General features: G+C 34.6%; 4 protein-coding genes and 1 long non-coding RNA gene across 5 annotated transcripts in view; 2 read left to right on the top strand and 3 right to left on the bottom strand.

The window, feature by feature from the left end:
* LOC136831159 (apolipoprotein D-like) overlaps nt 1-1,318 on the bottom strand; it is a 6,528-nt gene extending 5,210 nt beyond the window's left edge. The window contains exons 1-2 of the mRNA XM_067091115.1: nt 1,247-1,318; nt 529-607 (exon numbers count right to left, since the gene is read on the bottom strand). Coding sequence (XP_066947216.1) covers nt 529-607; nt 1,247-1,318 — 151 coding nt within the window. The remainder of the gene's footprint in view (nt 1-528; nt 608-1,246) is intronic.
* A 186-nt stretch (nt 1,319-1,504) lies between these two features.
* Nucleotides 1,505-11,641, bottom strand: LOC136831615 (apolipoprotein D-like). The gene is made up of 3 exons (XM_067092244.1): nt 11,592-11,641; nt 3,235-3,464; nt 1,505-1,633 (listed from the first exon to the last, which is right to left on the bottom strand). Exons 2-3 carry the CDS (start codon nt 3,379-3,381, stop codon nt 1,505-1,507), a joined length of 276 nt encoding a protein of 91 aa, XP_066948345.1. The 5' UTR covers nt 3,382-3,464; nt 11,592-11,641.
* Nucleotides 11,642-31,766: 20,125 nt separating this feature from the next.
* LOC136831617 (apolipoprotein D-like) lies at nt 31,767-37,197 on the top strand. The gene is given in 6 exon segments (XM_067092246.1): nt 31,767-31,876; nt 31,879-31,928; nt 32,499-32,623; nt 34,999-35,078; nt 35,498-35,605; nt 36,773-37,197. Coding segments are annotated over 6 exon segments (597 nt in total). The 5' UTR covers nt 31,767-31,788; the 3' UTR covers nt 36,919-37,197.
* A 3,070-nt stretch (nt 37,198-40,267) lies between these two features.
* LOC136831614 (uncharacterized) lies at nt 40,268-45,260 on the top strand. The gene is made up of 2 exons (XR_010850947.1): nt 40,268-40,374; nt 43,702-45,260. It is a non-coding gene; the product is annotated as an uncharacterized lncRNA (long non-coding RNA).
* A 21,173-nt stretch (nt 45,261-66,433) lies between these two features.
* Nucleotides 66,434-67,500, bottom strand: part of LOC136831158 (serine protease inhibitor dipetalogastin-like) — a 17,794-nt gene continuing 16,727 nt past the window's right edge. Inside the window, exon 10 of the mRNA XM_067091114.1 lies at nt 66,434-66,477. Within this exon, the coding sequence (XP_066947215.1) occupies nt 66,434-66,477 (44 nt within the window). The remainder of the gene's footprint in view (nt 66,478-67,500) is intronic.

Below are 67,500 nucleotides of genomic sequence, written 5' to 3'. Positions count from 1 at the left end.
TTCATCTTCTGAATAATAATAATAATAATAATAATAATAATAATAATAATAATAATAATAATAATAATAATAATAATAATAATAGAGTTTTCAAAGTCCCTGTGGTGGGCTTATTCCACATAATAATCATCTGATAATAATAATAATAATAATAATAATAATAATAATAATAATAATAATAATAATAATAATAATATGTAATAATAATAATATAATAATAATAATGAATTTCAAATCAATGGCCTCTGTGGTGGGCTTGTTCCCATGTATGAATAGGGTTCATCATCTGAATAATAATAATAATAATAATAATAATAATAATAATAATAATAATAATAATAATAATAATAATAATAAGTACCACATCCTGAAAACGCTTACAGAAACAGATTACTGCCTCAGGGAAGTTTCAAAGTCTAAACCGAAGATGCAGAACCATTGCATAACATTCTCCTGTATTCTGCGACTCCAGTGATCTCTTCAAGCTATGCATTACGTAACCAAATTAAAATCTAGTTTCGTTCTCACCTGGGAAACTGACGATCAGGTCTCCCACCGTCGGGTCAGGACCTGGTTTGGCAATGCCTTCGATAAAATCAGGTTGCCACTGGAATACAAAACGGGTTGTTAGCCTCGTTAAAAATGGTATGTGTATATATATATATATATATATATATATATATATATATATATATATATATATATATATAGGGGCCATATCTTTGCAATAATGATATATAATAATGTATAATAATACTCACATAATTATATAGTAAATGTTTACATTTAATAATGTGTTAAACTCACAATTATATAGTAAATGTAGTTTTACTATATTATTGTGATTTTAATACACATTATTTTCAAAATTGTGAATCTAATTAACTAATAATAATAATAATAATAATAATAATAATAATAATAATAATAATAATAATAATAATATACCCCAGTTTCATTCTTATTTTATAAGATATTTGCAAAATTAATTTAAGATATTTTTCCAGAAGAAGAAATTGTGTATATTGGGTTATTAGGTATTAGATTAATATGAAAAAATAACTATTATTTCTTGTTAAATGTTATCATATCCTGGATATATGAACTACGTAAAAAATGGTACTATATGGTTCAGTATTTCCGAGAAAATTAAATAAAAAATCATTGGGTTCGTTTATGCTATATTAAGATAGATTTAAAAAAAAAACTCAGTTTACATCAATTGAACTTGGATATTTTGGCATACATGTAATAGAATATAATTGAACCTACAATCTATTTTCTTAATCTGACAGTAAATATCCACAACTGATGTCATTTGAGCTTCTCTCTTGCCTCTGATTGGTCAGTGTATTTGACTTGGATGGTGTAATGAATAATCAATAAATAAAGTTAAAAAATTGAAATTCAAGTCCAGTAAAGGAATATCTTCAATGCGATTATTTTTCTTGTGTAATTATATTTATAACATAGGCTTAATAACATAGGTTTTAATAACACAGGCTTACTTTGAGATCTGGGTATTGATGACGGAAATTGAACCATTTGGAAACCGGGCGTAGTCTGCTGTCGCGCATGCGCCGCTTTGGAAGAGATTCTCGAAGCGTTCCAGTTCGTACCATCTTCCAAGATACTGGAAAGAAGAGAACGCAAAAAAGAAAACAATTTAGTAAAATATAAAATACCGTTTGCAGTTCACATCCTGTGGGCCAGATTTTCAAGCCAAGAAAAACCTGTATGAATTGAATATAGAATTTAGGCCAAAGGCCAAGCACTGGGACCTATGAGGTCATTCAGTGCTGAAACGGGAATTGACAGTAAAAGGTTTGAAAGGTGTAACAGGAGGAAAACCTCAAAGCACTATGAATCAATATTGTTAGGAGAGGGTGGAAAGTCAGATGGAAGAAAGAGAATATGAAAGGAGGTACAGTAAAAGGAGTGAAAAGGGTTGCAGGTAATGCCTACAGTGCACCACGTGAGGTGCACTGACAGCACTACCTCCCTACATGTCATGTCATGTAAAGAATTGTCTTCTGAAAGCTGACATTTCATGTCATGTAAAAGATTGCCTTCTGAAAGAGGACATGTCATGTCATATAAAGAATTGTCTTCTGAAAGCTGACATGTCATGTCATATAAAAGATTGCCTTCTGAAAGAAGACATGTCATGTCATATAAAGAATTGTCTTCTGAAAGCTGACATGTCTTGTCATATAAAAGTATTGTCTTCTGAAAGAGGACATGTTATGTCATATAAAAATTGTCTTCTGTGACATGTCATGTCATATAAAAGATTGCCTTCTGAAAGAAGACATGTCATGTCATATAAAGAATTGTCTTCTGAAAGCTGACATGTCATGTCATATAAAGTATTGTCTTCTGAAAGAGGACATGTCATGTCATATAAAGAATTGTCTTCTGAAAGAGGACATGTCATGCCATATTGTCTTCTGAAAGAAGACATGTCATGTCATATAAAGAACTGTCTTCTGAAAGAGGACATGTCATGTCATATAAAGAATTGTCTTCTGAAAGAGGACATGTCATGTCATATAAAAAATTGTCGTGAAATCTGAAATCATTTTAGATTTTAATTTCACGTATTTCAAGAGGTAATTGTCTTGTGTTGTATTCAGTACAAAGAGAAACCTCTTTTAGAAAAAACCTCTACTTTGAATTTTATATTTTTATATAGTTTTTTGAGTTATCGAAAAAAATATTTCCAACTTTTTCCTTAAGAAATGACTGTTTACAGAGAAAGTCAAATATACTTCTATATATTAATTTGATCGTGGGCTCTGTTTGGGGAAAGTATATATAATATATAAACTTAACAGATGGCTGGTTAATGAATATTAATGGATATTTTACATAAAAACTAACTGATAGGTATCATTAATATTATCTGAATTTTTAGTGTAATATTTTGTTTTGCACAATCTTAGAGAAATCACTCCTACTCACAGCATCATATCCTGCTGATCTCTCTCTCTCTCTCTCTCTCTCTCTCTCTCTCTCTCTCTCTCTCTCTCTCTCTCTCTCATTGCATCTGTACCTGTACTGTTATTTTATTTTGCTATAATCCCAGATATCATTCCTGCAGCAGTAGCATATCCCGAAGAACTGCTCTCTCTCTCTCTCTCTCTCTCTCTCTCTCTCTCTCTCTCTCTCTCTCTCTCTCTCTCTCTCTCTCTCTCTCTCTCAAGAAAACACAAACAACATCCGGTTCCTTACTGCCGTGACATTAAAATTGTGAACAACAGGAACATCGGGGCAAGGTCCTGTCCTCAGGAGGCTGGGGAATAGGATAAGTCCATCCAGTGCTTGAGTGATGAAAGTGCCCACCATGGAGAGGGCGCCGAGGAACGAGTTGACCAGCATCTTGGGACGACTTGACTTCTTTGTTTTTGCTGGTTTGTTGACCTCTGGCTGACCTTTGTTTGACCCTTGTTGGGGAATATGACCTGTGGGGGATATTTAGAAAGCTGATTGAGAATTGTGATTTCGTAGATATTAAGAAATACTTTGCAATTGATTTTTTGTAATTTTCTGGGCTGTTGACCTTTTTCGACCTCTGGTTGACCTTTTTTGACATTTGTTGGGGAACATGACCTGTGGGGGATGTTTAGAAAGCTGACTGAGAATTGTGGCTTCGTAAATATTGAAGAAATACTTTGCATTTGAATTTTTATAATTTTCTGGGCTGTTGACCTTGGTTAACCTGTTTTGACTTTTGGTTGACCTTTGTTGGGGAATATAACTTGTGGGGGATATTTAGAAAGTTTATTGGTCATTTTGACTTCGTAAATAATAAGGCAACACGTTTGAAATTGACATTTCCTTCAAGATTCTTCTCCTTTAAAAAACATAAAATAAAAATATTACAGAATTCTATAACCTTCCGTTCGGCTCGATGACGTCATTTGTTAACACGCTGATGAAATTCGTGAACGTAATAAGCAACGCTAATAAGCACTGTCATGTCCTTGATATGTAGAGAACACGCGATGCGGTTAGACGCAGCGTATATTGGGAACCATCATTCATACTCTCGCTTTCTGGATGTGTGTGTGTGTCTGTGTGTCACACACACACACACACACACACACACACACACACACACACACACACATATCACACACATATATATATATATATATATATATATATATATATATATATATATATATATATATATATATATATATATATATATATCACCACATCTCTGTTGACAGTAATAATAATAATAATAACAGTAATAATAATAATAATAATAATAATAATAATAATAATAATAATAATAATAATTTAAAACTTTATAGCTTCCTACCCCTGAATTCCATGGACAAAACCATGTTCTGAAAGAGAGAGAGAGAGAGAGAGAGAGTCAGTTTTTCTCTAATGTAAGCAAAGTTGCTGTACTGTATAAAAGCAATTAAATTTCTCCCTTGAGCTTTCAAGAAGAAATGGTACTTCATAAAAAAAATAACATCTTGTCCATTAAAATTGCTCCGGTAATTACTGAAAATTATATCAGCTGTTATTTTTTAAGGTTTAGATTTTTTATTATTTATCTAGTTTCTGAGACGGAAGTAGTATGTATGTATGTATGTATATATATATATATATATATATATATATATATATATATATATATATATATATATATATATATATATATATGCGTGTGTACTATTTTATGAAATGAAGTTTTACACGATAAACTTATTAGAATGTCATTTTGTATCAATGACTCTCTCTCTCTCTCTCTCTCTCTCTCTCTCTCTCTCTCTCTCTCTCTCTCACATCCACAAGCTTACAGAAGAATCAGAACAGTGAATAAATGCACAATTTCACACAAACACAACGTTTGTGCAGTTAATTCTTAGTGCAAATTTCAGCTTGTTTGACAATAATAATAATAATAATAATAATAATAATAATAATAATAATAATAACAAGGTCTCCCAAAGACAAACAAATCGTGATGCGTGTTGCTAAGGTCGACGCAGCCAGCGGAAAGCAGTCATCCCAGCAGCACTTCGTATAAAACTGGGGCGGCTGCAGGCTGTCGCTTGCGTAACGCCGTGATTGTGACGTTTCAGCCTCATCTGAGAGTAAACCGCCGGTCGCGCCGAAGCGGTGAAAACGTGCGGTTTACGAATGAATGAAAGGGGCTATTGCTACGTAGGGCGAAATTGCGTTAGCGATTGGATGTGCTCTTGAACGTGGCTTAAATTGGGGATGGATTATGATATCAATCGTAGATGAGTTTTAAATATGGGAATTATGGTCAAAATTTGTAGTAAACAGAAATAACGATTGACAATAATTTTTTCATATACTGACAGCGATTAAAAATGGTCCTGTTAAGAGATGTGTAAAACTTAATAGCCATTTTACATACTTGTAAAACTTTGTAAATATTCTTTTATCAATTATTGTAAATTCCATGTATGGCATATTGACAAATTATCAACAATTTAAATCACTCTCCTAAAACATAGTGAAAAACTACAGCTATGATTGAAAATGATAACTGATGAATATATATATATATATATATATATATATATATATATATATATATATATATATATATATATATATATATAACAACACATATATATATGCATAGCAATGTTTCAAATTTGAAAACATTCTAGATCCAGCCATCATTACTGAACTGATACATGACTGGAGCCCGGCCTTCTCTTCCTAAAGTGCTGTTTGATGTTCACGTTATACATTTTGCTAATGGATTCTGCCGTTGAGTGTCGTGGGGACCCACTCTCTACTGGAAGCCCAGGTTGTGGGGGCGGGGAGGGGGAGGGGTGGGGGGTAGAGGGCCAACTTTTTCTGCGGTCACAAAAACTCGTCCGCTGTATGGGACCTGACCTGCTATCATACGGTAGGGATTGGAGCTGTTCAATTCGGCTGGAGAGCGAAAACTTCTTGGGGAATGTTATGGAAACAATGAAATCTATTAAATAGTTCATTCATCTATGGAGATGTTTTCGTTCGAACGTTACGATATTTATTTTGACGTCTGGTAAATTAATGCTGAAGCATTTTTAATTATTTAGGGGCTGTTTGCCTTAGGTGTGACTAATATATTAACTCCGTTAAAGTTACTTAAAAAATTTGCTTGAATATATATATATATATATATATATATATATATATATATATATATATATATATATATATATATATATATATATATATATATATTATAATTCTTATAACCTAGTTTTATGAATCAATCATTATTTACCATTGCTGTTTTATATTTTTATTTGAGCTTGATATTCTTTCCAACATCCACATCGTTTGAATTTTATATCAGTATTGTTTCCCAACTGTAATTTAATCATTACTGACCGTAAATAACATTCGGATAGTTAAGTTGAAAGGGAGATTGTTCGTTTGTATGGAATTTCACTATAAAAAAAATATATTTAGTGGTCATAAATGATGAATAATGAACATTCCTGCTTGTTCACTATGTGAAGTTTACTTGAAAGCACCGACTGAAATGTGTTTGCTTTAATGCAAGCGTAAGTTTGCAGATAAATGACTTTCCTATTACTCAGAAGAGAACTCTCTCTTCCAAGGTGAATACTTTCTTTATATGCATAACAACACAGTAAGTAATCTCTCTCTCTCTCTCTCTCTCTCTCTCTCTCTCTGTCTAAACAGTTGATTTACTTTTTTAATAGTGTTCATTAGGTATATACAACTCTCATTAAAATAAGTAAAGACAGTCTCTCTCTCTCTCTCTCTCTCTCTCTCTCTCTCTCTCTCTCTCTCACCTCAGGCTGGTATTAATTAAGCAAACTACCTACACGCAGGTAAACACACACACAGGTAGCCCTTCCGTCCATCCGTTCATCTACCTGTGACTGTGTGAGTGTGTGTCTCCCTGGCTTTCTAACTCCTTAGGTACTTAAGGTAATCATGAACAGCTTTCTCTTCCCATAAGGAAGGGTCTCTCTCTCTCTCTCTCTCTCTCTCTCTCTCTCTCTCTCTCTCTCTCTCTCTCTCTCTCTCTCTCTCTGGGCCACACCTCTTTTTGTGCCCTCGGCTCCAGAGCATCTTGTCATTACAGAGAGAGAGAGAGAGAGAGAGAGAAAGTAGGCACAAATAGCTAAGCAACACACACACACACACACACACACACACACACACACACACACACACACACACACACACACACACACACACAGACCGTCTATCACAATCTTTTACAGAATGAAGAAAAGAGTGACTGGTCTCTCAGTCCATTCTGAAGCCACCCACTCTTAGGTAAGACTTAACAGACATGGAATTTGTCCACTGACAGAAATACAGAATTACACAGATTTCGGAATTTTACAGAAAAATCGAATACATTTTGAAGCATTTTTTTTTGTACTTAAGTTAGATTTGACACGATTTTTCTCGACTATTAAAGGTTGTACAAATAGTAGAAGTGAGTTGGATTTGAGAGAGAGAGAGAGAGAGCTGAATTAGCTTAGAATGAAACAACCACCCATGCAAGGTATAGCTATTACCTTACAGATAAGAAAATTAATTTAACTTCATTGAATTATTAGGAAAAACATATAACTGATTATGAAATTATGAATCAAAAGGTAACTAGAAAATGGATTATCTTATGTCTTATATCTTAAGTTTTAATCTAAATAGATCATTTATTGAAATGAATTCTAGTGAATTCTTCAAGAAAATAAGGCAAACAGAAGCTCTTGTCGTTGTAGGTAATTACCCTCGGAAAGAAATAAAGATAAATAAGTAAGCAAATGAATTATCTTAAGACTGAAGGAAAGACTTTTGACGTCTACAGAAAATAGTTCTGTCTAGAAGTGAAAGGTAGGATATTATCTCTGAGTTGCTGTCATTATAGCATATTATCTCAGAAAACTAGAGCCTGTAATTTGAATGATCTTTCACAGAATGACTTAGGAAATTGCAACCACTGTAACGAATATTCCTACATATTCTTATGAATAATTAATCGAATTCCTGCTAAGGTTGTGGAATTATACATCGAATATAAGTTAGAAAAAGTGTGATTGATAGCTACTTATGTCAGAAAATGAATATCTTTTCATAGAAGTATTTATATGAACACCACATTCTTTGGAAGCTTGAATTTCAGATCAATGGCCCGTGTGGGCTTGTTCCACATGAAGAAGGGTTTATATTCTGAATAATAATAATAATAATAATAATAATAATAATAATAATAATAATAATAATAATAATAATTTCTAATTACTGACCACCTCTTTTTGTATATCCTGTTACCTTCTGTTACTTCTTTCAAATGAACACCATATTCTTTGGAAGACTGAATATCAGGTCAATGGCCCCTGTAAGCTTATTCCATATCAACAGGGGTTCCATATGAATGAGGGCTCATCTTCTGAATAATAATAATAATAATAATAATAATAATAATAATAATAATAATAATAATAATAATAATAATAATAATGATATCGCAACACATTCACAGCAATTGTAGCCAGCAGAGAAAACAAACAAACGTGCAGAACAGGTTTATGTGGGGGAAGCACGAGAAATAAGTCGGGAAAACAACAATAACTTCGGAACAGGTGTTTTTACCTGGACAGTTCAGGATATTGAAATGGGAAAATTCAGGAGAAAGTGAAGGCTAGGGAAAATGAAGAATTAACGGACTTTCACCAATGAGGGGCGGATGATTACACACACACAGACATATTCATAGGCACACAAATACACACACACACACACACACACACACAAATGTACACAAACAAAAAATAATGCACTTCTGTAGGCAGCATTGCAAACGTCTTAATATTAATTAGGTTTGTAAAAAACAGAATTTTTAGTAATGTATAAAAATACAAGAATGGGCTGTATAATTAATCGCTATACGAATCTAACCCTTATACGATATATATATGTATAAAAATATTTTTTATTATATATATATATATATATATATATATATATATATATATATATATATATATATAATGTATATATTACATATAATTATATCGCCAATTTTATACTTTCATTAAAATCTCCCAGATTTCAACTCATTCTCAATTATGCCTTTTTATTCTTCATCAAATATTCAAATATTCTTTCTTTCTCTCTCGTTCTTACTCATATAATTCACTCACATACAATATTTGCCCTTATAATCTTTATTGATTTACTAATTAACCTGTATTTTAGATTTTTGCCCGAAATATATTGCTGTGATCACTACCTAGCATTGAAGTCTCCTATAAACAGTTAAGCCTTTTTTAAAGATCAATTAGGAGTCCCAGCCAGCAGTACGCTGTTGCAACTGAAACCTTGCAACTGAAACTCTCTCTCTCTCTCTCTCTCTCTCTCTCTCTCTCTCTCTCTCTCTCTCTCAAGTTCACACCCTTCCTTTCCTGATTCCTTGAAATAACATATGAGTCCCGATCACTTCATGTCATTATCCGTTCTATATGTCTGTCTGTCTTTTCTCGTTCAGTCTGTCTGTCCATGATGTAAACACTCACGCGCGCGCGCACACACACACACACACACACACACACACACACACACACAAACACATTCTTCAATTCATTCAGAATATATCATCCATCATGAATCAATTTCTTGCGCTTTTCATGACCTTAAATTGACGCAAATACCCAATTTGCAACTGCGTATCATCTCCACCCTCTCATTGTTATGCGATTCATTCACGTCACATACGCACGCATGCGCATTGAATGATAATATTGCTTCATTCGCCATGTCGTTCATGAAGTCATTTATTTTTCATATTCGTGAGCTGAAACCATAAGGAGTTTGTTTGGGTACATCTCTAGAGAGAATTTCAATAACAAAGATATTTAAGAGAGAGAGAGAGAGAGAGTTTCAACAACAGTGGCATTCAAGAGAGAGAGAGAGCAGAGAGAGAGAGAGTGAGAATTTCATCAACAGTGACATTCAAGAAAGAGAGAGAGAGAGAGAGAGAGAGAGGGAGAGAGAGAGAATTTCATCAACAGTGACATTCAAGAGAGAGAGAGAGAGAGAAAAGAGAGAGAATTTCAACAACAGTGGATTCAAGAGAGAGAGAGAGAGAGGTAGAGAGTTTCAGGAATATTGATATTTAAAAGAGAGGGAGCGAGAGAATTTACTAACATATTTATAAGAGAGAGAGAGAGAGAGAGAGAGAGAGAGAGAGAGAGACATTAGCAACAAAGATATTTTAGCTTAAATAATTAACACTGCTTCGACGTTATGTCAGGCATTAAAACAGTAAATTGTAATAACTTTATATTAATAGAATATTAAGTATAATAGAATATTAAATTGAACAGAACATTATTCACAATTCGAAAACGCCTTTTACTAGTGGGCTTAAACGTTTGGCCGATCGCTCACGCGAACGTTTTGGTACCTTTCAAATGTCACAACGTTTTCCACTGTTGTCCCAGAGATTCTTGGGCGAAAGATTTTTTTTTTTTTTTTTTGAGAGAGAGTTTTCCGTTACATACTCCCCCATACCGGGCTAGTGCTGTCAGTGCACCTCACGGGGTGCACTGTAGGCATTACTTAAGGTTCTTTGCAACCCCTTTCACTCCTTTTACTGTACCTCCTTTCATATTCTCTTATTTCCATCTTGCTATCCACCTTCTCCTAACAATAATTTTATAGTGCAACTGCTTTGAGATATTCCTCCTGTTACACCTTTCAGACAACCTACTCTCAATTTCCGTTTCAGCGCTGAATGACCTCATAGGTCCCAGTGATAGGCCTTTGGCCTAAATTCTATATTCTGTTCTGTTCTCTAACTAAAATGTGTCATTTTCTGCAACAAATGATTGTTTAGACTGATCTGATACCCAATTCACTTCAAATGGAAAGAGGTTTGTGGTAATTTTCTCTTGGTGTTAAAATCTGACGGAAGAATGCGGTTCTCAGAACCTTCCTAAGTTGCTATGTTTTATATGATTCTTATAGATATATAGATATAAACATAAGTTAGTTATTAGGTAATTCGTAGACAAAACGGTCATTCTAATATCTGTAAGTAACATCTGATACTGCTATATTCTAGGACAATTATTATTGTCAGATATATTATGATGAATGGGAGATTTTAAACACAAACATGTCAATTTCCTCACGAAAGTAAAGACTCAAAAAGCATTTATAATAAGATGTAATAAGATGTGATATATATATATATATATATATATATATATATATATATATATATATATATATATATATATATATATATAATATATAAAACACAAGTTTCAGGGTTTATTAGTACTTTGTGGAAATACGCCCCTAATTATGTCAGGTCAGCAACAATGAACTTAAAATATACAGTATATATATAGAATGATTTAAAGAACTTATCACTGCCTAGTTATAAAAATAGCTTTATATATATATATATATATATATATATATATATATATATATATATATATATATATATATATATATATATATATATAAACTTCAGTTTCAAACACAGACAAAAATCACAGTGCAGACACCTAGAATTAAAACGTGCGTGCGCTCACCTTGCAAAGACCGCTGGACAGATGTACACCTGAGCTCACGTTCACCGCTTATATACGCCAGACACAGGTACAGCCATTGAGAGAGAAAGAGAGACAGAGTTGCCACTTCGTCATTTCTCACAAATCTTCGCGTTTTCCTCATTTAACTTCGTGTTTAGGGTATATATATATATTTTTATCATAATCTGGGCTTTTGAAAGAGTTGTGTAATGGTTTGAATTAGAGGTAAAAGCAGTTCGTCATATAAATTAGAACGAACGGGTGTCTGTCATTGTGAATGACGTCATTCACTCGTTGGTCAGTTTACGTAAGTGGCAACTCACCCATCCTTCTTGCTCCACGAGACGCAAGGCCAAAAAACGCTATTTTACGAAACAGGACGAATCATTTGGGGAATGAAATTCTTCTCTACCGCCGCCACCCCCCCCCACCCCTACAACACCCCCAGAAAAAAACGAGTTTTCGCTTATTATATTTTTTGTTTATTTATCTTTTTTTTTAAGGTGTCTGGCGGTTACCTTGTCTGTCACGGCTGATTTTTTGTTTTGTTTTAGATATTATTTGTGATACTCTGTTTAATAAAACGTAAAAGATCAAATTCATTTCAGAAATTAATGAGATATCTGATATTTTTTTTTAAATGAAATATAAAAGGTTAAATTTACTTTTAAAAATAGATAATGAAAGGAATTTCTCCTCGATGGAAAAGTGACATTATATGATATTGTCTTCACGGGAATATAATCACGAGATTTTTTAAATCTCTGAAAAAATAATAATTATATTTTTACCTACTCTATATTGTTCATAAACGAATATAGTGACTTATATATAAATATAGATACAGATAGATAGATAGATAGATAGATAGATAGATAGATAGATAGACAGACTCACCAACTATCATAATTAAGCGAAGCAGAGAAAAACAAGTATTATGATAATAGGCAAGCCACAGAAAGGAAGAGAAAAGAGTGAAAGTAGCATGTAAATGAAAAGATGCTGTATGCAAATATGCTATAGAGTACGTGCACACACACACACACACACACACACACACATATATATATATGTGTGTGTATGTGTATATATATATATATATATATATATATATATATATATATATATATATATATATATATATATATATATACATACACATACACACCACAGTATTTGGAATTCTCTTACCTTCCCTCGTACTCTATATTTAAACCCATGATCTCCGGACTTGCATTTATACTTAAAAAAAAAAAAAAAAACTTAGAATCTTCCCCTACATTTCAGTACTCGTGTTTCATCTCTAGGCGAAATCCTGCCTATACTCTCTTGACAAATGTTTGCATACGCGCGCAGCACGCGCTCTGTTTTGAGTGTGTGTGTGTGTATAACGTGTATAACGTGTGTATGCAAATAGATACGCCAGGATATGTAATACGTCCGGCACAGCGAGAGTGAAAGTTAATAGCAAATCCTATTTAGGAAAACGATCACACAGATGTTGCAATGAAAAACGTAGGGTAATGAACGCACATGCTCACGGAAAAAGTACACTTTCTAGAGTATCTTTTCACGTAGAAGAAAAAAAATGACGCTAATTTTCTCATTATTTACATTTTTACACATATAATGATTTATTCATTTACCTTTTTTCTTTTCTGATAATTGATATTTTTTTAACATTTCTTATTGTCTTTAGTATAAATACCATTTTTTTAAGATTATATTTCAAGTTAGGGAATAGGGTTTGGCTTCTGAATAATAATAATAATAATAATAATAATAATAATAATAATAATAATAATAATAATAATAATAATAATAATAATAATCTACTGATTAGTCAGTGATAATCGCTACGAAGCTACGATAAACACATAAGAATTATTTTCGAAAATATAAAACTAGCATTCTTAATAATAATAATAATAATAATAATAATAATAATAATAATAATAATAATAATAATCTACTGATTAGTCAGTGATAATCGCTGCGAAGTTACGATAAACACATAAGAATTATTTTCGAAAATATAAAACTAGCATTCTTAATAATAATAATAATAATAATAATAATAATAATAATAATAATAATAATAATAATAATAATAATAATAATCAAGATTCTCTACCAAATAATCAGTAATACGGACCATGGAATTACCATTAAACACAAAAAGACTTATTCTTATTGAAAATATAAAAGTAGCATTCTTTACAAATAATAATAATAATAATAATAATAATAATAATAATAATAATAATAATAATAATAATAATAATAATACCTACCATTTAATCAGTAACAGGCAACATGGAATTATGATAAACACAAAAATTATACTTTTAAAACATAACCGTAGCATTCATAATAATAATAATAATAATAATAATAATAATAATAATAATAATAATAATAATAATAATAATAATAATAATAATAAAGTAAAATACGGAACATGAAATACCGATAAACACAAAAACTCTTTATTTTCGAAAACACAAAAGTAGAATTCTTCTCTTTCATCTGACCAGTCCCAGGGTCACCGAAGGAATTTGGTAATGATTCGTATCTCCGGATCCCGGATGGAATATTCCAACTGTGGCGCGCATCTCAGAAGTTGATTTTAGGAAGCGTCTGGGAATTTGACGATTGGTTTTGTTTTATTGATTTTCTCTATGTATTGGTTCATTCATAAATGGAAAAAATGTACACTTTTTTTCTACTGCGTGTCATGTCCTTTGTGTCATGGTTTAATTTATAATAATAATAATAATAATAATAATAATAATAATAATAATAATAATAATAATAATAATAATAATAATAATAATAATAATAATTATTATTATATTATTATTATTATTATTGTGAAAGACAAAATCTAAAAATATCCTGTGTTCCTTATTTTATATGACAAATTTTATATTTTATTTTTCATTTAAATTTTTATTATATTTTTATTTTAATTCCATTTCCATTTTCAGTTGGTGATCAATGGCAGAAGAGCAGAGTATCAACAAATTTATATATATATATATATATATATATATATATATATATATATATATATATATATATATATATATATATATATATATATATATATATATATATATATATATATATATATATATACATACAGTATATATATATATATATAAGTTTCTATCTCTTGAATTTCCTTTAAATTCACCAATATTCCAAAAGAAGTCGAAATAAAAGTGATGTTTTGTGAAATATCTTTTAAAATTAAAGATTGAATTAAAATTTAGTAGAACTTTAATTCCAATTAACTTTCACTTTTCATGGTTGATTCCGGTTCTGGGTCCAAGATATTTTAGAAAAACTCAGATACTAAACTCGAGTTCCTGTTCATAATTAAAAAGGTGTCATTAATAAAAAAAAAAGAGTAAAAAATGCACCGAAGTTTCTTCGGCGCGATCGAGTTTTCTGTACAGCATATAATCAAGACTACCGAAAATAGATCTATCTTTCGGTGTTCTCGGTATAATGCTGCATGAGCCGCGGCCTATGAAACTTTAAACACTGCCCCGTGGTGGTCTGGCCTGAATCGTTGCCATACGCACGATTATGGGTAACTTTAACCTTAAATAAAATCAAAACTACTGAGGATAGAGGGCTGCAATTTGGCATGTTTGATGATTGGACGGTGGATGATGAACATACCAATTTGTAGCCCTCTAGCCTCAGAAGTTTTTAAGACCTGCCGGCGGACAGAAAAAGTGCGTTCAGAAAAAATTGCGGACGGACAGAAAACCAAAAAAAAAGTACCTATTAAAAAAATTTCATTATTTAACCTCCACTTTGCCCTTGAATCGTTTTGCAACGCTCAGTAAAAAAAAAAAAAAAAAAAAAAACACGCACGTACTTTCAGAGGTCTTTTTTTGTAATCGCTGGGAAACACGCACGTTCATGCACCTACACACACACGCACACACACACACATACACACGCACACAGAGAATGTACATGTTTTGATTTCTGCAAGTCATGTGATTCAACTTATGTAAGAGAGTGCCTGTTTTTTTTTTAGATTTTGTGGATATATATATATATATATATATATATATATATATATATATATATGTATATATATATATATATATATATATATATATATATATATATATATATATGTATATATATATATATGATTATAAAATAAATATATACTTATATATACTTTTTCATTATCATATATATACATATATATATAAATATGTGTGTGTGTGTATGAATGTATGCATGCATATATAATATAAAATCATAAACAAGTAATATTTTAGCCTTTTCTTCTGTATATCAAATGTCAGCCTCAAAAAATATAAAAATAAATCCGCTTCCTTGTTACCCCAAGAACAAATTATAAAAAAAGAAAAAAATCAATCTCTTAAGCAAACAAAAAAAAAAAAAACACACACACAAACAGCTACTCACATCAGGTGATTCGCATGACTTGCAAAAAAAAATCTGCCTCTGAAAGACCTTGAGAATTCCAGAGGGAAAAAAATAAGTGGTAAAAATATGTACACATGAAAAGGGAATTTTTTCTGTGTTATATATGAAGGTGGAATCATCTCTTGGGGCAAGATTTCGATTTGGGTACATGAAAGGACCTAAGGTTTGACACTTGGGATTTTATTCATCTGTTATATATATATATATATATATATATATATATATATATATATATATATATATATATATATATATATATATATATATACATAAATACCTAAATATAAATATATATTGTATACACACACACACACACATAAATATATATATATATATATATATATATATATATATATATATATATATATATATATATATATATATATATATATATATATATATACACACACACATACACACACGTATCTATAAATGATTCAAAGTTGACAGAAATTCATTTTTGGCTTTAATTGAATTTGCAAAGTTCAAAAACATTTATATATATATATATATATATATATATAATTTATAATATTCAAATATATTTTATATGTATATATAAATGTAAACTCATCTCCTCTTTACGAATGGTGAATCTTTGACTTTGTCAAAGGAACGAAAACTTAAAAACGTCTACTAATGAGGAACAGATGTGAAAGAGTCCGCACTTTTTCTGTCCGCCCACAGATCTTAAAAACTACTGAGGCTAGAGGGCTGCAAATTGGTATGTTGACCATCCACCCTCCAGTCATTATACATACCAAATTGCAGCCCTCTAGCCTCAGTAGTTTTTATTTTATGTAAGGTCAAAGTTAGCCATGATCGTGCTTCTGCCAACGATATCGGCCAGGGCACCAGCGGGCCGTGGGTAAAATTTCGTAGGCAGCGGCTCATACAGCATTATACCGACACCACCGAATGACAGATCTGTTTACCGAGACCACCGAAAATAGATCTATCTTTCGGTGGTCTCGGTATAAGGCCGAATGAGCCGCGGCCCATGAGACTTTACCCACGGCCCGGTGGTGGCCCATCCTATATAGTTGCCAGACGCACGATTGTGGCTAACTTTAACCTTAAATAAAATGAAAACTACTGAGGCTAGAGGGCTGCAGTTTGGTACGTTTGATGATTGGAGGGTGGATGATCAACATGCCAATTTGCAGCCCCTAGCCTCAGTAGTTTTTAAGATCTGAGGGCGGATAGAAAAAGTGCGGACAGAAGAAAGTGCGGACGGACAGACAAAGCCGGCACAATAGTTTTCTTTTACAGAAAACTAATAGAACAGGCTTAAAATGGGCAATTGCACGTCTTGAGAACTTAGGATGTGCTCAGTATGAGAAAACAAACAAAGTTACGCTCTGTTGGTAAGGATGCTAGGATTTTCTCTTAACTGGAGAGAGAGAGAGAGAGAGAGAGAGAGAGAGAGAGAGAGAGAGAGAGAGAGAGAGAGAGAGAAATATAAATCCTGGAAAGGTAGAATTATAAGGGGTAGAAATGTGAAATGTCTACTTAAAATATATATATATATATATATATATATATATATATATATATATATATATATATATATATATATATATATATATATATATATATATATATATATATATATATATATATATACTGTACGTCAGAAGGATATGCCACAATAACAAGCAATACCTACCAAAACATAATTTGGTATTTTAGACAGTAAAGCTTTCTCTAGCCACTGCCAGGTTTATCAAAACAGATATGTGTCTATGTGTCAGCGCGTACTTGAATTTAAATATGCTCGCTCGCGCGCATACACAAGCGCACATCTGCGTAAATATCTACGCATTTGGAACGCATTCCTGGAGAAGAAAAGAGGGGCATGCCTTAGGCGCCCCAAATTATTCGACTGGGTCTGCCCTGCCAAGTCGATTCTGACGAGAGAGAGAGAGAGAGAGAGAGAGAGAGAGAGAGAGAGAGAGAGAGAGAGAGTTTTTCTAAAACGCTGTTCCCTTTGCCAATCTATCGTATTTCTTTTGGAATATATATTTACAAATTAAGTTTTAAAGAGAGAGAGAGAGAGAGAGAGAGAGAGAGAGAGAGAGAGTGTGTTTCTTCTAAAAAGCTGTTTCCTTTGCTAACATATCTTTTTCTCATGAAATATAAATATTTACAAATTAAGGTTTTAGAGAGAGAGAGAGAGAGAGAGAGAGAGAGAGAGAGAGAGAGAGAGAGAGAGAGAGTTTCTAAAATGCTGTTTCCTTTGCTAACCTATCTTTTTCTCATGGAATGCATATTTCCAAATTAAGGTTTTAAAAGAGAGAGAGAGAGAGAGAGAGAGAGAGAGAGAGAGAGAGAGAGAGAGAGAGAGAGAGATTTTTCTGTTGTCTTTTCAAACCAGCTTCTAAAATATTGGAACCTTAGACTATCCATCGTTTTTCTTACGGGATAAATATTTGAAAATTAGGTTCTAGAGAGAGAGAGAGAGAGAGAGAGAGAGAGAGAGAGAGAGAGCAAAAGGGTCGGGAGGTCTCCTCTCCTTCTTCTTCTGCCAACCATGCGGTTGGAACCTATCCATTAGAAAGCCCCCTACCACCTTCAGCTGAGTGTAGAGAGGTATGGATGTCCAGAGAGAGAGAGAGAGAGAGAGAGAGAGAGAGAGAGAGAGAGAGAGGGAGGGAGGTTGGGGGCGAGGTCCCCTAAGGCCTCTGCTATTCTGGGTTACCTTTTTTTTTTTTTTTTTTACTTTCTTTTTATTTTTAATCTCGCTTCTTATGAATGGCGGAGTTCTTCAACTGATAAACTCCGGGCATCGAAACGGGTCCTTCATTTTACGGCGTCGCTAGGAGTGATACGCTCTCAATAAACGTCTCCGAAGACACTTTTAATGGACGAGACGAGGTCTCTTCCTTCCTCCTCCTCCTCCTCCTCCTCCTCCTCCTCCTCCTCTCCTCCTCCTCCTCCTCCTCCTCCTCCTCCTCCTCCATAGCTTAAGGAATCAATTTTTTCTCTTGGAAAGGAAAATGGACTGAACGTCACATACAACACATGAGGTTTAGTCGCTTCTAAAAGACTTATTCTCCTTCACATTTTTCTGTCTATCTGTCTATCTAGAGGGCTGCAAATTGGTATGTTGATCATCCATCCTCCAATCATCAAACGTACCAAATTGCAGCCCTCTTGCCTCAGTGGTTTTTATTTTATTTAAGGTTAAAGTTAGCCATGAACCTGCTTCTTGCAACGGTAGATGGCAGGCCACCACCAGGCCGTAGTTGAAGTTTCACGGGCCGCGGCTCATACGGCATTACACCGAGACCACCGAAAGATAGATCTGTTTTCGGTGGCCTTGATTATAAATTGTACGGAACACTCGATTGCGCCGAAGAAACTTCAGCATATTTTTAGTTTTCTCGAGATCATTTTTTGGACGAAAAATTTAAAACAGGAAGAAATTTTTTTAGAATTATTGAGAATATCAAAACCCAATTACGCTTTTGGGAGAAATTCCTATAAGGATGATTAAAAATAGCAAAACCAATTACACTTTTCTAAGAAATTTCTATACTGGATTACTGACAACATTTACAGAAACTAATTACACCTTTGACAGGGATTCTTATATATAATTATTGACAAAATCAACGCAACCAATTACACTTTAGAGAAAAATTCCTCTATAGAATCATTGACAACATCTACAGAAACCAATTGCACTTTGGAAAGAAATTCCTATACAGGCTCATTGACAACATCTACAGAAACCAATTACACTTTCCAAAGAAATTCCTATACAGAATCACTGACAACATCTACAAAAAACCAATTTACACTTTTGAAAGAAATTCCTATACAGGCTCATTGACAACATCTACAAAAACCAATTACACTTTCCAAAGCAATCCCTATACAGAATCATTGACAACATCTACAAAGTATAGGAATCACTGACAACATCTACAAAAACCAATTACACTTTTGAAGAAATTCCTATACAGAATCACTGACAACACCTACAAAAACCAATTACACTTTTCGACGAATTTCCTATACAGAATCATTGCCAACATCTACAAAAACCGATTTCACTTTCCGTAGAAACTCCTGTACAGGCTCACTGACAACATCTACAAAAACCAATTACACTTTGGAAAGAAATTCCTATACACAATCAGGATCTACAAAAACCAATTACACTTTCCAAAGAAGTTCCTCTACAGAATCACTGACAACATCTACAGAAACCAATTACACTATTGGTCTGCTTTGAAAGATAAGCCTCGGTACTTTCACGTCAGGTCACATGCTAACAAATTACAAGACAGTCTGTACCCTGATACAGCACTTGCATCGACAATACCCCGTGACAGAGAGCGCAAGCAAGATTACGTGGAACGAAAGCAACAGCAGATTGCAAATCAACAATTCCTTGCAACATTCTTACACAGCAGGCTCTTTTTTCGTCAGGACGCTTACTTCCAACGAAAGTGAAGACGTGCTGGAATGGGCAGGTTCCTACCTCTCCCTTCCCCTGCCCCCCTCCCAAAAAAAGGGTCCTCTTGCACGAAATGATAATAGGGAAAGCTCTCTCTCTCTCTCCCTCTCTCTCTCTTTCTCTCTCTCTCTCTCTCTCTCTCTCTCTCTGGTATCCAATTGTGATACAAAACCACATTATATATTCCAGGGTATTTAAGTGCCTAAAACTCTCTCTCTCTCTCTCTCTCTCTCTCTCTCTCTCTCTCTCTCTCTCTCTCTCTCTCTGGTATCCAGTCGTGATACAGAACCATATTACATTTTCCAGGGTATTTAAGTGTCTCTCTCTCTCTCTCTCTCTCTCTCTCTCTCTCTCTCTGGTATCCAATCGTGATAGAGAACCATATTACTTATTCCAGGATCTTTAAGTAACTAACACACTCTCTCTCTCTCTCTCTCTCTCTCTCTCTCTCTCTCTCTCTCTCTCTCTCTCTCTCATCCAATTGTGATACATAACCATATTATAAATCTCTCTCTCTCTCTCTCTCTCTCTCTCTCTCTCTCTCTCTCTCTCTCTCTCTCTCTCTCTCTTGTGTTCAGTTGTGACATATAACCAAATTACATATGTCAGGTATTTGAGTACCTAACAAGTCTCTCTCTCTCTCTCTCTCTCTCTCTCTCTCTCTCTCTCTCTCTCTCTCTCTCTCTCTCTCTCTCTCTCCTTCTCCCCGTCTCTTTCTCTCTCACTATTCAATCTTGATCTCTTTCTCTCTCATATTCAATCTTTGAGTGCCTACAGTATAAATCCCCCTATATCAGATCTTTGAGTGCCTCAGTCTCTCTCCCCTCTCTCTCTCTCTCTCTCTCTCTCTCTCTCTCTCCCGTCACTCGGGACACATTCTGATAAGGTTATGTCAGCGAAGGAAGAATAAAAAAAAGAAGAAAAAACAGGATCTTTACATAGACGCTCAGTCCCACATAAAGTAGGAACCTGGGTTTTATAGATACCCTCTCCTCGATTGAGATCCTACAGGACCCACTTTCTCCCGGGAGAAAAGATGCGCCGTCTCTCCTTCGGGATGCTTCTCTCTCTCTCTCTCTCTCTCTCTCTCTCTCTCTCTCTCTCTCTCTCTCTCTCTCTCTCTCTCCTTCACACTAGTCAAATCTGTATCATATATGGGGAGGAATGATATTCATATATTCGAAGAGGGACTAAACGTGATGTTCTCTCTCTCTCTCTCTCTCTCTCTCTCTCTCTCTCTCTCTCTCTCTCTCTTCTTCACACTAGTCAAATCTGTATCATATATGGGGAGGAATTATATTCATATATTCTGGGCCTAAACTCTCTCTCTCTCTCTCTCTCTCTCTCTCTCTCTCTCTCTCTCTCTCTCTCTCTCTTCTTCTTTCACACTAGTCAAATCTGTATCATATATGGGGAGGAATTATATTCATATATTCGAAATGGGCCTAAACGTGATGCTCTCTCTCTCTCTCTCTCTCTCTCTCTCTCTCTCTCTCTCTCTCTCTCTCTCTCTCTCCTTCACAGTGTCAAATATGTATCGCGTAGGAAGAGGAATCAGGTTTGTATTGACTCCAAGAGGGACTTAACGTGATTGTTTTCCTCTCTCTCTCTCTCTCTCTCTCTCTCTCTCTCTCTCTCTCTCTCTCTCTCTCTCTCTCTCTCTCTCATTTACAGTCGTTAGATCTATACCGTTATAACAAGGTTTTAAAATCCAAACTCAAAGAGGCCGTAACCTGATTGTTTCCTCTCTCTCTCTCTCTCTCTCTCTCTCTCTCTCTCTCTCTCTCTCTCTCTCTCTCTCTCTCTCTCTCTCTCTCTCTCTCTGCCCCCTGTATCCAGTCTTGATTCTTATCATAATACTTATATCAGGTCTTTGAGTGCCTATAAATCTCTCTCTCTCTCTCTCTCTCTCTCTCTCTCTCTCTCTCTCTCTCTCTCTCTCTCTCTCTCCTCCACAGTTGAGACCGAATGGGATTAACATTATCTTCGTAAAAAATCCAGACTCAATAAACTCTTCATTATACAAAAAACCTATATTAGATCATATTAACAAACTAGGAATACTCTTCATTATACAAAAACGGATATTGGTTCATTATAAAGGCGGTCTTCTTTGTTTTATTTAAATGTCCATCACTCTAAAATACTATCGAAAACTCGTAGTGATTCGCCCATTCATAATTTTTGGAAAACTCGTGGCGACTCTCTCCCATTCATAAATTTCTTCTCAGTCCGTTTTTCTTCCCCTAAAATTAGTAACCTGGGGACCATGGAATGCCAATAGGGCTTGAATTAGTGCCTCGCCACCTGGTCCTACCTGAGATTTATGGCCTTATGCCCTTCCTTGCTTTGAGAGAGAGAGAGAGAGAGAGAGAGAGAGAGAGAGAGAGAGAGAGGGGCGGCGGGGAGGGTGGGGGTTATAGGAACCTGGGTAGCATTGGATGAAAGTGTCCGCTGGCTACTGACGCTAAATATGGAATATAAAGATGTGGAAGAAATATATATATATATATATATATATATATATATATATATATATATATATATATATATATATATATATATATATATATATATATATATATATTTATATATGTATATATCATAATTCATATACAAGCATTAAGCTACAAATGTCCTTTAAAATCCAATTCGCTCTACCCCGGAAATAATATATTTTCTTATATGTTACCCGAAGGGGAATTTTTTAGTTGATAAGAAGTTCGTCGTCTCGCAGGCTCGAACCACGGAAGAACAAGAACTCAGGACTACAGTGACGCGCATTAAACCACACGGCCATCAATATAAATATACATATATACGCATACATACATGCATACATAATTTGTATTAACGTCATAGAATATTACCAATATCACTCAGATGTATCCAAATGAAGGTTGACAACAGCATTATGTAAATAAAACGTCCTTGCAAAAGGTCTCTCTCTCTCTCTCTCTCTCTCTCTCTCTCTCTCGCTGCGTGTATAAGGATCTGGTCCACTTGTGGTTTTTGGTAATTACTGATATGAATTATTGTTCACATTCTGCTTATGTCATTCATAGAATTATATCAATTAAAATCTCACCACGATCATGTTTCATTGAATTGAATATCTATATTTCTTATACAGATTTTATTCCTGTTTTATATCTGGCCTAGTTTTTTTTTTCAAGTCAGTCTTTATGCTGATGATAATATATTTTGTAATTGCCTACATTTTTTTTTACGTCAGTGTTGCATTTTGATTTTTGTATAGTTATATGTATTATATATATATATATATATATATATATATATATATATATATATATATATATATATATATATATATATACATATAAAGAGAGAGAGAGAGATATATAGAGAGATATAGAAAGAGAGAGAGAGAGAGAGAGGGAAACATAGATAGCAGAAAAATAACGAAATGAAGAGAAAGTGATTAAAGAAATGAGAGAAAGAGAGAGAGAGAGAGAGAGAGAGAGAGAGAGAGAGAGAGAGAGAGAGAGAGAGAGAGACTAGTATCCGCCTCTATTCGATGTCTGACACCACTTCATCATTTCAAGTCTGCTGTTAGTATCATCAATGTCGAGGTCAGAAAGAATGAATTTATCAATACTCTTACCACTAAAGATTCCAAAATAATCATTTATGAATCATATTTCATTTTCTGTTAATTTTTAGGTATCTACTTGATGTTATTTGGCTTTGATTGGTACACAGAATGATTTATCAATTTTTATGAAGCATATATTTTTATCAGGTGTAAAAACTCGTTTCATTTAAATTTGAAAGGTTAAACTTAATCCATTTTTTATGAGGCATATATTTTTATCAACTGTAAAAACTGTTTTCATTTAAATTGGAAATCTTAAGATTAATCCATTTTTATGAAGCACATCTTTTATCAAGAGTTAAAACTGTTTTATCTAAAACTGGAACAAGGTAAGATCTAATCCATTTTTATGAAGCATATTTGTTATCAAGTATTAAAACTGTCTTCCATAAAACTGGAACAAGGTAAGATCTAATCCATTTTTATGAACCATATTTTTTATCAAGTGTTAAAACTGTCTTCCTAAAACTGGAACAAGCTAAGATTTATCTAAAGCATATTTTTATCAAGTGTTAAAACTGTCTTCCTAAAACAGGAACAAGCTTTTATCCATTTTTATGAAGCATATTTTTTATCAAGTGTTAAAACTGTCTTCCCTAAAACTGGAACAAGCTAAGATTTATCCATTTTTATGAAGCATATTTTTTATCAAGTGTTAAAACTGTCTTCCCTAAAACTGGAACAAGCTAAGATTTATCCATTTTTATGAAGCATATTTTTATCAAAAACTGTCTTCCCTAAAACTGTTTTATCCATTGTTAAACTGTCTTCCCTAAAAAATGGAACAAGCTGGATACAAGCTAAAATGAAACTAGCTAAGATTAATCTATCTTTATGAAGCATATTTTTATCAAGTGTTAAAACTGTCTTCCCTTAAAATGAAAGCTAAATGCCTCTTCTCTGGACCTGGAAACAGCAAGAATTGTTGTATCACCAATCAAGCAAATAAGAAAAATAAGAAAGAATGAGCAACCAAGGGATAGAATACATTACAGAAGCTTAGTTCATGTAAAACGGAAAAGGAATTATGTAACCAATAAAACTCTTCTCTTCTCTCTTGAAATCTTCAGCTGAAACGCCCCATGCTGGCCATTGTGGGCATTACTTAATGTTCTTTGCAGCGTTCCTTCCTTAAGGGCCCTAGCTGCAACCCCTTTCGTTCCTTTTACTGTACCTCCTTTCATATTCTCTTTCTTCCATCTTACTTTCCACCCTCTGGGACAATTGATTCATAGTGCAACTGCTTTGAGGTTTTCTTCCTGTTACACCTTTCAAACCTTTTACTGTCAGTTTCCGTTTCAGCACCGAATGACCTCATTGGCCCCAGTGCTTGGCCTGTGGCCTAAATTCTATATTCAGTTCAGTTCAGACAAGGAATAGGAAAATGTGATAAATAAATAAATAAAGAAATATAAGTGAATAGGCGTGTAAGAATGATTGTCTGTAGTTAATGAAGTCTCCGGCTCCTCTGTTTGGGCTTAGGGACGGTACGCAACGTCTCGGCGTCGGATCTTCTCGTCCAAACCATCTTTTGTATTGCAATCACCTCCTAAAAGTGTGGTTGACGCAAGTTCTGCAATCAGCAACTCTCCCATGTTGTGGCGTGCAAACATAACTAAAACTATCACTAAGTTGCTAAAACTAGCAATACTTTGTCAGCTGATGATGCAGTCTGGCTGATTGCAAGATCACTGGATGTCTTCAAACGTCTGTGGCTTTGTGGGTGAAGAACAAAGCTATAATTAATCGGCTGTTCTTCAGTGGTTCCGTTATTTGTTCTAGGTTTCCTGAGGAATCATTAGAGATGGCGATAATAACCCGTGAAATCAACGTCAAATATGTATATGTATATATGTGTGTGTACTGTATATATGTATATATATATATATATATAAATATATATATATATATATATAAATATATATATATATATTATATATATATATATGTATATATATATATATATATATATATATATATATATATATATATATATATATATATATATATATATATATATATCTATATCTATCTATCTATCTATATATATATATATATATATATATATATATATATATATATATATGTGTATATTTATATATATATATATATATATATATATATATATATATATATAAAATAATCTGTCTGGCCTTCAAAAAGTAGACAATCTCTCTCGCTTTTTCTTTCGTAACGGGAAAAAACAACTGACTGGCGTACTGTAGGCATTACGAAAGGTCGTTTGCAGCTTCCCTTCGGCCTTTAGATGCGCAATTTATAGCCTTGTACTTTACCTCCATTTCTAATCCCCTTTTTCAGCCTTGCTGTCCAACATCTCTAACTGTTGTTTCTTAGTGCAACTGTGAGTCCTTTTTTTTTTTTTTATCCAAGTTCCACCTTTTAGATTCTTGTACTTCATCTCCTTGCTTTCTGGAGCTCTTTTACTTTGCTGTTCAACCACTCCAACTCTCTCTTTTCAGTGGAGAGAGAGAGAGAGAGAGAAATGGCTCCGGGCTGGACGACGGCAAGTCTAATCGTGGCGTTTAATACCCGTAGGCTGTTGGTGTTCGCAATGTTACACACAGAAAAAGTAAATGCATAGATGCACGTTGCGTTTTGTTATGTAGATAAGGTTTCTTTCTCTCTCTCTCTCTCTCTCTCTCTCTCTCTCTCTCTCTCTCTCTCAAGAGTCTGAACAGCCAAGTAGTACTCTCTCTCTCTCTCTCTCTCTCTCTCTCTCTCTCTCTCTCTTTACAAGAGAAATAAGTTAAAGAAGTTGAACAGCCAAGTTGAAAAAAACAATATAAGGAGGCTATAGCCATCATATTAATTTTCAGATGAAGACTATATTATGTGGCTTTTCATGACTTTCTTATAGATGCATAATTGATCTGTCGTGATTATATCACCAAGAAGTACATGTTTATGGTTTCAGTTTGTGTCTACGTTTGTTTGTTAGCTTGATTGTGCAGAAGTTCATGCGTGGATTGTTGCATAATTTTAACCGAAGGTCGGCCTTGTGATTGGTTGCAATTGGTTAAATTTTAGGGAAGAGAGAACCTTAAAATTTAGGGAGAAGGACCTTTTAAAGGTTGCTCTGCTCACTACCACTGACTGGATTTTAGGGAAGATAGAACCTTAAATTTTAGGAGAAGTTGTTCTGCTCACTACATCTGATTAGATTTTAGGGAGGCTAGAACCTTAAATTCTATGAAGAATTACCTTTTAAAGGTTGCTTTGCTCACTACAATTGATTAGATTTTAGGGAAGATAGAACCTTTAATTTTAGGAAAGTTGTACTGCTCACTACAACTGATTAGACTTTAGGGAAGATAAAACCTTAAATTTTAGGAAGAATTACCTTTTAAAGGTTGATTTGCTCATTACAGCTGATTAGATTTTAGGGAAGATAGAACTTTAAGTTTTAGGAAGAATTGCCTTTTCAAGGTTGATCTGCTCACTACAACTGATTAGGTTTTAGGGAAGATAGACCCTTAAATTTTAGGAAGAATTGCCTTTTAAAGGTTGATTTGAAAAGGCTGATTTGCTCACTACGATTGATTAGATTTTAGGGAAGAGAGAACCTTAAATTTTAGGAAGAATTGCCTTCTAAAGGTTGATTTGCTCACTAAACTGATTAGATTTTAGGGAAGATAGAATCTTAAATTTTAGGAAGGATTACCCCTTAAATTTTAGGAAGAAGGACCTTTTCAAGGTTGCTTTGCTCACTACAGCTGATTAGATTTTAGGGAAGATAGAACCTTAAATTTTAGGAAGAATTACCTTTTAAAATTGGATTTGGTCACTAATTCAACATAGATCCACTCCGGTAAAATTTAGTTCTGCTTTCCGACATAAACCAGTTTTGGTCGATTTCAGCTTATACAACAGTCGCAAAGTCACTCGCGTGAATTAAAAAAAAAATATGCAAATTGGTTAGTCCTTTCCGGCGAAACTTGCCCAGGCATGAAGCACTGATGCCGAAAATAATAAAGATGGTTCAATCACTGGTTAGTTTTGCGTGACAATCGTTATGTTTGCAAAGATGATTTGAGTCCCTTGTTTTAAAAGGATTTCTTTTGAGACATCGGTCATGGTATCTTGAGTTTTGCCTGATCGAGATTTTAATAACATTCTGCTTTCGTTCTCGTTAAATAGAATAATAAATAAGTAAAAGAATTCGGCGCAATCGAGTTTTCTGTACAGCCTCTACAGCGTATAATTAAGGCCACCGAAAACAGATCTTATCTTTCGGTGTTCTTGGTATCATGCTGTATGAGCCGCTGCCCATGAGACTTCAACCACGGCCCTGTAGTGGCCTATCCTGTATCGTTGGCAGAATGACGGTTATGGCTAACTTTAACCTGAAATAAAATAAAAACTACTGAGGCTAGAGGGCTGCAATTTGGTCTGTTTGATGATTGGAGGGTGGATGATCAACATACCAATTTGCAGCCCTCTAAATTCAGTGGTTTTTAAGATCTGAGGGCGGACAGAAAAAGTGCGGACTTACATACAAACCCGGCACAATAGTTCTCTTTTCAGAAAACCAAAAGAAAAAAAAAACTATTATAAAACTGTCGTTTTTGCTAAGTAAAAAAGCCCCTTACATTTGTAAGGAAGTCAAAGTGGAAAGAAGTATTTGACCAAATTACAGGAAATAGAAAAAATGTTACGAGAAAGGGAGACACTGCTGAGTTGCCACGTCTCATATAATTTTGAGGTTATACAACTGGTACGTCAGGCATAAAAATGTAGTTTTCTATATTCTTTAAATGTCCCTGTCTTAAAAATCAACAAAATTGATTGTGGTTAGCTTATACGCAATCAAAACAACATCAAAACACAGAAAAAGACTATTTAAATCATCTGTAAAAGATCGTTTTCTCAAGACAATAAAAACACTAGCTGGCAACTCAGCAAGTTCGTTAGGTAACAAGACTACCAAGTATATATAAAAAGGTCTTAGATTTAACCTTGCTAGTTCTACAGGAAACTCGAAGGTGAAGGTTGCTGGTGAATTTGAAGGTACCGTATTTTTACGCAAGTGCTTGTAGTTAAATTATTGATGAAGAAATTAGTGTATCGAAGGCTTTCGTATACTTACAGAGTCCTTTAGATTATTTTTACATGAGGTAATGTATCCAATTATTTTTATACTATCGAAGTAATATTTTACGTTACGTATTTGTAAACTGTGTTCACGAGTTCAAATCCGTTTATTTTAAAGTGCTTGTTAAATTCTCGTCATATAGCAACTGTGATATTTTAGGACAATATATCAACTGGTTTTCACATTTCTTGACGTAAATTCTCGTCTTGTAGCAGATGAAATATTTTCTCAAGTTCACTGCAATAAAAAAAAAACAGAATCGGTTAAATTTTATAGCAGATTAAGTTGGGGAATAACGCTGATTTGAATGGAAAAACCCCAAGGTGGTTTTATTATCAAGTGTCTTGATAAACGCAAGAGATAAAATGAGGAATTTTCTATGCTTCTGAAGTAAATTAATGTTTTTTTCTGCTAAATTATCTGGATAATATACAGCCTTAATCTGAGACCGGAAATTCTTCATCCACATCGCCCGAATATATTAAAATCTAGGAAGAGGAAAAATAGTAAAACTATTTTTTTTATCTTCATCTTTTACTTTGGCAAGGTGACGTTTAGGTCACGCAAGCATCCACAAAAACTTGGAAGACGAACTTGCTTGCAAATGCAAATTCCCTGGAGTGGTTTTATTCCCATAAAAAAACCCGATTTTAAACCTGGTTTGAAACAGGTTACTGGTCTGCGACTGGGCAACCGCGCATGCGCCCGTTGATACCACTCTGCCTTAGGTTCTAGTTTCGTCCTTTGTTCCCAAGCACTCAAGCAACCAGGCAAGTTTTTTTTTTTTTTTTGCGTATATACGCAATTTGGGGCGTTCGTATCTTTGCGAATTTTCTGTTTGATGTACTTTTCAGTGATTTCAATTTCTCTGTGATACATTTCCATGCTTTGAGTAATGAGTAGTAGAATTATCAGAATGATCGAGTTGGTCTTCAGAATTCTCTCTCTCTCTCTCTCTCTCTCTCTCTCCAAATTTGGAATCAAGCGGACGAGACAGACATTCTAAACCACAAAATGACCCTCTGCAGTCTCTCTCTCTCTCTCTCTCTCTCTCTCTCTCTCTCTCTCTCTCTCTCTCTCTCTCTCTCCTAGTAGGTAAATTTTAGGATCAAGCAGACAACGGTCTAAACCACCAAATGCCTCTCTCTCTCTCTCTCTCTCTCTCTCTCTCTCTCTCTCTCTCTCTCTCTCTCTCTCTCTCTCTCTCTCTCTCTCTCAAGCCCAATTTTAAATTTTTTCAATCCAGTGGGAAAATGATTGATTAGCAAAGGAAATATTTGAACTACTGACAAGCGTAGACTCTCTCTCTCTCTCTCTCTCTCTCTCTCTCTCTCTCTCTCTCTCTCTCTCTCTCTCTCTCTCAAGCCCAACTTTTAAATTTTTCATCCAGGAGGAAAATGATTGATAAATTGGCAAAGTAAATATTTAAAAAATTAATAAGCGGAGACTCTCTCTCTCTCTCTCTCTCTCTCTCTCTCTCTCTCTCTCTCTCTCTCTCTGGTGAGTGGTAAAATAACGGAACGTCAAAAGAACATGCAACAATAGCACGCATAAGCCAGAGGCGTGACCAGGAGGGAAGGACGCGACTATAAACTCCAACTGGAGTGCAGTAGAACATCAGTGTATGCATAGTGATTTTGTAATGGCCTCCAGCGCCCCTTAAATAAGAGTTTCTATGAAATCCTGAACGGCCTTTTGAATGGCTGGATGAATGGCTGGCTTCCCCCATCCCCCCAGAACACACACACACACACACACACAGGTATTGCGTCATGGTTATTTGTTGGAGAATCTACTCGAACGTGAAGCTTACCTGCAGATTGAGTATTGTGTCTTTTTGTGTGAGGTTTGCGTGTTTGAAAATAAGCAGCAATGTTGCAAGACAGATTCCTCAGAGCTTATAATTTGTTGCATTTTTTACTATTTTGTCGTATTTTCTATTTCCTCTGTAACCTACATATTTATTGCGTGCTTAGAGCTTGAAGGTAATTTGAGGTATAGCTATTACTTTTGACGAAATGTTTAGTATTTTCTTATGAATTATGACATTTTATTCATTTGAATTTTTTTTTAATTTGCCAAATTGTCTTTTACCAACTACTAGATGATTTCTTGGGTAGTATGCTATATATTTTTTCAAGTATATATACAATAAATATATAATTATTTATAAAAATAGAAATATATATATATATATATATATATATATATATATATATATATATATATATATATATATATATATATTTGTAGTTTTGCAAGCCTAATTTTCTTGAATTGTTAAGTTTTAACCACACTACTGAGTTGCACATAAACTAGAATAAATTTAGGAATATTGCGTTTAACCACATTTTAACCACTTTCATAACATTTTTAACCACAGTGTTTAACCACATTTTAACCACCTATTTTAACCACATTACTTAGCATCACGAAAATTAAGCTCGAGTCCTCAAACTGTCTAATGTCTGATAATATCGTTAACCCTTTCAGAAGTCCCACAGCCACAGCAGCCATGCAATCAGTCATCCTCGGGTTTTGCTTGATCACAGCCGCAGTTTGCCTGCCCCAGAATCCTACGCCGTACATGCCCAGGGCACCGGCGCCGGACCTTGCCCCAGAGTGCCAGTCGTTACGAATTTCAATGTCCACGCGGTAAGTGACCACATGTGAATATTTATGTTTTTCTATTTTTTTTGTACTTCAGTTGGATTTTAATACGTTTTTATCTGTTTATTGATTTATTCATTTATTTTTTCTTTTTTGATAAGCGAATTCTCTTCTTTCCGTATTTCCCGTTACCTTCTCTTACTTCCTAATGAATAGGGTTCATCTTCTGAATAATAATAATAATAATAATAATAATAATAATAATAATAATAATAATAATAATAATAATAATAATAATCTTTGGAAGCTTGAATTTCAAGTCAATGGCCCCTTTGGTGGGCTTGTTCCATATGAATAGGGTTCATCTTCTGAGTAATAATAATAATAATAATAATAATAATAATAATAATAATAATAATAATAATAATAATAATAATCTTTGGAAGCTTGAATTTCAAGTCAGTGGCCTCTTTGGTGGGCTTGTTCCATATGAATAGGGTTCACTTTTTGAATAATAATAATAATAATAATAATAATAATAATAATAATAATAATAATAATAATAATAATAATAATAATAATAATAATAATAATTCAGTGTCTTTTCCTCACCAGTATCTAGGCAGGTGGTATGAGATTGAGAGGTTCTTCAACCCTTTCCAAAACGGCGATTGCGTGACTGCCGATTACGCCCTTCTCAACAACGGAAGCATATCAGTGGCCAACAGTGACGTGGAAGCGTAAGTATATACTCGGGATTACTCATTACTTAAGGATCTTCGCAGCGGCGTCCCTTCGGTCCTTGGCTGGAACCCCTTTCATTTCTTTTACTGAACCTCCTCCACTCGTATTCTTTCTTCTACCTTACTTTCCTTAACCCTCTTCTAACAATTGTTTCACAGTTATTAAAAACAGTAAAAAAATTGATAAATTAATAAACTGATAAAAGTGGGATATTTAACCATTGTCCTTAAGTAGCCCAGGCGTGAAGGGAACTCGATCAACTGGGGTTTAAGTGGTTAGGTCTCCCTGGAGCGAGAGCTAATGTCACAGACGAATCGCTTGGGTGGAGAAGCGTGAACCATACACCTTTTATTACAGGATGTTGGACCTTCCGGGGTGATAGCAATTTCCTTTCTTTCAAGTCTGTAATCACGCAGTTTTTAGTTCTCTGTAAAAGAAAACTATTGTGCCGGCTTTGTCAGTCCGTCCGCACTTTTTTCTATCCAGCCACATATTTTAAAAACTACTGAGGCTACAGGGCTGCAAATTGGTACGTTAACCATCCACCCTCCAATCATCAAACATACCAAATTGCAGCCCTCTAGCCTCAGAAGTTTTTATTTGATTTAACGGTAAAGTTAGCCATAATCGTGCTTCTGGCAACGCAACAACACAGGCCACTACGGCCGGCTGAGAGTTTCATGGGCCGCGGCTCATACAGCATTATACCAAGATCACCTAAAGATAGATCCATTATCGGTGGCCTTGATTATGCTCTGTACAGAAAACTCGACTGCGCCGAAGAAACTTCGCCGCATTTTTCACTTGTTCCTTAATATCACCGACGTTCTCAAATCCTATATAAATGTTATGTAAGTCATATATATATCGATTTTAAGAAATTTTCTATACTTAATATTTTGAAGTTTGATCTATAAGTGACTTAGTATTGTCTTTTTTTTAAGACAATTCTTAGCTCCTTGATTTAATCTATATCATTGTTTATTGTTAATGTAGCTAAAAGTCTTTCATTTCTGGCTATTATTATTATTATTATTATTATTATTATTATTATTATTATTATTCAGATGAAACCTATTCACATGGAACAAGCTCACCTAAGGGGCCATTGACTCGAAATTCAAGCTTCCAAAGAATAATATGGTGTTCATTAGGAAGAAGTAAGAGGAGGTAAAGGGAAATATAGAAAGAAGAGATCCCACTCACTTATTAAAAAAGAATAAGAAAAAATATATATAAGTTAAAATTCTGTTTGTGGGTGACTTTCCAAGTCTGTGATTTCACTTTTTTGAAACAGTATTGGATGTTTAAGACCCTCTCTCTCTCTCTCTCTCTCTCTCTCTCTCTGGGTTAGAGTTGGTCATGGTTACACCATTTGATGTTTAAGACTCTCTCTCTCTCTCTCTCTCTCTCTCTCTCTCTCTCTCTCTCTCTCTCTCTCTCTCTCTCTCTCTCTCTCTCTCTCTCTGTTACAGTCACTTATAGCTGCATCATTTTGATCATTTGCAGATATTATTATTATCTCTTCTCTCTCTCTCTCTCTCTCTCTCTCTCTCTCTCTCTCTCTCTCTCTCTCTCTCTCTCTCTCTCTCTCTCTTTCGGCCTTCATTAAATCCTTAAAGGATGGAAGTCCCTGAAGAAATCAGTGGTTCGTTAAGTATGACTCTGAGGACAGGTATGCAAATATCAACTTGCCAGGGCTGGGTGAATACTTGAGCCTTTGCCTCGTAGTTGGTGTTGCAATTTACGTAAACAGTGGATTTTGTAACTATATCTGTCTATCTATCTATCTGTCTGTCTATCTATTTATCTATCCATCTATCTGTCTACATATTTTCCTTTTATTCTGTCTACTTTGCTTCATGATATCTTCACGTCTTCATTTGCATATTTATCTATGTACCAAAAATGTAAATTGTCGTCATATATAAGTATATATAATTATATATATACTGTATATATTATATACATATATATATATATATATATATATATATATATATATATATATATATATATATATATATATATATATATATATATATATATATATATATATATATATATATATATATATATATACATTATATGTGTGTGTGTGTGTGTGTGTACAGTGTTATGACAGTGTTTAACCATATTTTCATGCCATAATTACTGTTTTTGTTTGACAGCAGGGTTAAACAATGCTACAGGTGGATTTTGACTGAAACATTTCACCAATGGTGACCATTTTATCAGCCAACACCTGATTACATTTTTTGGGAGGGATAGGAATATAACTTTAGGGAAGATGGGACATCTTTTAGTAAGGTCGATTACTCTGCCTTGGTGGATGTTTGCTGTTAGCTAAAAACTAATAATTCTCTTGCAGGGGAAAACTGAATACTATATTCGGAGTGGCTTCACCTCTGCCGAATTCTTCTGAGGCCAAACTGATCGTCGAGTTTCCAGGTAAGAAAGCATAGGACCTTGAAGGTTAGAAATCGGACGCACCGTTGATCAGTAATCAAAATTTCCAGAAAACTTTTACAGATGTTGTGTTTTCTAAATATTTTTAAATTGTGCGTCAAGAATGGACTGAAAATTTCTTTCATTTATTAATAATTTGATCCTTATCAAAAGATCTCAATTCAGTTTGGATGATTTCAGTTCCTTTTGAACTGTGTTAAAACACAATCATTTTGGTTGTAATTGCAAGGCTTAGAGGACATTGCTTATATATAATAACTGTATTATGATGGCTTCCTGAAAATCTAAAGTTTACCTAATGGCCAACCTCTAAGTTCAGTCTTTATTATACCTTATACTTAACCAACTACTTAGTATTGTATCTATCTGTATAAACCTGATAATTGTACATTTATTTCCAGGTAACTCATTTACACAGAGGGGCGTTCCCAACTACAATGTTGTGGCTACAGACTACAAGAATTATGCTGTTGTTTATACATGCGCCTCGTTTAATGGAAATAAGCTTGGTGAGTGTGTTGGGAAGTTTGTAAATATTTAGATAAATTTATAATAAATTTATATAAATGTGTGTTGATGTAATATTTCAGTAGGTTAGATATTTCTCCTGATAGGAGATGGAGCCACGCAGGACATACACTAATATCTGCTTCAGTAGTCGACCCCCGGTATTCGCGGGGGATGCGTTCCACTACCCCAGCGAATAGCTAAAATCCGCGAATACTTAAAACCCTTCTAAAAACGCTTGCAACTGCCTATTTTGATAGTTCAAAACACCAAAAACCCTCTAAAAATGCTTATACCTGAATATTTATATAGTTTTATAACAAAACGTGCATTTAGTCACGAAAATGATATGAAAATACTGTAATTTGTGAATATTTCCCAATGAAAAATACCGCGAATTTTCTGTGAATCCGCGAATATGTGAAGCCGCGAATCCGGAACAGTGAATAGGCCGGGGTCCACTTAATGCATGAGTAATATTTAAGGGGGTATGGTTTAAAGAGGGTCTTCATTATTATTATTATTATTATTATTATTATTATGGTTTTATTATTATTATTATTATTATTATTATTAGTATTATTATTATTATTGCTTGAAAATTACTTGACACATGTCAGAAACACATATCGACAACTTATTGCATACTTATCACAAACAAGTTAAATACAAGTCAGTGACTTATTGGTAGTCTTAAACCATTCTTCATATAATTATCCAGCATTTGCCAAGGATTCATTCTGGTCTGACAGTCACTGACTTGTTCTCAAAATGTTGGTGATATGTATGTGACAAGTTTAAAACAGTTTGTGACATGTTTATGACACTGTGACAAGTTTACAATATGTTTGTGACATGTTTAAGATACTGTGACAAGTTTACAATATGTTTGTGACATGTTTAACACACTGTGACAAGTTTACAATATGTTTTGACATGTTGAAGATAGTGTGACAAGTTTACAACATGTTTGTGACAGGTTTAACACACTGTGACAAGTCTACAACATGTTTGTGACATGTTTAAAACACTGTGACAAGTTTACAACATGTATGGAAAATGTTTGTGACATGTTTAGCACCTTCAAAGAACTTAATAGTTTCTTTCATCTTATGTTGAACTGTGACTGCAAAATACTTTTGACTGAAACAATTTGTATCTCATTCTAGAATTTTCCTGGATCCTGGCTCGCAAACCAATGATTCCTCCTGGATTCTTGAGGGACCTCAAGGAATGGCTCCTGAAGGTGAATGTGGACTCTGCCAGATATGAACCTACCCTCCAGGATCCATCTTGTCCCAGAAGACAAATTTAGATGTTGTAGATTCTTTTGGAGGCTTTTAGAGTAAACAACTTCTGTTTGATCAGCTCTAAAACAAATGGGCATTTTGAAAAGGATTACAACAATTTATATTTATCAGTTTAAAAGGAATTTTCGCAAGAGTTCGAAGAGAGGCCTGGCCTACTGGGATGAGTTTTTGTATAAATCTTTTTTTTTAAATGAAACTTACCTTTTAAATGAAAACCTGAATATTTTAACACTTTTGATTAAATTTAAGTGCGGGTTTTTCTTAACTTTTATTATATAAAAGTAATAGAAAATATATTGTTTTTTATTGTCTTAATACCTTGACATTTTTAATTTATCTACACTGGTTTTGATGTTAATAAGCCGAGATTGTTAATGAACGTTGCTAATGCTTTACAAGACGAGTAGCACCCACTAAGTCTTTAAGGAGAGTAGCACATACTAACGAAGGTGTGTAAGTTGCGTAGAACGCACTAACTCTGTAACGCAGAACTTGTAAGTAAAATCTGCTGACACTGCAAGAAGAGCATACCTCACTAACATTAATATATAGAGGATTTTAACAGAAGCAGCAGATATATCCTGAGAGACAAGTAGCTCGCACTAAAAATGAAGACCTAAGGAATGTGAGTGAAGAGAAATATATTAATAATGACTAAAATAAAGTTGATCTCTCCTTAGGAATAGGAAGACAGCCACTGTGGCCCATCCTGCCTGGAAGATTTAGGGGCTTAAGTTTTTTAGAAACCTACCAGCCTAAAGGTTCCAATAGAGAAAGGAGCCCAGTACTGATATAGATAAACAGAAATAAAGACTAAACTGCCTAAGAGAATTAAGAAAGGTAAATATATAAGACAAAAACTGCAAACATATATATAAGATAATGATAATATATAAGATAAAAAAGGATAATTCATAAGAAATTATTATTATTATTATTATTATTATTATTATTATTATTATTATTATTATTATTATTATTATTATTATTATTATTATTCAGAACATGAATCCTATTCGTATAGAACAAACAAACAAAAGAGGCCATTGACTTGAAATTCGAACTTCCAAACAATATGGTGCTCATTAAGAAGTAAGAAAGGGTAACGGCAAACACTGAAAGAAGAGATCTCACTTATTAAAAAAAATAAATTCATAAAAAGATGAAAGAGGAAAATATATAAGATAAAAAAAAATGAAAATATATAAGAAAGCAAAATACGTATGATTAAAAATGACAATAAACAAGATCGTGAACGACGCTCCGTCTCAAACATTAATTAAAACGACCAAAAATCTTATATATAACCTTTTTTTTTCCATCGCATCAACAAAATACTAGAGGCTCCCCTTCCACCTTCCGAGGAAAATTCGGACAAAGAGAAACGTCTCCCTTCGAAGTCATCAACACGCTCCTTTAATTAAAAGGTCTCCGGGGTTACAGCCAGGGACATCAGGACATCAGGAAGTTACCTGAAGAAGGGACGTTCGTGGAATAAGGGTCCCCAGCATTTAATATCCTTAATTGAATACAGGATTCGATGAAATTGAACGTATGTTCTGTACGTCCTGTGTTTTGAAAAGTAATTACGATTTGGATCCAAGCTTCGTTTTTGAAGTTATGTACTTTGATGATAATTGGAGGTGTTATTGTATTTTTCAGATGTATAAATGTATATGTATATATATATACACACATATGAGAATTCTGAGCATATATAATACACATTATATATATATATATATATATATATATATATATATATATATATATATATATATATATATATATATATATATATATATATATATATTTGTAGGATTTCTGTCAGGAACTCCTGCGGGGGATAATGCGTCAGGTGTTGAGGATTCATCTGTTGAAGATATCCTTAGGGCTCCTAAGGACTTTTCTTAGCAATAATTGACTGATGTGATTATTTAAGCGCCGTTTCCTTGATGAGGTGAGGAAAGTCTTCATCAGAGGATAAAAATGGTGGTGTTCTAGATGATTTCTGAGTTTGACTTTAGAAAGAAATTTATATATTTATGAACTAGGGACTTATAGATAACACAGTGTCACCTTTCTCTCTCTCTCTCTCTCTCTCTTTAAAACCTAGCTTTTAGATATCTAATTCAGGGAAAACTTCATAATACAACACCTCTCTCACTCTCTCTCTCTCACTCTCTCTTTAATACCTAACTTTTAGATATCTAATTTAGGGAAAACTTCATAATGCAACACCTCTCTCTCTCTCTTTAATCTAATTTTTCTCTCTCTTTAGGGAAAACTTCATAATGCTCTCTCTCTCTCCTTAAAACCTAACTTGTAGATATCTAATTCAGAGAAAACTACATAATATAACACCACTCTCTCTCTCTCTCTCTCTCTCTCTCTCTCTCTCTCTCTGTATTTTAAACCTAATTTATAGGTATCTAATCCAGAAGTAAAAGAACAAATCGGCAACAAAAAATATAATTTTAAATCTCTCTCTCTCTCTCTCTCTCTCTCTCTCTCTCTCTCTCTCTCTCTCTCTCTCTCTCTCTCTCTCTCTTAAAACTAATCTATAGGTATTAAATCCAGAAAGACAACGACAGATTGGCCCAAATATTCCACTTCAAAGATCTCTCTCTCAATCTCTCTCTCTCTCTCTCTCTCTCTCTCTCTCTCTCTCTCTCTCTCTCTCTCTCAATACTTAAGGTTAAATAGTGAATACTGTAAATTTACCTGTATACCCATTATCTAATTCCCTGTAGGGGGTTAGTGCCGTCAGTGCACCTCATGAGGTGCACTGTAGGCAATACTTAAGGTTCTTTGCAGCGTGCCTTCTTAGGCCCCTAGCTGCAATCCCTTTCGTTCCTTTTACTGTACCTCCATTCATATCTTTCTTCCAACTTGCTATCCACCCTCTCCTAACAATGATTTCAAAGTGCAACTGCCTTGAGGTTTCCCTCCTGTTACACCTGTCAAACCTACCTACTCTCAGTTTCCATTTCAGCGCTGAATGACCTTATAGGTCCCAGTGCCTGGCCTTTAACCTAAACTTCCACATTCCATTCCATTCTTTCTATACCACAAAGGTTCATTTACCGTGCGCCTGTGAATAAATATTCGCTTATCGATAAATATAAGCATGAATGAATGGATAGATGAATAATAGATACGACATAGATTTAAATTTTGAACGGAAGGCTATATTTTAAAGCTATGTTTTAGAAATGACGATAAAATAATATCGTTTATGATATTTCAAAAACCGTTTATATCGTTAGGTCTATCAACATTAACCTCTAAAATGCATTAAAAGTAAAGAGAAATACTGTGGAATATCGTTCAAATCTTTCTGGACATTATTGGAACCAGAGTCACGTGACCTAACTGCACTGGTGAACCTTCGCCCACCAGCAGCCATCTTCAGCCATCTTCTCTCTGTGGTGTGAATTTCCTTCTATCTTCTGCTAAATGTAAGTTCCGTCCAGTTACGTAAGCTTAATAATATGTCCATTAGGTAGGTTAAAGGTGTATATAAACGTAACTAGCTTAAAAGTGTGCTAGACACGGAAAAATGTAGCGAGATTGTTGAATTTTAGTGTCACATTGCCCTACCAGGCTACCATAGCCTAAGCTTATTCAGGAAGTGTCAAGTTGCCTTTACGAAGAAACCTCATGCTGTAGCGTCCCACTGGGATTTAGGCCCATGTAATTCTACAGAAGAGTTCCGACCAGAGATATCGTTTATTAAGACAATTTTTTGGCCAGTATTGAAAAGGGCGTATGTAACGCAGTGCAGTTGGGATAATTTGAGAAATTTTTAGTATTTTGTTTGTTTTTACGTACTGAGTTGCCTGGTACTAAGTAACGACCTTAGCAGAACTTTTTTGTAGAATTACTTAAGGCATATTTCGGGAATCGTCTCGTGAAAGCCTAGATTAGCCTAGGCTACCTCACTGATGCCAGTTGAACTGTGACACAAGATCACGTTACTTTCTGTGGTAGCCTACTGAATACTTTTATGTTCTCTGAAATTGGTGTAAGATTTTGGTAAAAAGTTCTAGTGAAGTGTTTGCATTTATTAGTAACGTGCTAATGAAACTGTCTTGGCAGAAGAATAAAGTGCTTATTGGGTAAAACAATGAAAAAAAAGGTGATAGTTGAAGAGTCATCATGGTAATAATAGATAGTTTCATTTCGAGAAGCACAGAGCTTTGAAAATATAGTAAGAAAGGTCAAGTAGGTTAAGGTTTGGTTATAAAACTAACCTTGGTGAATATTTGAAGCTTCAAGGATTCAGCAGGACCTAAGAAGCCTATGGAGACAGAGAGAAAGGTGTTTAAAACGGTTAAGTTGTGTCTAAACCATAGGTAGTAATGCTCGGCAGAGCACCCATAGTAGGCCTAGTATGAATTTAGAATACCTGATCCTCAGGTGTGGGTTATGATAAAATTTAGTGTATGGAAGTTCAGCTTGGGCTAGAATGGACAACATTATTATTCTGAAAAGGCGAGACTGTAAGTTATACTGAAGAAAATGTTACCAAAATGTGAGGCGTTCAAGTGCAGGTTAGGTATAGCTCAGTCTTACCCAAGCAGGTATTTTTTTATTACCAGGTAATCGTGTAGTCAAAATAAATCACATATGTGGTGAAATTCAAGGTGAAGGATGGTTTTGAGAGTAACCCATAAATTTTAAAGGAAAATCCTAGGACATTTTCTGCTCATTTTAGGTCAATATAGAAGATACCAAAACAAGACTAATATAAGGGGTATTAGATTGTTAATGAAGCCGTTACTGCTTTTTATATTTTAAAAGAAAATAATAGTTCTCAAATGGGAATGGTGTTTCATCTGCTACATTTATGAATGGGAATGTATCTTAATGCCATATTTTACAATGAAGTTTGATTTACTGCTTTTATCAGTGAAAAGGGATTGTAAATGTACTGTACAGTATAATGGTGTAACAAAAACTCGATTTGTCAGCCACAGGTTCAGGAAAATCTGATTTTTTTCACCCAAGAAGCTTAAGTTTCTGTATGTGTTTAATGGTTTTTGGTCTTAAAATGAGTGAATTGCCAAGTTTAATCCTGTATATGATCGCAATATGATGCAATTTGTGTTTCTTAAATGCTGATGTATTTATATAGGTTTTGAGTCAAAAGTGGTATCCGGATTTTAAACATGATAGCTTTGCATAATTTATTGGTGATTTACATATTTACTGGTCTGTTGGGATAGTGGTTAGTGTCATGGCATGCCACTCATGTGTGGTGGGTTTGTGTCTCCCCCAGGGCAATGAAAAATCACTGGCTCTGTATCATGATCAGTTACTGCTGCAGTGTGGGGTTTGCAGTGGGAGACTGAAACCATCTTTGGAAGCTTGAATTTCAAGTCAGTGGCCCCTTTGGTGGACTTATTTCATGTGAATAGGTTTCATCTGCTGAAATATAATAATATAGATCAAAGCACTAGTGAATTGGATTACAGCTTTTAGTGAAATTGATAAATGTAGCTGAGCCAATTAGGTTAAATATAGGCCTTGTTTAGTCTAATCTTGACTGATTTGACTGTTATTTGTTTCTGTATTCTCTCATAATGTATCAGAACTTGAATTTACATGGTTTTTAAACTTGCAATACCATGGATGGACAGGATATCATGTCATCAAGTTCTCTTAAAGCATTTGGTCCTGTATAGCTAAGCCTATTCAGTATTCCTAGTTAAAGCCACCTTTTCCAAATATTTTTGTCTTGGATATATTGCTGCCCTAAAATGGAAGACTGCAGTATCTGCAAAAATACAAAACTGGGAAAAATGGTAGATACTCCCTTGCCTTACTACTGATTTTGCAAATACTGCAAATGGGACCTCCAAATACTCATGGAAAGCATTGAAGAATCACTCTGAAACTGCAATAACTTGTGTATCAGTGTTTCACGAGCCCAATAGGTGGCATATCTCAATTTCAACAATTTTGTAGATACTGCAGTTTTCCATTTTAGGGCAGTAATAGCCTAGTACTTCCTAGTAACCTTGAACGTGTGGCACCCTTCTCAGGCCTGGCCTGCAACCATTGTCATAGACTTGCTCTGGTTGTCAGTTGTTGTGATTCTAATCTTTATAAACCAGTCAGTCTAGTTATTTGCGTGATACCCATTTAATAGTATTAAAAATATCCATTTCAAGTTCATGTAGCCTGTTGCTATGGATATACTTATTGTAAGGTCATTGGTAGTTAGTTTCACCTGACCAAGAGCTGTAAAAGTAGTTAGAGGCTTAATTTATGTCACAAATCCCTAGGCCTACAAGAGAGCTTGAAAGGCCTAATTTGTTGCATCACGTAGTGCCGTCATTGCACCTCATGTGTTGCACTGTAGGCATTACTTAAGGTTCTTTGCAGCTTGCCCTCGGCCCCTAGCTCCAATCCCTTTCGTTTCTTTTACTGTAAATCCTTTCATATTCACTTTCTCCAGTCTTACATTCCATCGTCTCCAAACAATTGATTCATACTGCAACTGCTTTGAGGTTTTCCTCCTGTCACACCTTTCAAACCTTTTACTGCCAATTTCCGTTTCAGTGCTGAATGACCTCGTAGGTTCAAGTGTTGGCCTTTGGCCTAAATTTAATATTCAACTCTATAAGAATCTTGAATTGATGTAGTGGTTAGTCATTCAGGGTTTAATTGCCCTTAAACTACTTAGGTAAGGGATAGTTAGACTTGATAAGAGACAGTTTGTGAAGCCAGGACTCTTTTGAAAGTTATTATTTATACTAAGTTATTTCTCTTCATTCCAGGTACTGCTGGCAACGTGTGAGGGATACTTATCATTGTACAAGTCTCTTATCTTCAGGAAGGAGGACTTTTAACAGATGAGATAGGGTACTCCCTCAAGAAGGTGGAGGGCATAGCTGCAACAGCCATTTTGGTTTATCTGCCCGTCATTGGCACTTGGGCACAAGTGAAGAGAAATGTCTTGCCTTGGACCAGGGAAGATGCATTTTTACTTTCTATGCGAATAATTTTTTGAAAAACAGTTGAATGTTAAACGTGTCAGTAAAATGTGAGGCAAATGACATAATATCTAGGGAAGTGAAGCAGATTTATCAGTCAGTTATTAGGAAAGGCAAAGATGATAAAGCAGGAAGCGAGAGCAAAATGTGTTAACAATTTATTGAACTGGGACAATAATGTAGTTATACAACGACAAAAGGAAAGATCAAAGTTTACAGAAATACCTTGAATGTATGAGAACCAAGTAATGCCTCAAGGCCCTCTTCATGTTAGTAAATTTTTCCTTAAATTATGTAATAAACATAGTTTCAATGATCTGGCAGAGGTATATACAAGGTCTAAGAACACAGCAACATAAAGTCTTCCACTTAGGGAGGAAGATAGGAAATGAGCAAGAATACACCAATATCACTGTTATTAAAGATTAAAACACTTAAACAACATACTTAGAGTTAACATACTTAAAGAAGCCAAATAGTCAATACATTGCAGTTCACCCCTCCAACACATGCACCAACAACTGTTTTGCCAACTTTTCACTCTAGTGAAAATATAATGAAATTACATACATAGGTATTCCTACCATCACTGTCCCATCTTTTAATGCCAGTGGGTACCGTCAACAGTCTGCAAGGAGGAATGCAGAAATAACAAAAGACTACAAGCTGTAACCAGCTGTAATATGAACTCGGGAATAAGATATTTAATTGTAAAATTGCAGGAACTGATTTATCAACAGATATAAGCACATTTACACCTGTGCATTCACCTCTTAAAACTTCCAAGCATAGTAATGTGCACATTATAATGAAACAAAAAGGAATAGTTTGAAGTTGAACATCAGTACAATTTTTTCAGCCCAGAAGCCTTGTCCTGAGTTTAGGTCTGAATGCATACACGTTGCCACTCCCTCTGTAATTATGTAAATACTGTCTGCTGTCTAATTGCTTTAATGAATGTAATATTGCTGTATTCTTCTTGCATTCTTGCCTGTATTCGTCGAAGACACATGTCTGTAGAGGTTTCATTGTATAACATTTGCTTGAAAATAGGTAATGCTGTGTATTTTGGCCATATTTTAAAACATTTTCCAATTATTGTATTCACTAAACAGGATTGTATAAAAATTATGCCATTATTAGGTATTTTGTCCCATAAGCAATATGTGACTAACTTCCAGCTTGGACTCAATAGATCAGTAAGTTAAGCTTACTTTTTGCTTTCTGTCAATCACAGTACTACTATGGACCATAGTATTTCACTTTACTTCCTCTTAATTCTTCCTAAAGAACACCGTAATATTCTTTGGAAGCTTGATTTTCAAGACCATGGCCCCTTTGGTGGGCTTGTTCCATGTGAATAGGTTTCATCTATTGAATAATAATAATAATAATAATAATAATAATAATAATAATAATAATAATAATAATAATAATAATAATAATAATAATAATCCTTAAGTGCCTAATTTACTTTCTATACCCAGACTACCACATTCTCTCTCTCTCTCTCTCTCTCTCTCTCTCTCTCTCTCTCTCTCTCTCTCTCTCTCTCTCTCTCTCTCTCTCTCTTCCCTTCGGTATTATGGTTCGTTTCATACTGAAGACTGATCAAATATATAAAGTAATATTGTAGAGTGACTGAATGTCCAAAGTACAGAATACAATACCTAATGACTTAGCTTTGTCACACTTAAATCTATATTGTAAGGTAAATGATTGATTAATTAAAGATACTGTAAAGAAAACAAGCAAAAGTTGAAGAAATATGGAGGAACAAAACGATTTAAGCAGGAGAGTGTAATGCGTTATTCTTGTAATTACCCAGTTTACTTAAGAGCATTACCAAAACGAGTAGAAATAGGCTAAATAGACATAAAATATTATGGAGATATGAGGACAAGAATCTGTGTAATTTTAAATTTTTATGGTTATTGCCATTCTATCAAATGTGAGCGTAAATTTTTTGAAATATGGGAAAATTTTTTGAGTCAAGTGCATTGTTTTTTTTTAGTGTATTATTTCAGGCTTTTCTATACAATAAATGTTGTGTGTGTTTTGTTTACCAGCTTTCTCACTGTCTCTCAGAGGTATTCATACGTATAAAAACTGATCTCTCATTTTCTGAAAGTATTTGATATGTCAACATTCTATTGTATGTGATAACACCTTAATGTCTTGCATCAGGGTTGATGCTGTACCATGGCTGGAAAAGTGGTGTCCTGTCTGGAACTAAGAACCTTCTTGTTTATGTTATGGCTTAGAGTTGGATGTGCCAAAACCTTGATGTCTTGCATCGGGCTGAAGCTGTACCATGGCTGGAAAAGTGGCTCCCTGTCTGGAACTAAGAACCATCTTGTTTATGTTATGGCTTAGAACTGGTTGTCTCCAACTTTCCAGCAACAGGGTAATGTTATTTCAGATTAATGACCATTCCCTTCTTGATGGTTTTGAATAAGATTTCCTTCAGATTCTTAATTCAGTTGTCTTACTTCTATTGTTGTTAGTGTCTATGTCCTAAGGTGGTGCATGCCACTTTCATTGTGAAGAGCACCAGTGTACAGTCTATTGATGTTACCCTGATTTATTCCAGCAAGGCTTCCAGTCTTGATCAGTTCACTAAAGTGGTACACTGTAGGCCTAACTAAAAGTTGTTTTCAATGTCCCTTCTACCCCCAGGTGCACCCAGTCTTTTTAGCATTTTACTTTGCCTCTGTTCCAACTCCTTTTCTTCCATCTCGCTGTGTAATCATTGCAAGTCCCTCTTTTCACTGTCTTAAGTACCGAATGGCTGAAAGTGCCCCAGTGCTTGGCTTTGTAGCCAAACTTTTAAGAAATGAAGTGGTCGGTCTATAAATTCAGTTGTGTAATGTTATAGAAAGTGGCTGGTTGAACTGCATTGAAACACTTGACTGTCATATCTTAAAGTTGTTCTTTGGAGATGTTTGTTCTAATATAGGGAAATTTATCTTCCATTGTGTATCCCCAGTGTTCTGTTTTGTTATGGCAGTTTTATTTTGCTAAAACTTTTCACACAAGTCGGCATCTTTTTACCCTTTCCTGTAAGAATTATCAATAGACTCTGAACAATGATGACAGTATTCAAGATTTGCTCTCCAGTGTTTAGCTGGTGATGTGTAGGTCTGTGTTGAATGGGGAGATTTCTTTTTGTATAACACCCAGTGTCTACGACGGTCAGCCTTTTTGGGTTTACCTTATCAATCTTGCTTCATTCTCTTGATCTTTATTGTGGCTAGTCCTAATGGGTTTCCAGGCACTTGCCTTCATAACGCTAATCATAGCAACAGTGGCACTAATGCCATGTACCTTCAAGTCTTGCCATCAAGGAAGAATCTGCTTTTCTCTCCCATCTGTTGTGGCTAGTAACGTTGGTGAGTCTCTCTCTCTCTCTCTCTCTCTCTCTCTCTCTCTCTCTCTCTCTCTCTCTCTCTCTCTCTCTCTCTCTCTCTGTACCCTAGAACTTACAAAAGAAGTCCAGTGCTTTCAAGTAGGCTGCCAAGCATATAATTGGTCTCTCTGTAGAAGTTGTCTTGCCTCAACAGTCCGTATCATGTAAATGCTGTTGTGAAAAGGAGTTCTTCCTTCATTGTGGTCAAGGCCTGAGTTTCAGCTGCACTAGACCCCGTAGTGGGTAGTGTCGTCAGTGCACCTCGCGCTGTGCACTGTAGGAGTTACCTGAGGTTCTTTGCAGCGTGCCTTTGGCCACTAGCTGCAACCCCTTTCAATCCTGTTACTGTATCTCCTTTCATATTCTCTTTCTTCCATCTTACTTTCCCCCACCCCCTTCTAACAATCGTTTCATGGTGCAACTGAGAGGTTTTCATCCCGTTACACTTTTGTAACCTTTTCCTCTTAATTTTCCTTTCAGCGCTGAATGACCTCCTGAGGTCCCAGCGCTTGGCCTTTGGCCAAAATTCTATGTTCTATATTCTATTCCATAATGCTAGTAACATTCTTGGACTGGCTGCTCAGAATGTGGTGCCAAGGCACTTCTAATCTCCAGTCAGTGCCTCAGAAGAGGAAAGCAGTGTGAATACCCATATTACTGTAGAGGTAAACTTATCGATCACAGTTTTGATGAATCTTCTATTCCTCTTGAGATTGTTCCCTTGTAAGGTATCATCCCAGTTCCTCTCGAGGTCATCTGGAAATCGAGAGTCGGTTTTGTTTGCCCTGCCTGGCTAACTGAGTGATTGTAGCTCACCGTTCTCTTAACCGTTTCATTATAATGTGTGATAAAACAGAGAGAGATTGCCCCCTCTACTCAAGAGGGTTAAAAAGCCATTTTAAGACTTTACAAAGTATATAAGCGAGTGGCTTGCCCGAAGTCAGAAGAGAGAAATCATTCTCTCAATCAGAAGGGTAGAAGCATTCCCTGTTGTGGAGAGCAATAGGTAGAAGTGGAAGAGTATCTCTGTGTCCAGCAAAGAAAATGACAAAAGGGCAGCAAGAAGGCTTGATTAAATTTGATAATGCAGACAAATAAGTATTTAAGTATCATTAACATGAAGGTAATGTAAACTGTAAAATGGCAAAACAAAGGTATTTTTCAGTAAGCCAAGGTAAAGTTATTACAAATTAATGAACAGTCGGTTGAACACCTGCTACCAAAATGTACTACTGATAGTATCCAAATGAGAAGAAAGACGAGTTGAATATTCTTGATAGCATCCAATCAAGGACAAAAACGAGCTGAAGAATATACTAAGAAAGTTAAGACCATGATACGAGTCTGCCTCAGTAACCAAACTGAAGTGTAACTATGGCCTGGAGAAAGGTTTAGTAAGATCAGAAGGAAACGTTCAGTACAAATGCCTATAGTATTGAATGACGTGTCCTTTGTATGTAACCAATTACACTAAAAATGTTTGAGTTCTGTGTAGTATACTGCAGAAAAGTCAATTGAATATGAAAATGTATTGAAGAAATAAAAATCGATAAATAACCGGACTCCCTTTTATTTAAATCCAAAAATATACAATTTTCAATTTGGGGTGATTACTAGTAACAATCAGACAAAAAAAAATATTTTTTTTTTACCCCTTGGAGCCAGCTTTGCAATGACCCGAGGAAGGGATTTGTCCTCAGCAGGAGGTACTCGGCCAGATGCCTGTTTTTGAGACCAATCCAGAGTTGTTTTCCAAGATGGCAGCTGATTACCGAGATGGGAAATGGCCTCACTTCCCTTGTACTTTTCCAGGTGTATTCCAGTTTTCTCTGTCACTGCTCAAGGACTAAATCAGTCAAGGAAAACGGGTTATGTAGAGGGAGTCTATAAGAGGGGTTGGTAAGGTAAATCACTAAGACGAGCCTGGGCTTACGTTCAGTCTTATGGCTTTGAACTTGGAGAAATATTTGCTCGAAGCTTAGTCTACTGAAACATGGCATGCATGCCCCGTAGAGTTTCACAGCCAGAATTTCATATGAAATCGCCAAAATACCCCACAAAAAATTCTAAGTCCAGTTCCTCTACGAAAAAAATGCCCAGAAACTCTACGTGGTTGAAACACACATCCCCACGCCGTTTCAGCTTTCCTTGACGCACAGAGACAGGAATTTCGCTCACGTCTGGTTATAGAAAACGAGTCTTTTCGTCCTCATAGAAAACCGAGGTAAAACACAAAAGACACTGACTAAAATGAATCTGTTTTCGAACGTATTGGGCAAATGACGTTGACTTTGTAACTGACAGAAGTCTTATCTTGGAGGTGTAATGGATAATCTACTTGTAATTATTGATAGATAAGGATATACTGTCCTTGTTTTCTGGGATATTTTGTATGTAAAACTGATTTAGTTTTTCAATAGGAACAAATAACTGAAATTACTTCTGGGTACACAGAGCCTGTTCTCTGACATCTTCCAGCATTTTGTTGTGAATTTTCCATCAATTTGCCAATTCTGGAGACAAAATCGGAGTACTTCCATGTTCAAAATCCTATTAGGAACATGTAATACTTCAATATTGCCACCAGACCTGGCTAGTTGATGCAAAATTTGACAGGAAAATACTGAAATGTCAGAAAATGTGTTTCTGGAACACTCCTTTAGATAATAAAGGTACTCTGTATGCATGACTTCAAATTCTTTGACCCCTAAAAACCAATTATATAATTTATTTTGATTTTAAGTTGAAAAGATAAATTTTGAACTTTTCAGCTTATTAGATATAATGCATTGTACTGTTACTGTACGTGCTGAGAAAGTTCTTTTCTTGACAAGGTATAATTAACTGAATATCTTAACTGAATTATTATTGACCAGTTTACTTGCTTCTCTAATACTTTGATATTATTCATTACTGAAAATAAACTTATAGCCGAGTGCAAACTTTGAGTTTATAAAATTATCCATACTCTGCAAAAAAGCTACATGCACATACTGGACTTTTCATATCAATGACAATTTCGACAAATAAATCAATTAAGGATAATGTGAAGCAAAGGCTTGGTTTATGTCTTTACTAATTTTTGGGAAAATTATCATTCATAATATGTAAATGAATACGTAATTGATAATTGTTGCATTTTATTTATTAAGTTTCAAAATGATGTGATTACGTGGGTTCTAACCGTTTAAATAAACAAGAAAATTCAATTAACTTTATTCAAAACAAGTCATCCTCCAGTCTTTGTTACAACAAAACCAATTAATTACACCAAGACACACAAAGGCCCCCCAAAAGCAGACAAGTGACCCAAACGCCTTCGGTGGAACAAGTGTGCCTTGAGGCAACCCCCTTCCCCAACAAACCACCAATTCGTCTTATGGGGCCATGACACCATTCAATGTAAGTGATTGAGTCGGGTAAATGGTCAGAGACGTGCAAAGCTAATGTCCTCCTGCCCTGAGTTCTTCCTCCCCCAGCAGGACAGCAGGTCGGACTAACGTCAGCCTTCACCGTACACGTGGACCACAGGGTCATCTTAGGTTCTGTGTGATACGCCCTACAAAAATCCATCCCATTGCCAGTAATTAGGGAGAAATGTCTGCAACTTGATCAGAGCATTCCTTCAGGTGTTTTGCAATTGTGATACCCCTTACTTTGTTCAGTTTGTACTGTTTACAAAACTCTGAATAATTGCTGTTTTGTATTACTCACATGATACCTAGCTGTCAAAGCTGCTGTTTGTATTGTTTACCAGAACAAGCTACAAGACTATAAGAATTGCTGCATCGTATTGTTCATTTGAGCAGGGGTGCCAGTCTTTGAAGACTGCTATTTCACATTGCTATCTAGAACAGGCCTATAAACTAAAATCACCTTTCCATTTGCCCACCAAAAAAGGCATACAAATGAAAATATACTATTCCATATTGCTCACTTTAACAGGCCTACAACACCTTGAACATTGCCTTTCAATATTATCCAATAAAGCAAGGCTACCATTGCTTTTTGAAGACCAACAAGTATTGACTGGTAAAAACTTCCTAAAAAGTTTCCTACTTTTCAATTTAGATATATTCCAAGACTTGCCTTCAAAATGCTAATAGCAAAATACTGGTAAATCTCAAGATTTCCCTAATTTTAATGTTTGCCAGATTTTAGAGGACTAACTCTTCAACTTTCATATCAATTCTTCAAGAATAATACCATGATTCTTGATAATGTATGTTTTTAAGTAGTGCCATTTTACCCAGTTAATGCCATTGTTACAAATGATGCAGACCGTGTTGATGATATTAAACGTGGTACATCACTTTTACCTATTCCTGTGCTATTCAAGATGAAAACTGATGCTGATTCCTGATCCAATAGTTAATTACCGAAAGTGATTAAATTCTGAACAAATCTCTCTCAAACAGACAGCCTTTTTTGGGTGAAGTATTTTCTTAACAAGCAAACTCTCTAAGCAAGAAAAACTAGAACTGACACACTTTCCAGGAAAAACCCCAAACTGGTGTACACACAGGCAAGAAACTCTACAAAAATAATATATTTGGGGCAAATACTAGCTCAACCCAATAAGCTTTTTAGGCCAAAAAACTGAGGGCTTCCATAGTGAAAAATCAATTTTCTAGGTAGAAAACCAACAGCTTTTCTAGCCAGAAAAATACCACAAACTAACAGAATTTTCAGAGGAAAACCATTTCCTTGCATTAACAGATTTTTAGTAAAAAACATGCCTTCAAAAATTTACACAATTTGTAGGTAAAAACTATTCCAAACCAGCAAATTTTCCTGGCAATACACGCCACCAAACCACTACTTTCGAGGTAAAAACTATTACAAACACACTAACTTGGTAAAAATGCTCTTGGGCTAAAATACTTTCCAGTCAAAAACTCTTCTTGTACTTTTCTAAGCAAAAACTCTTCTTGTACATTCCTAGGCGGAAACTCTCCTAAATACAATATAAGGTTAAAAAAAGTGTTCGAAAACTAAAACACTTCCAGAGAGAAAAAAAAAAACGCACTGAAACACTTTTTGGTAAAAAAACAAACCCCAAGACTGAAACTTTCTGTGCACAGACTCTCCCAAACACAGTTTCTGAATTAATAAAGATTTTTTTCAAGAAATAAAACCTCTACCAATCTGATACACTTAATGGAAAAACTTCCAAACTAAAATGCTATCTAGGCAAACTATCACAAATCAGAGAAGTTCCAAGTTGAAAAACATGTGAACAAACAAACTAAGCAAAAACTAACGAATCTAAAACCAAAATCAACTCAAAACTAATAAATGTAGAGCAGAAAACCTATGAATTAAGACTTTCTAAGCATAAAACTCACGAATTAGAGGGCTTTTTAGGCATTAAATTCACATATTAATAGACCTTTTGAGCATGAAAATCACTAACTAACAGGCCTTCTTGCCAAAATGAACCTCACCAACTAACAGACAGGTTGCCAAATTAAACCTCACCAACCAACAGATTTCCTTGCCAAAATGAACCTCACCAACAATAGACTTTCTTGCCAAAATTAAGCCCCAACCAAGAGACTTTCTTGCCAAAATGAACCTCACCAACAAACAGATTTTCTTGCCAAAATGAACCTCACCAACTAACAGACAGGTTGCCAAATTAAACCTCATCAAACAACATACTTTCTTGCCAAAATGAACCTCACCAACAACAGACTTTCTTGCCAAAATTAAACACCAACCACTAGACTTTCTTGCCAAAATGAACCTCACCAACTAACAGACAGGTTGCCAAATTAAACCTCACCAACCAACAGACTTTCTTGCCAAAATGAACCTCACCAACAATAGACTTTCTTGCCAAAATTAAGCCCCAGCCAAGAGACTTTCTTGCCAAAATGAACCTCACCAACAAACAGATTTTCTTGCCAAAATGAACCTCACCAACTAACAGACAGCTTGCCAAAATTAAGCCCCAACCAAGAGACTCTCTTGCCAAAATGAACCTCACCAACAAACAGATTTTCTTGCCAAAATGAACCTCACCAACGACAGACTTTCTTGCCAAAATTAAACCCCAACCAAGAGACTTTCTTGCCAAAATAAACCTCACCAACAAACAGATTTTCTTGCCAAAATGAACCTCACCAACTAACAGACAGCTTGCCAAATTAAACCTCACCAACCAACAGACTTTCTTGCCAAAATGAACCTCACCAACAATGGACTTTCTTGCCAAAATTAAGCGCCAACCAAGAGATTTTCTTGCCAAAATGAACCTCATCAACAAACAGACTTACTTGCAAAAATGAACCTCACCAACAAACAGTCTTTCGTGCCAAAACGAACCTCACCAACAAACAGATTTTCTTGCCAAAATGAACCTGACGAGCAAACAGACTTTCTTGCCAAAAATGAACCTCACCAACAAACAGACTTACTTTTCAAAACGAACCTTACCAACAAGCAGACTTACTTGCAAAAATGAACCTCATCAACAAACAGACATTCTTACTAAATGAACCCTACCAACAAACGGACTTTCTTTCCAAAATGAACCTCACCAACTAACAGACTTTGTCAGAATGAACCTCAAAAACTGACAGACTTGCTTGCCAAATGAACCTCACCAACTAACAGACTGACAAAATGAACCTCAAAAGAAACAGATTTGCATGTCAAATTGAACCTCACCTCTTTACAAGCTTTCTTACCAAACGAACCACGCCAACAAACAGACATTCTTACTAAATTGAACCTCACCAACTAACAAACTTTCTTACCAAAATGAACCTCATCAACTAACAGACTTACTTGCCAAAATGAACCTCATCAACTAACAGACTTTGTTACCAAAATGAACCTCAAAAACTAACATACTTGCTTGCCAAAATGAACCTCACAAACTAACAGACTTACTTGCAGGCTTTGTCAAAATGAACCTCAAAAACTAAGACTTGCTTGCCAAAATGAACCTCACCAAACTAACAGAATTACTTGCCAAAATGAACCTCACCAAACCAACAGACATTACTGGCAAAATGAACCTCAACAAACTACTGACAGACTAACTTATATCATGCCAAGTAATTCCTCAATACAGTACCACCACTGAATAACCACATCACATCACGGACATTACTTCCAGTCCTAAAAGGCGCCCCAAGAACTGTCTAAAATTACAACAATTTCATGGCTAACAAACCGTCAGGAGAAACTTGCTAACACCTGATATTAACTGACCAAACTGGACTAAACTTCTAGAAAGTTGGTATAAAAGATCTGAGTAACTTCAGTAAGGAAATGGACAGTATCACAGATTACAATCCATCAAAATTTTCCCAAGCTTTTCATGGCCACACTTTGAACTCAGTTAGGTCTTTAATTAGCAAGGTAATCTAATGATAAGGCCAGTTTCCTTGCCCTGTTAGATTTTAGGGAAAAAGTGCTATTACAAAAACCCCTTTTACAGCCAGTGATGTCTGGACATTTTTTAGATTATGCAAAGACCTTTCCCAAGATATCAAAGACTACAGCATAATACACTAACTTATTAATTTTGTCCTATAGGTTTGTGTGTATAAATTCTAAGCCCCCCAAAAATGTAGAATTTCTCTATTTTTGCCTAATTACCGACGATGTTATGAAATTGTGGGGTTTCTCACACAGACTTCTAAGAATAACCTACGTGGTATTTATCCCTTCTTTATTTCAGGTACACGAATGAAATGCCAAACCTAAGACCGAGAAGGTGTTTAAGCCCCAAGCTGGTACCCCCTTTTGAAAAGACTGCCTGCGTCCGGAATGTAACCAAAAGTATTGTCATAACTGACTGAAGGGATAACTTTTCGACTTTGTAAAAATATTTTAATAAATTTAAACTATATTTTTATGGTTATTTGCAGGACACGAATGATATTCAATACTTATCAGATACCTTTTAGACTACCAGAAAAACCAGCATGTGATACAGTCGATCAAATATGACTAGAAAAAATTGCTTATTCTAATTAAGAAAATATTTTAAATTTTAGTCAGTTTTGCTTACAATAAAAATTTTCCCTGTAACATCAAGAAGTTGACAAAATTATGGTTATGAAGCAGTAATTAAAAGAACGAAAGCTAATCCTTAAAAATTTCCCAAAGAACAGTTTTCCTTAAAGAATAATCAAAGAATATGAAGTCAAACATACCAAGTACTTTTACATCTAATATGCAAAGTAATTTCAGTCAGTTATCCATACTGAAAATAAGCCAATCTTATATACAAAGACCTCTGAAGACATATCATATAATCATATCCACCAGTAATTACAAGCGGTGATCCACAGAGCCCCAAGAAAAAAATTCTGTTTTCTACAAAGCCATCTGTACAATGGCTAACACTTTCGAAAATAAATACATTGTAACCACTTGTCTTTTGTTGTTGTTTTTCTGAGTTATATGAGACTAAATAAAAAAACGCATTCTTTGTAACAAAACATGAGAGAAACTCCTGTGTGATCCTCAAAGACAACTGAAAACAGTTGGTAAAAAATGTATGTTTAAACCAAGTATTTCTCAAACATGTTTTTCATAGAGTAACTGGACAAATTTTTTGGGTAATTTTAACATTGCATATGAAATTCTAGCAGTAAAATTCCACTGGTTAGCTACACCAGGCCAGAAGGCATTACATACCAAGCAAATATTTCCTCAAGCACAATAGCCACAGACATTAAGAGTTAACGTGAACCAAGGCCCATTTTAGTTATAACCTTGCCAACCCTCTTGGACTTCCAAAGCATGACATGCTTTCCTCAACTGACTTAGTACATTAACAGTAACAGATAAAAAATGGAATACACCTGGAGAAGCACAAGAGAAGTAAGGACATTTTCCCATCTCGGTAATCAGCTGCCATCTTAGAAAACAACTCTGAACTGGTCTCAAAAACAGACACCTGACCGAGTACCTCCTGCTGAGGACAAATCCCTCCTCGGACCACTGCAATGCTGACTCCAAGGAGTCCTTTATTTGAGGTCTTTTCAGTTTTTTTCTATCTACAATCTTTCCAGGTTTATAAACAAGTATTACAGTATATAAGATGACTTCTGTACTTCAGCATCAGGCAATTAGATAATGATTCATATTCATACAGTTTTCTTTAGACTGCCAGGTTTGTAAATCAGTGTTTTAAGACACTGCTCTAGTTCCCACTTCATTCTCAACACTAAAATTGTGTTCCTAGAAAAGATTATGACTAGATGAAGGCAGTTACCTATTCTTAATATTCAAAGAAAGAATTTCCCCTTTAAAAAATTCCGAAAAATTGAAGCTCGTTCCATAAGTTGTGGCATAAGACATTAAATGCTCAGAATATATAGAAACACCTGAAAATTTATCTCCATAAAATGAAATCGTTGATAAACGAACAACTTTACTTTACACCCAAAGTTTTCTCACGATTTCATACCCAGACAATTCCAAACCCAAACAGCTGCGCCTAAGAATGCCAAGAGAAAGATGCTACCTCTGCTTGAAGGTTTCTGTAAAAGCATATTATATGTAAAGGTTAGTTTCAGCAAAGTATGTTGTGTGAGATGATGCTTTAGAGAACCATATAGAGCAGTGGTTCTTAACCTTTTTATTACCACGCCCCCTCTAAGAGTTGGTCCTTCCCACCATGCCCCCTCCCAGAATTAAAAGAAAATAAAAAAGAGAAAAAAAGAAGGGTTTTTTAATCTTTTGGGAATAAAATAGTGAGATACTTGACACTGCTTCTTAGGGACTCTTGTTAAGAGAATAACGAGTATAATCAGAGAATTTTTAATTTTTCCCTAGGGCTCGCCCCCCCCTCCTGGAAATTGCTGAGGCCCCCCAGGTTGAGAACCACTGATATGGAGATATGGATAAAAAAGAAAATGTGCAGAACTGCTTCAATAAAAGAATGAAGGCCTTAAGCTAAAACAAACCTCATTAAAGCATGAATATGCAGAGAGAGAGAGAGAGAGAGAGAGAGAGAGAGAGAGAGAGAGTTTCCTTAAAGTGTGCAGGGCTTCATCAACAAAGTATGTGGAATTAGTTAATGCATAAAATATCATGATTAATTTGCTTCCACAGAGCAAAATGTTTGCATTTCTGCAAGTTCAAAGTCGTGCTGGAAATTTAGAAGGTTTCTAAATGTCACAGCTTGTATAGTAGCGGAAGAAATGTCCTTCAAGTTCACGAAGAATGAGAATTCAATGGAAATGGATAGTAGCAAACAGCAGGAGGAATAATTGCTAAATAATTTTTAGTAGTTGGAAAATACCTCATCTTCTATACCTGTGACTCGTAGCACTATAAATTATTATTGCTACTTGAGTTTTCAGCTAACGTTGGCTCATATGGAAAATTTTTATAGCCACGAGGCCCAAAGTTTAAAGTTTATCAAACCTAGATTGTAATATTCACGTGATATATCATGGCCAAGTAAAAACTAAATATAATTTTCTTGAATTTTTGATGCCACCACAGTTTTTTCAATTTCCTCAGGCTTTCTTTATTTTGCCATGAACCAACAAATGTATTAATTACCTCTTTAAAGCTAAAATAAAACCTGGAACTTGGTGAGAACTGAGCAAAAAGCTGAAATACAGAAGTTCTTGTACAACAAAATAATGAACAATTTACTTTTACAAAAATCTTCCCTTGACTCAAATATTCAAATACAATTTTTTACAATGGTTAACTGAATCTTGATTTGATTGTATTACTGACATTCAAGGGGAATTGTATGAGACATTTCAGCATATAAACCTATAAGAAAAAAAAATTTCTCCATATGTCAAGACACTGTCGCACTGAAGGTTCTAAAATTTACGTAACCTATAAATCAGAATGATGAAAATGAATTTCTCCATTCGTTTACTTTCATAAAGTGTTTCCTTATTAAAATGCATGTATCAGCACTGACTTCAATGTCTTGTTCCTAAGCCCAGACAAACCTATCCTACTAAAGTTTCAGTTCTGTCAACTATACAAAATTATCTGTACAATAAATACAGTGGACCCCGGTTAGATCATGGTTCAAAATTCGCGGATTCAGCCATTCGCTGCTTTTTCCTGTGAAACACATCTCTAAATATATTGCGGGGAAATTCACTAATTCGGATTTTTTCGTAGAGCAATATTGCTCACCTGGCTTTATACTGAATCATACTTAAGAGTAAAATTGCCTATAACAAAAATCCAGAAAGCTAAATATTTCCAGTTTATTTTCTTCCTATTCCCTTTAATCTCTTCTTACTTTGTTGTTTAATTTCTCTGATTTGACTTTACTCCAATTCACACCGTCATGGAGACTCCCCCCACTTTCTTGAGAACCTTAAAAAAAAAAGAGGTACCTATGATTTAACTGTCTCGTGAAACACTTTGATAATAATGACTAATGAAATAACAAATATCAAAAAGGCTCACTAAGAAACGAATTTCCCTTTTACATCTAAAGCCTGGAAAATATTTGGTTCTACAGAAAAAAATACTGGTTAGTTCTCAAGATGAATTGAGTTCTTTAAGAGATTATAACCTATCAATGTCCCACTCAGCAGAGTTAACCCTTTTCGCAACTGAGCTTGCTTATTTTTAATCATAAAATTGTATTTTAACTGTTAACACCAAGCTCTCTTTAATTCAGCTCTTTTATTTATGTTTGATCGTTGATTCATATACAGAACATAAAACTCTTATCAATGTAAGAAAGCTACTCTTAATGTAACTAACAATTAAGAGTTGGAACCTTCACATACTAGCAGTGTCTTGAAATACGTAGAGTTGCTATGATGATAATACTTCAGATCAGGCAACTTCCCAGTATTTAGAAGATTAATTTTACCTTGTGTCCAAGGTTTACAAAACTGCATAATTTTCATGGCAAACTTCGTCAGATAAAGAGACTATTCCTAACTACTGGAACATTATGGCAAGTTCTCCATTTGTCATCAAAATTTAGGCCACAATTTAAACTGAATTTTGAAATATTTCTAATCCTAGAATGTAAGCATTGAAATACTTTGGTCTGTGATATCCCTCCTGCATTAAACCAAGCTTTTACATAACCTAAATCTTTACTGGACAAATACTAGTGCTTACATAATATAAAAACTCAAGACTTAGAAGTTCAAAGATATTAATCTTAAATTAACTTGGATATGATTCGGTAACTATAACAAGCTACAGATTAAGGCTTTAACTCCCAAGACCCTACCATAACGGGAACTAGTTCAACAGTATTTGTAAGACATATAAAGAAAAAATATTAGTTATCACTAGCTACTACGACAGAAATATTACCTGCCTATGTAGGTTATGCTTCGTAAGTTGTATGTCACAAGGCTGTCTCTGACTACAAAGAAGTTATATCACTGAAATATTCAGAGCCACCTGATGACTACTGATATTGAACTAATAATATGACTTTCAAGCAAACTACATGTCTTTTCACATTACTCCACCTGATGACTGATATCAAACTGGATGGATACTTAGATAATGAATTATATTCTGGAACATACTGATCTACCTAATGATGCTCTAAACTGACAAGGAATCAAAATCTATGTATTCTGAAACATAGCAAGCTATTAGATGACTGCTATTAAGTTGGTATGAGCAATTTGAGGCAAACGAACTCTTATATTGAACAATACCTACCTAATGATACACTAAATTGATAAGAAAGTAAAGTAAAATCTATATATCTTGATGCATACCAAGTTGCTATCTAGCTGGTAGGAGCTATTGAGGCAAAAAAGACCTATATCTAGAACCATACATAACTAACTAACAGCTGAATTTAACTCATTTTTCTCTACCTTTTGTAACCTTTACATTTGTAAATTATAAAAGTTTGATTAGAAAAAAATTTAAGCAGGTAATGAAGAATGTTTGTTGCAGCAGGATATTCCAATATTCCTCGGGGGTGTGTTTGATGTTCCACTTGAAAAATGCAGAATATCTTGACCAGTTGTCTGTCCTGAATACTTTACTGAAATGAGACAGAATTGGATCAGTTCTAAAACTACTCAAAATCGAAGTGTCAGAAAGCAGTTTAACTTCAACCTACGAAATCAGAGGAACTGAAACTTTTCAATTAAATACAGGGTTCAACTGAAGGTCAATATAAAAAGACAAGGGATAAAATGGATTAGGAAAATTAGGAAAACCATAGCTACTTTAGGTAGTGGTAGTTTGAAGTAGCACTAGGGTTCAAATGAATCAGAATTATATTTAGGCACAGTCCTTTGGTACAGACAGACCACAACAAGGGATACTTGAATCTGAGAGGTTTTCTGGTAGCACTGGGATAGCAACAATAAAGATGCAAGCACTAAGAATCATATTTTGATACAGTTCTCTGGTACACCCCACCAGCACCAAAGGGGATATGGTGCAAACTGTAAGGTTATCTAGCATTTTATCTAATACGAATCTTCAATACCAATGGTCAAATTAAAACACCTTTCATAAATTATCTTACTAGGCTCTGACAATGTCACTTCAAGACTTTGCACTTTTAAAGGCTGAGAAGTCAAGAATTCTTGCAATTAACCTCAGGAGCAATTGCAGCAAAATGCTAAATCAATTTAAAAATTGATAAGCAGCAAGATTATATTTTCACGAAACCTTTGAAAACTTTACAAACATTTTCGAGTCTTGAAATTCAAAAGAATAAGTCTAGTATATCACAAGAAAGCTTTGTAATTTCCTAATAACCTTACCCACAGTCAGTTTCTGATGAACAACCATTCTGTCAAAAGTCAGATCAAGGACCTTTATACCATCACTATTCAGGCGTCGGTCTGAAATGAAATTTGATCTTTCAATATAGATTATATAAAAGACCAGAAGCATTTTATTATTATCATAAAGTGAAGAGAGAGAGAGAGAGAGAGAGAGAGAGAGAGAGAGAGAGAGAGAGAGAGAGAGAGAGAGAGAGAGAGAGAGGACTGTCTTAATTGCAGTTTGTCTTCGTCTTGATGTCAGCAGCAGATTATTTCGAGACAACAATTGAGTACAGTGTTATCTACTGGGAATATTTGCATCCAAATACTATTCAGAACTCATTACTACAACTGCCAATGACACTACCTTTTAATGTCCAGTAGTAAATATCATTGGTTTACTTTATATACTGAATCCAACAGACTGATAAAAAAAAATCAAAAGAATTGTGATGACTTACGAAGGTTGCTGGGAAGACGATAAATCTCTTTGATGACCAACGGGCAATTGGCACTGGGGATGGACACAGAAGTCAGGAGATTCACAGGGCTCAGGTTACATAAAATCCTGCAGCTTTCTCACGAGGAAGTACTTCGCATTGTCTCGAATTGATTGGTGATTTGGTCAACATCAACATACATGTGAAAGGAGTACAGGAGTTAGTTATGCAGATTATATAGGATACTTCACCTGAAGTCAATGGCCTAAGTTAACAAATATAACTTATCCAATAAATATTCACTTATGGTATTTTCAGTAAAATGTGACCATTCTCAAACAATTAAGAATCAAAGGATGAATCCGGTTTACAAGGATGTAGATCTGTGCAAATGTTAAGTGATGTCCACTGGTTGAAGAACTGAGATTGCCGTTTTACCCCTGCCTAACCTGCCAGATAATTTCACATCATTTTTGCTATAAGGATATCTTTACATTCTTGACCCAAGTCAGCAATTTTGTTTGCAATTGCGTTTACACTTCTTGTAGTAAACACAAAGTGAACCCCAAGACATGATAAGATTGTACTATGTTATTCCCATCTGAGATGAATGATTACATACCTCTATATATAATCTATACACCCTTTAGAAATGTGGCTTTTTTGTGTTTACTTATCAATGGATTTAGAGGTCATGATAGTAACCCTTTGCTAAGGTTATCAAACCAAATAGTATGTTCGAAATTCACTCACTGACCAGTTTCAATTAGGCTAAGGGTATAATTTTGTTACCGAGCTTCATTAACATTCTGCAATGGCTGGTTCCGTCTTGCTCGACATTCCCTGTTGTGGCGTTGAAGGAGGGTTTGTCTGGAACAAAAGATTAAATAATTACTCACTTACAAAAAGTCAAAGGCAACATGGCTCTTTACTTACAAAGAAATTGCCCTATACATTCCTGATGGTTAAACAGCCACGGGGCAGTGAAAATCCCTTGTAATGGCTTGAAATATTGCAGTCAAGACGCCCTATAATAAAGCTAATCCCACCATTCACAAGCACATTTGATTCAGTGCTTGAATTCAGCTTCTCTCCTAATAACATCTTTCTGGAGTCTTTTAACAAAACATCATAACACTGTAATCTTTCAGTAATATTCAGGAAAATTGACAACAACCAATTTCAAGTATTAAACACAACCTTGAATTTATCCAGGTTACAAATTCTAACAGAATGGGGAGCAAAGGCTGTCACTTCCTTCATGAAATGCTTTTTGAAAGGCGATTCCAGTATTTTGGTTGTCAAAATTTGACAGTTTTTGCTTCAAATAATAACCTAAATTCAGCTTAACATTATGCATTTAAATGACATAACATACATTAATTCTCATTTACTCAACTAATCACGGACATTCTGTCCAAATATTTCATGTTCTGGGCCAATAGGTGAATTTGATGACCAGCATTATTAAAGGCTGTAGCCCACTTCTGATCTGAACTTCTCTGGCTAGGACTGGCCAGTAGATTTATGAACATAAGACCATTAGGGGTCCGTAGCCCACTTCTGGCCTGGACCTCTCTGGCAAGGACTGGCCACTATATTTATGAACATAAGACCATTAAGGGTTGTATAACACAGAAAACTCATGCTTGTCTCAAGCACACCAGTTCTCTAGATGACTAATGGCCAAGCACTTTAACTGAAGAAAAAATTGACACTCTTCAGTACAAATCAAAAGCCCTCTTTATTTAAGGTCTGACAATAATTTAAGTATCCGAAATTGGATGTTAATGTGAAGACTTGAATATTTGCCAAGACCTTTCCTGAAAGTTTTTTTTTTTTTTTTTTTAGGTACAGCTATTTACTATCATTATTGTAAACAACTGTCTTCTTACTTCAACCTTCAAAGAACTTCCAATTACTTCATCAGAAATGGTGAATATTGTCCAACGAAATCTTTAATATCAATGAGTTTGACCTCTATCATTTTCCTGTCTTAATTACTTGCACCGACAAACCAATTTGCTTAAGAGGAGCATTTCTGGTAAAGCAAGCTTTAATAAAAGATGTTTGATAGACGTAAATGTATGGTACAAAATGCTCTGAGAAAATTTCATAGCATGCCACCCTGCACAACAATGGCATTGGGAGTTAAAAAGAAAACCTTTAAACTTAAATTGTATATGTCATTGGTTAACATAAAACGAAACATTAGTTTAATTAAGTCGAGACTGACTGCACCATAAGACCTGTGCTCAACCTAACATGCTCAGAACCAGGATACTGTATTCCCTTGTGCTGAAACGCTATATTACGATTCAGTAGTGCCCTAATTAATATATGTAAATCGCCAATATATAAATTACCACTCGCCTAATAACGTACAACTGGTAATAATTCAGCAAGGAATATTATTTTCGAAATTTGGATATCACATCGGACTAGAAGCCCACACAAATATATCAACAATTATTTGTGAATTGCAATGTATTGCAATCCCATGAGATTAACCCAAAACTTAACCTTTCAGAAATTTTCATGACCATAAAACATTTAGGCACATACAAAACCTTATGTCTGATCAGTTAAAACTGCAAAACGTTTTTGAGCTCAATAATCTGAAACCTAATTCACCTTTGTATGAAAGACAGTCACAATACTAAACTTGACCTACATCAGTGAAGGAAAAATAAAACGTTCCCGATTCAAACCGTTACACATATCAGCCTAACTTAATTTTTTCTGTAATCCCATGGCACAATACAACATTAAAAACCATTTTCATATATAAAACAGAAAATCAAATGCCAAACACTTTCCAGGTTATTATTTCCAGATAAAATACCAGTTTGTGTATTAACAATCTAATAACCTTTTATAAACACTGATCTCTTTTTAATCTCTTGTATATTAACCTAAAAATTTAGGGGAAATTGTCCAGGTAAATTCTTTAATATTTCTGGGTATGTTTACCCTCTACCTTGAATTTCACTACTTATATGATTTCCTTCCACTACAAAGTTATCTGGTATTAGAAAATGCCCATGGCTGAGCTACCATACTGTAAATTTGATCATAGACTACACCTGAGGATCAGGCATTGTATATTCTTACTAGTATTGCTAATACTACTATGGTTAAATGGAGTATCACTGCCTATGGCTTGTGCACAAGTTATATCATCTGAAACACCTTATCTCAGTCTCCAAAGGATTTCTGACTCTTGCTAAACTAGCAATGCTGAATATATTCACCAAGGTTAGTTTTATAATATCTTTCAAAAATCACCTTTATAAATTCTTTTGCATAATACACATTTTATTCCCCTGCTTAGACACTCAGTTTTACAGGCACTTTCTCTGGGCTAACATATGTGTTAAAACTTCACAGAGGATTGCACTAAGTAACCTTACAATCACTTCAAGAGGATTTGAGTGTTTTCAGGTCAACAGAAATTAGCCTAATTTTGATTCACAGTTCGGGTAGATCAGTAGAATAGCCTAGGCTAAATCTAGAGTTTCAGTAGACGGTTCCTCAAACACACCTAATCTCAAAAGGACCCTATGTCATGAAGCTTCTTCACTGAGACACTTTGACACGAGCTATGGTAGCCTACCCAGTAGGCTTTTTGCTGTGCTTGCTACACATCTCCCTGCAGATCACGTCAACTCCTTTAAACAACTTTATTCTATTCAATTATGCATATTAATAAGCTTATATATCTGGACAAGACTTACATTCAGCATCGTGAAGAAGAAAATTCATAACACAAGGATTCGATGGTTGCTGATGGGGAAGGGATAGTCAAGTCACGTGACCCTGGTTCCAAATAACTTCCAATAATGTCCAGACAGAATTGAACAATATTTCACGGCATTTCTCCTTATTTCCATACGTCTTAGAGATTAGAATTAAAAGGCCGGATGGCTTAAGAACCTTTCTAAATACCATAGATTGTATTCGTCGTCAATTCTGTAATATGGCTTCAATAAGTTGTATGGTTCCTTAGAACGAGATGTTAACTGAAAACCCCTTCGTCGTACACTGAAGAGAGTAACCTTTATACTGGCTCCTCAAATCTGACTTTTTTTTCTGTTCATTTGGCGCTTTTTTTTAAATCAAATCATTTCTCTTTTTCCCCCAACGTCCTGATTTCCCACCTTTTCTTGATTTGATTTTTCTTCATCGTTCGTGAGAAGCATTAAAATAATCGATATTATATAATTTTTTCCAATATACTGACGTCGACATGAGACGTATATACAATATTTCAATGCGAAGATTATTCACTTTTATCCCTGTTCACGAAAACTGGTTATTGCCACTAGTTACTAATTATGCTTCTTATTTTCGATCCCCATTCTGTCAAAAAACGAGAACTTTCTACAGGGCCACACCTCAGAAAGCAACCCACATCAGCGTATTAAGCAAGAATCTCAAATCTTGATTCGTTGGCGAAGCAGCCACCAAATATTAATGTTTTTCAATATCTCCTTGAAATAATCTTGGCCGGATATTTCAAAGGCTCTAAGGTATCACCCCCACAAGTCTTCACTGAACCGAACACCTTGAAAGAAACAAGAACACTACCAAATATCCCCTTGGCAGAGTGAGAAACACCACTAAAGCCCAAATCCACCGAAACCAGTTTTGTTTACAAACTTTCTCTAGGCACAATTGACGTCAAAGAGGATTGATTTTTCCAAGAAATTTAATATTTATCTCAGTTTTCCAGAGGTTTGAAAAAAAAGTCTAAATTCTTATTTTTAATCTTTATTTTCCCTTGAAAGTCATATACATATATTATTGTGTCATTTCCTTCAGACCGTGATGAAAATATTGTATGCAAATTGTATATCCTGGTTCGTATACAACTGTATTTCTTTGTGCTTTATAAATAAAACTACATAAACCCCGTAACTGAAGATCACAAGAAGTCAGCATCAGGCATTATTTTCAACAAAGGACGTGTCCCTGCCTCTTCTTCCTGAAATAAAAATGGAAAAGGAATATTTAATTTCTAACATAAAATGGGTCATTTCAAAGAAAGTATAAATATTATTCTGAAAATCAAACGCATGCTTACATCTCTTTAATTTAATTATGGTATTCATGATTCCTAGAAAATAATTGAAAAGATTTATTCAATTCTTTAAAATGCTTAATATATTTTTTTGTGAAAAACGTAAATATTGCTGAAATATACGTATACTTATACATATATACATACGTACACATGCATACATACGTGGTTTAACAATGGATAAAACAATTTCCAATTTAATGATGGTATTCATGAGTCTTGGAAAATAACTTAGACGAGTTATAAAATGCTTTAAAATACTTAATATCTTTGTGTGGAAAAAAGTACATATAATTGCTGAAATAAACGTATACTTATATATATACACACATACACATACATACATGCATGGTTTAACAATGTAAAAAGTCTCTTAATTTTATTTTGGTATTCATGATTCTTAGAAAATAATTTAGATTAGCTAAGTGGTTCTTGAAAATGCTCAATATTTAAAAAAACAGAATATTCATTGCTGAAATATGCCTATACTTATACACAAAGATACAAATAAAAGGTATTACAACTGTAAAAACGATTTATAATGTAATTATAGTACTCAGGAATCCGGGAAAATAATTTAGAGTTATGAAATTCTTTAAACACAATCCTCAGTATATTTTGTGTGAGAAAAGTATATATCATTGCTGAAATATACGTTTAATTATACAAACATACACATGCATGGTTTAAAAATGGTAAGGCAATTTATGATTTACATTATAATTTAGACGAGTTACGTAGTTCAGTAAGATGCTCAATATTTTTGAGTGGGAGAAAAAATGATTGTACATATCATTGCTGAAATATGCATGTACGTAGACACAAACATACACACACATACACGCATACATGTCTTAACCATGGTAAAACAAGTACACCTATACACTCACAAACGCACATACATATTTTAGCAATGGCAAAACAATA

This window comes from Macrobrachium rosenbergii, chromosome 48 (genome assembly GCF_040412425.1).
Source record: "Macrobrachium rosenbergii isolate ZJJX-2024 chromosome 48, ASM4041242v1, whole genome shotgun sequence".
NCBI lineage: Eukaryota > Metazoa > Arthropoda > Malacostraca > Decapoda > Palaemonidae > Macrobrachium > Macrobrachium rosenbergii.
This window is presented reverse-complemented; position numbering and strand designations above follow the sequence as displayed.

Coding starts and splice junctions, on each gene's coding strand:
- LOC136831615 (XM_067092244.1), bottom strand. CDS start 3,381: ATGCTGGTCAACTCGTTCCTCGGCGCCCTCTCCATGGTGGGCACTTTC. Junction 1,634..3,234: donor ACAATTTTAATGTCACGGCA/GTAAGGAACCGG, acceptor TCTTCTTTCCAG/TATCTTGGAAGATGGTACGA.